The sequence below is a fragment of the Microtus oregoni genome, unplaced genomic scaffold (assembly GCF_018167655.1).
Source record: "Microtus oregoni isolate MIOR12 unplaced genomic scaffold, Mior012 000059F_ref0000304, whole genome shotgun sequence".
NCBI classification, from domain to species: Eukaryota; Metazoa; Chordata; class Mammalia; order Rodentia; family Cricetidae; genus Microtus; species Microtus oregoni.
The window spans coordinates 4694173-4766261 of NW_024543835.1; the positions used below are offsets into that span (position 1 = coordinate 4694173).

The 72089-nt window shown below is 39.6% G+C and overlaps 1 protein-coding gene across 1 annotated transcript; it reads left to right on the forward strand.

The window, feature by feature from the left end:
• Nucleotides 1–37895: 37895 nt before the first annotated feature.
• LOC121438961 (nuclear receptor subfamily 0 group B member 1-like) lies at nt 37896–41853 on the forward strand. The gene is made up of 2 exons (XM_041639466.1): nt 37896–39060; nt 41609–41853. Exons 1-2 carry the CDS (start codon nt 37896–37898, stop codon nt 41851–41853), a joined length of 1410 nt encoding a protein of 469 aa, XP_041495400.1.
• Nucleotides 41854–72089: the final 30236 nt, after the last annotated feature.

Genomic DNA, 72089 nt, shown 5'->3' on the forward strand with positions numbered 1-72089 from the left:
CAAGGAAGAAGTCAAGACCGCGAGGGGGGCACCCACCCACTGAGACAGTGGGGCTGATCTATTGGGAGCTCACCAAGGCCAGCTGGACTGTGACTGAAAAAGCAAGGGATAAAACCGGACTCTCTGAATATGGTGGACAATGAGGGCTGCTGAGAATCCAAGAACAATGGCACTGGGTTTTGATCCTTCTGCAAGTACTGGCTTTGTGGGAGCCTAGCCTGTTTGGATGCTCACCTTCCTAGACATGGATGGAGGAGGGGAGGTCCTTGGACTTCCCACAGGGCAGGCAACCCTGACTGCCCTTTGGTCTGGAGAGAGAGGGGGAGGGGAGCATAGGAAGGGGAGGGAAATGGGAGGCGGAGGTGGGGAGGAGGCAAAAATTTTTATTAAAAAAGAAAAATGAAAAAAAAATTTAATGTAGAGAAACCTAAAAGCAACTCCACTAAGTTCAGGGACAAGTCAAGGCTCTCTATTGCATAATTTGTCCATATCTATTCAGTACAGTACTTGGTGTTCTAGCTAGCACAATAAGACAACTAAAAGCAATCAAGGGCATGCAAATTGGAAAGTAAGAAGTCAAAGTATCTCTAATTGCAGAAGGCATGATATTATGCATAACTGAAACCAAAATTCTACCAGGAAATTTCTACTGAAAATTGAGAATCAACCTACCTCAAGACCTTGCTATAGCACTCCTAGACATACATCGAAAGGATGCTCTGCCATGTCACAAGAACACTTGCTCAGCTATGTTCATAGCACCTTTATTTGTAATAAGCTAGAATCTGGAAACAATTTAAATGTGCTTCAACATAAAAACGGATAAAGCAAATGAGGTACATTTACACAATGTAGTATTACTCAGCTGTTAAAAGCAACGGCATTATGAAATTTACTGGCAAATGGATGGACCTAGAAAAAAATCTTTATGAGATAACCCAAACCAAAAAAAACCAAGCATGGTGTGTGCTCACTCATAAGTGGATATTAGTCATAAAGTGCACAGACTCAGAGAAGCTATGTAACAAGAAGGGCTCAAGGTGGGGGGGCACATATGAATCTCACTGTGAATGGGAAAAATAATAGATACCACAGGTAGATGGGGAGGGGGACCTGTATGGAGGGGCGGCAGTCATGAGAATGGGAAGGATCAGGCGTGTTAGAATGGAGTGAGGGAGTACTGGCAAAAACAACTGGAATCAGGGGCATCTGGGAAGAGCTAGAAATTTGGTGCAATAGAAATTCCCAGGAATCTATAAGAATGACCCTGGCTAAGACTCCTAGCAGTGGAGGACATGGAGCCTAAACAGATCATCTCCTGTAACCAGGAAAGACTTCCAGTGGAGGGATTGGGACTCCAAACCAGTCATGAAACCTTCATCCTACACTTTTTCCTGCTTATAAGATGTGCTGAGGTAAAGGAGGCACAGAGATGGTGGGAGTAGCCAACAGATGACTGGGTCAGCTTGAGAGCCGTACCCACCCCTGACAGTGCCTAGAAGGCCAGGACATAGAGGCTGAGCAGTCTAGAGACATAGGATAGAACCAAACAGGGCTGGTAATAAAAAGTCATTAAAATGATTCTTCTTGATATTCTGCTATACTCATAGATTGCTGTCTTGTGCAATTGTCATCAGAGCGGTTTCACCTAGAAACTGATGAAAATAGATGCAGACCCTCCACCAAACATTACGATGAACTGAGGAATTTTACAGAAGGAGAGGAAGGATTGTGGGGATTGGAGGAGTCAAAGCCAACACAAGAAAACCCACAGAATCATCTTTCCTGGGCTAATGGGAGTTCATAGAGACTGAACCGACAATCAAGGATTCTGCATGGGACTGATCTAGGCACTCTGTACACGTGTTGCTGTTGTGTGGTTTGTTCTACTTGTGTAACTGCTGGCAGAGGGTAGAGGGGCTACCTCTGACTCTGGTAGCTGCTTTTGTGACCCTTCCCTCTAACTGGGTTGCCTTGTTGAGGCTTATTAGGAGCGGAGGTGCCTAGTGTTACTGTAACACTAGGCATGGCAAACTGATATCCTTGAGAGGTCTGTCCTTTTCTGAAGAGAAAGGAGGAGTGGATGGGAGGAAGACAGGAGGTTGCGGGGAGGGGTTGGGAGGAGAGGATGGGTGAGGAGGGAGAAGAAGCATAATTGGGCTTGGGAAAATAAATCAACTAACTAGTAAAAATATTTTTTTTATTGAGAAAAGGAGAAAAAACCCCAAATTTCCTCCTCCTCCCAGCCTCCCATTTCCCTCCCCCTCCTCCCACCCTTCTCCCCCTCCTCCCACCTTTCTCCCCCTCCCCCCACTCCTCACCCCCTTCCTCTCCAGCCCAAAGAGCAGTCAGGGTTCCCTGCCCTGTGGTAAGTCCTAGGTCCTCCCCCCTCCGTCCATTTCTAGGAAGGTGAACATCCAAACTGGCTAGGCTCCCACAAAGCCAGCACATTACGTAGGTTCAAAACCCCATGCCATTGTCCTTGGGTTCTCATCAGCCCTCATTGTTCGCCATGCTCAGAGAGTCCAGTTTTATCCCATGCTTTTTCAGTCACAGTCCAGCTGGCCTTGGTGAGCTCCCAATAGATCAGCTCCACTGTCTCAGTGGGTGGGTGCTCCCCTCATGGAAAAACAAAAAACCCAGGATAGCCAAAACAATCCTATACAATAAAGAATTGTCTGGAGGCATTACCATCCCTGACTTCAAACTCTATTACAGAGCTACAGTGATGAAAACAGTGTGGTACTGGCATAAAAACAGAGAAGTCGACCAATGGAATCGTATAGAAGACCCGAATTTTAACCCACAAACCTATGAACACCTCATTTTTGATAAAGGAGCCCAAAGTATACAATGGAAGAAAGAAAGCATCTTTAACAAATGGTGCTGGCATAACTGGATGTCAACCTGTAGAAGAATGAAAATAGACCCATATCTATCACCATGCACAAAATATTTTTTTTTTATGAAACAAGAAACCTGAGCATCTTAAACCTTCAGGCAAAGGCTCCAGGAGGATCTGAACAGTTAGAGAAACTATTAAAAAGTTCCTAAGATGCTTAAGATGGACTCAAAACTATGGCTGGGAGGATTGCAATAAGAAATATAAATTGACTTTTCTGCTCTCAGTAGAGAAGAGCATGGATACAGAGTTTGCTGATCTGTCTTATGTGCCTAGCATGAGAAACTAAGAAACTTGAATCTAATCTTTCTGTTGCCTTTGTGTTATAGTTGGAAAGAAAGGGATTGAAAAAATTTAGAAAACTTTAAAAAGTGCTTAAAATAGTTAAGGCATGAATTAATCTGAGATGGCCATGGTAGTGCACTTGTGTTAAATGCTTGTCAGGTTGGTAGCCATATATCTTAATGAAATAGACCAAAAAATAAAGAATAAATGATTATTTGAATCCTTCTACAACTTCTACGTCAGCATCTTCATTTTAGTCACTGTTTTCTTTCCCAATGGCTGGGCGTTGATATGTCACTGTTCGTACAACCCTCAATTTCCTGAGGAGTCATGATACTGCCTCTTGTCTATCAAGCATTTTCATTCTTCACATCTTCTGTGAAGTGCCTGATTAAGTTCTTTGCCCACTTCTTAATATTTTCTGTTTTTATGTTCAAATAAAAATATACATTTAAATTTTTTAACTTTAATATTTTTTAAAAAAAGAGGAAAAAGTAGAAATCATGTAAATACATTACTCCTGTATGAAGCGACTGGACCTGCCTCAACTTGTTATGCCAGACTTTGCTGATGCCCCCAAGGGAGGCTTTGCCCCCTCTAAGGAGTGGATGGGGAGGTGGGATGAGGGGAGGTGGAGTGAAAGAAGGGGAGGGGATAACTGGGGTTGGTATGTGAACTGAAAAAAATACATAAAAAGAAAAAAATTTAAAAATTTTAAAAGAGAAAACTTTTTACTCTTTTTATGGACATCAAGTTTTCTGATGAGAAATTCATTGGTATTTGAATCATTGTTCTTCTGTAGGTAAAGCATCATTTTCCTATGACCTATTTTATACTTTTATTGTCTTTAAATTTAACAAATTGAATTTAAGTATGTATGAATTTGAACTTTTATGGATGTTTAGGATTCATCTTATCTCTTAGTTTGTAGGATTTTAGTGTGTCTTGGGACGTTATCGAGCTATATTTCTTTAAATGTTTTTCTAGTACCACATCTTTTCTATTTCCCTTCTTGAACTTCAAAGCAATAAATGTTTTGTGTTTTGTGAATAGTCTTATGAGGAATTTTTCGCTAAGGTCCTTTCTTTTTCAGTCTTTTCTCCTTGTCCATTTTTCAGTGTTACTTGATGGTATTCTATTTCAGCTCTTTGTAGTCTCCATTTAGATTTTCAGTATATGTTAGAAAGTTGGGTCTTTTCTCACTTGCATTTCATTCTATCATTGCCATTTTTAATTCTAAAATACCTAGTTGTTCTTTCTTGATAGAGTTTATTTGACCTCACACTTTGAGACTGTTCTTTCTAGAATGTTTTTCTTACAGATGCTAGGAATTCTATTTTAGAGAATTCTACTACCTTTGTCATCTTGTGGCATTTTCCCCATCTTATTTGAAATTTGACGAAGGTAATAAAAGCTGAGTTACTTCTGATTGTAATTTGGACATTTTGGATATCACAGTATGAGGCTCTAGGTCTTGTCATAATTCTCCAAAGGGTACTAGTGTTTTGGGTTTTTTTTTGACATTTCATTGTAATGAGCACTAGAGTGTGAGGGGCTATGTCTCGACGAGCATATAGGGCAGATGCTTTTGCATATAAGCTTATTTCTGGGCAATATTAGTGTAAATGACATATATATGACATATTTAGTTTTTACTGTACATATGTTGGACTTATGATATTTGAATTAATATATACATATTATTTTTCATAAATTATACATTTAATTTCAGTTTAAAAACCCACACTGATTTAATTACTCTGATTGAGATTTTTTCATAGTGTTACTAATCACAATAGTAGCTAAATCAGTGCTTACGACGAGAAACATAAGATACCTTTATGTGTTCAGACAATGTAGAAATGATGTCACTAAATGACATAGACATGCTGGGGAGATAGTTCAGCCTGCGAAGTGTTTGCCTTATAAGTATGAAATCTTGGATTTGACTTCCAGCGACCATATAAAAATGCCAGGCACCAGGAGGCAAAGAGAGGAGAATCGCTGCGGTTCACCAGCCACTCAGTCAGTCTAACCTGAACAGGCCAAATGAGAGGCTCTGTATCAAAGAAAACTGATGCTGTTTCAGGGATGATACTGTAGGTTTCCTTCTGGGCTCCACACGCAAGCACTCACAGGTGTCCATGTATCACCCATGTTGATGGTCCTGAATATAAATGAACACGCACCTTCACATGCACACACACGTAAAAATAAAGTAAAAGGAGATTCCAAGAAGGATGCCCCCATGTTTTGCTAAACATGTTGATGTTTTAGAAGCCAGGAAAAGTGCTTTGAATGCCCTTTTGCAGGCAATGGGTTCCAAGAACATGTCACAGTATGTGACACCTGAGCAGCTGGCAACCCTGTGCAGAGCAAGCATTCATAGTAGTAGTGTCAGGATTAGAGTGATCGTGGTCAGTGTTTGGGTTTTTGAATTGATGCTTCTTCAGTGTGCTAACCAAAGAAATTGACATACTTGAAACCTCAAGACCATTGGGTGATTTCTGTTGGAGCTCGTCATCAAAGACCTTTTCCTTGTGGTAGTTGGATCCCCTGTTTGATGTTTTTTTCAAATAGTGAAGAAGCTCAAGAAGCATCAATTCAAATTAAATAGTAATCTGTTTAGAAAGAATTCCAGTCATGATATGGGAGTGTCATATCAATCAGAGTGGTGCCCTACGTGATGGACTAAATCCAAGCCAGTTTGGATGTTCACCTTCCTAGAAATGGACGGAGGGGGGAGGACCTAGGACTTACCACAGGGCAGGGAACCCTGACTGCTCTTTGGGCTGGAGAGGGAAGGGGAGAGGAGTGGGGGGAGGGGGAGAAGGGTGGGAGGAGGGGGAGAAGGGTGGGAGGAGGGGGAGGGAAATGGGAGGCTGGGAGGAGGAGGAAATTTGTTTTTTTTCTCCTTTTCTCAATAAAAAAAGTTAAAAAAAAATAAAAACCTGAGAAGGCTTAAAAATAAGGGAGAGAGAGTTTAACACAGATTTTTGCTGTTTGTTAGTGGCGTGCTGTAGAGAAATTTCCTGATTCGGCATCAGCAGCAGAAAAAACGTTGTGTCATTTTAAAGCAAGGCTTCCTGGGGCTGTGCTGCCAGTGTGAACTCTGGCTTTAAAGCATTTCAATGGATTTTATGGGACTGGATGTTTGCATTTCTGCTTGGGATTGGAAGGAGAGTGCTCTGAGACCCTGCGGGTGGCTCAGCGCTCCCTGCCTGCACCTGGGCAGACTGCAGAATCAGGCTTAGGCAGGCAGAAGAGCATGGCGGATTCTTGCTGCCATACACAGATGTGTTTTCAGACTGTGCAGTGCTCTGCCTGTCAGATTTGGCTGTAACTTAGATGAAAAGAATTTCTGTGCTGCACACTCAGTCTCAGAATTAAAGTGCTGAGTGCCGCTCCCACCTCGCAACCTCAGAGCTAGCACAAAATGGTACATCCTCCATTTTGAAATTTTCCTGACTCAGAAGCAGGAAAAAAACTGGCTATTTTAAAATTCAGGCTTTCTGGGCTGTGCCGCCATTGTGATCTCTGTCTGGCTCCTGCGGGAGACAGAGCTTTTGAATGGAGCATTTGGAGTAAAGCTCTACGGCTTGCTTGATGGCAATGTGGACTTGCTATGTGCCTGGAATAGTGCCTGCCACAGCTCAGAGGCGCAAGTAGCTCTGCCAGGTTGGACTGGGCGGGGCAAGCAGGCAGTACCTGTTTTTGACCTAGGAATGTCACAGCTTAGATTCTTAAGTGCTTTGTGATTTAAAGGCTCAAAACAAAGTGCTCCTGGATAGTAAAAAAAAATTACACATTCACAATAAAACAGATTCAGACACTGTTGGATGAATGTACGTAGGCTTGGGAGAGAGAAGAAAAAGAATATAAAGAATAAAGTTAATGTCTTAAGAAAAAGGGTAAAGTCTTTAAAGAGACAGAGTACAGATAGTTAAGAGATTAAAAGAAATAAAGAAAATTAAGCAACGTAAAAATGGAAAATTCACAGAGAGTCTGGATTATGTACATTGTGTTTTCTTTAAAATTTTTGACTGTGAAGGAGCTAAGTACAGAGACACATTTCATTACCTGGGCTGCCAAGCTAAGCCATATTGGATATAAGGGTATTACGATTTCAAAATGTGGATCTAAGGATATGATGCTTTGGAGAGGGTCTTCTTTTGTTTTCACAGAGGACCAGACCCTGTTCATTTCTTCTATTCTGATATGGTATGATAGACCACGCCCTCCTGAAGGGTTGCTGTGAACATCTTCAGAAAATTGCTTCGCTCAACTGCCAACTGAGATAAACCTGGCACACAGGTTATACCCTAAATGATCTGATCAACAGCGCCCCCATTCAGCAGGAAGCAGTTTGGAGAGAAAAAACTGCGCCCATGTTCCCAAAATATTGTTTATAAATGTTCTTTTACATTTAAAGGGGGAAATGATATAGGTATGAATAATTTGCATTGGTATGGATTTTAAGGTCAATTTTATTATATGTATATGTATTTCTGATCTTGATTAAGGTATTGTGATTGTGTAGTTCATTTTTAAAATGTAATGTATAATTAGGAAATATAGGTTAATGGATAATCATCAGTAATAGTCAAGCTTGTAGTCATGTTAGTTAGATTTTCTAGATATATAGAGATACATTTCAGTTAGATAGACTTTCTTCATATCTTTCAAAGACTGCAGAATATGGCATTTAATGTTTTAAGAACTTAGGACTTTTCATGACAATGAGACACTCTGCTCCTGGCAGCACCAATCTACTTCAAGAAGAAGATGGGCATCGAAGAGGATTCTTATGGAGTTTGATAGCCATTTGGGCAAGAAACTGCTCTTGCCTGGACTATTGCATAAACTGGAAACAGAGAACCCACAAAGAGAGGACTACTGAACTTGCCTAAAGGTGAGATGGTCTTTCGGGGTTCCTGATTCATGAGAGAGTCTGCAAGACTTTCTTCAGGACAAGCAGATAGTGACTGCCTTTGAAATTTCCTGCTTTGTGGAAATGTCTGTTGGAAACTATGGGCCTGTAGGCCGAAGATGGATGCCCCAACAGTACAGAGAAACTTTGCAAGACTGTCCAGGCAGCGAGATGTCTCTGTCATTTCTAGAGTTTTGGATTTCTTGTTTGCGTGAGTAATATTATATCCTTCTGGAGTCTCTGGTGGAGTTAAAGAATATATAGATAGTTATAGTTTTCCTTAGTTATGGAAAAAGATAAAATAGATATAAATATTGTAACTGTAATTCTTGCTTGATAACTGTTGTGTTATATGTAATTTTGCTATGTTAAAGTTAAAGCCATCCTTTTTTTGTTTAAACAGAAAAAGGGGAGGTGATGTGGGAGTGTCATATATCAATCTGTTGATTTCATTGGTTAAGCAATAAAGAAACTGCTTGGCCCTCATAGGTTAAAACATAGGTGGGTGGAGTAAACAGAACAGAATGCTAGGAGGAAGAGGAAGTGAGCTAGACTTGACAGCTCTGCTCTCTGGAGCAGAGACGCCATGCTCCCCTTTCCTGGGCGGACGCGGGGACAGCTGTGCTCTCTGAGGCACACGCGATGAAGCTCCGACCCAGGATGGATGTAGGCTAGAATCTCTCTGGTAAGCCACCTCGTGGGCTACACAGATAATTACAAATGGGCTAGTCCAGGTGCGAGAATTAGCCTACAAGAGGCTAGATAGAAATGGGCCAGGCAGTGCTTAAAAGAATACAGTGTCCGTGTAATTATTTCGGGGTATAAGCTAGCCAGGAGGCCGGGGTGCTGGGGACGCAGCCCCACTGCTCCTATTACAACACAGTCAGTCTTGAAAAATGAAGTGAAGATACAGAATGAAGGGAGGGGCAAATACAATCCAGATCGTCTGTGTGTTCTCAAAAATGTGAAGATCAATTTGAAGTTTATGGCTTACCAAGGAGCTTCTGAGAAAAGAATGATTTTTTAAAACCATCAGGCAGACCAGAGCTGGGACCAGATCAGTGGCTGCATTTCTTGCTGGCATGCACCACCCTGGGTTCATCCCTAGCTCTGTGAGAGAAAGAGGGGGCGGGTGGGAGGACTGTTTCTCCTGATGGATTTAATGCAAGAATACTAAAGGGTTTCCTTTGAGTGCATATGCTTCCCAATGCATTTTTTGTTTTGAGAAAGAGTCTCACTAAGAAGCCTTAAATGCTCTGGAACTGAAAGAGTTCTACCTGCCTCTACCTCCTGATTGCTGGGATTTAAGGTATGGTGCACCATACCTGGTCTCCCAAAGCCATCTTTTTTTAAAACGTCTAAATTATGGATAATAATTTAAAGTTCAGCACTTGAAAACTTGTCAGAAACATGGAGAACTCTCTGGTGTTCTGTTCCATCTCCAGCATATTTTAGGCACTAAAAATGAAGCTTGGAAAAACAGAGACTCTCAGGTAGGCTGGTTGTTTTCTTCTTGGTGCTAGAGTAGCACTTGATACCTTGCTCCTGCTAGGCAAGTACTCTCACTAAACTACACCCCTAATCCTCAGGTGATTCTGAACTACATTGCAGTCAAGAAAGAGACTTCAAACAACACTGTTTTTAAATTTTTCAAGAAAGGAAATTATATAATTAGTGTTCTTTAAATACAGTATCATTTTTATTTCAGCTAAACATTTAACTGAAAATGAAAGCCTTATAAACATTTTTGATATACAATATAGCAGTTATGAACCTTTTGTGATGTTAATGAATTGATTTGTCGCTCTCAAGAGAGAGTGAACTAATGAGGTGATTGTATCCTGTACAGGAACTCTGAGAAATTAATCACTCCCTTTTTTATTTGATAAAGAACTAAAATTAGTAAAAAGTATTTTTGAATAGACAACTTTCAATTGAAAAATAAAATAAACAAGTAAAATTACTTTATAATTATATATTTAATATAATTATATAATTATGGTATTACAAAAATATAATATAACATTAATTTATAAAATTAGGAAGTTTAATGTTATGCTCTGTTTAAAAATAATGAATCAAAGTACTCCAACACCAACAAGTAACCAATTAAATATTAAGAAACAACTTCATAATATTTTTTTCATGTTAAGTATTATTCAAAATTCAATATATGTGTTATACTTACAGTGCATTCCAGTTTAGAATAAGCACATGTAAGGTGTGGTATAGTGCATATATTGGTGGCGGTGAATATATTAGGCAACAAAAGGATAAAGGGGTAACAGTACATTTCTTTGTAAATCTTTTCAAATAAATTTCAAAGATTTGTGTTCTGTAATATCCTTTCAACCCCCTGTTCATTAGGCCATGTGCTCATGTGTGTGTGTATTGTGTGTGTATGTGTGTTTGTGTAGAGAGAGAAAGATATATATGGCACAATGATTAATGGTGCATACCGTATTCAGAAGTGAAGTTCTCACAACATATTCTCTTTCTTTCATATATATGTATATATCAAGATATATATATATATATATATATATATATATATATATATATATATATTGAAATAAGGCACAAATTCCATCTCCAGTGATGGTAGATATACAACACACAGTGACATTCAGAGAACACAAGGAATAAAATGAAGCAGTATTTCTTGGGTGCTTGAAGCCAGTTTTTTTTTTTTTTTGAAAGCTGGCATTTACAATACTTTCTGGGGTTGTGCCAGAACTAAGTATACTATGTGCTAGGTGGGGTCAGAGATTAAAAGAAGACACAAACAGGCAGAGATATCCAGACACTGAGGTAGAGCAGAGAGGAAGAGAGAGTGAGTGGGGAGGGAAAAGGGTTTGGATTATGGATCCAGGCAAACATTCTCTCTTGATTGTGTCTGAGAGCACTGCTGTTCTTGGGTCTGGCAAGATAACATAGATAGCTTATGATGAAATTATGCCACTTACAAACAATGCTCCTTATCTTTGTTTTCATTCTCTGCCTCGTTACTTCTTTATCTACCTGTTGATTCTTAAGATTGTATGCCTCAGTAAAGTGTCAATAGCAAGTTTGCCTATGCATGCATTTTGTGCAGAACACAGACTGAATTAGGTTAGTCCTCCAAGACTACTAGTAAGAGTTTCCTGACTGCATTGATAGGTTTTTTTCCCACTCTCTGAGATGCATTTATTTGGATCCATTGAATAAAATGGATCTCATAGTTCTTTTTTTTTATTGAAAAAAGGAAAAGTTTCCGCCTCCTCCCAGCCTCCCATTTCCCTCCCCCTCCTCCCACCCCTCTCCCCCTCCCCCCACTCCCTTCCCCCTCCCTCTCCAGTCCAAAGAGCAGTCAGGGTTCCCTGCCCTATGGAAAGTCCAAGGTCCTCCCCCCTCCATCCATATCTAGGAAGGTGAACATCCAAACTGGCTAGGCTCCCACAAAGCCAGAACATGAAGTAGGATCAAAACCCCGTGCCATTGTCCTTGGCTTCTCAGCAGCCCTCATGGTTCACCATGTTCAGAGAGTCCGGTTTTATCCCATGCTTTTTCAGTCACAGTCCAGCAGGCCTTGGTGAGCTCCCAATAGATCAGCTCCACTGTCTCAGTGGGTGGGTGCACCCCTCGTGGTCCCGACTTCTTTGCTCATGTTCTCCCTCCTTCTGCTCCTCATTGGGACTTTGGGAGCTCAGTCCAGTGCTCCAGTGTGGGTCTCTGTCTCATAGTTCTTTTTTAAAAATCAAATTAACTCTCATATTGTTACTGCTTAGTTCTGCTATCATTGCTTATACTTTTCAGTTAACATTTACTGAAATCTTTCTAAAAGCTATTGTGTGCTGAGAATTGATTACATCATTTCAGGATACTAGAGAAGCTAAATAAGAAGGTGAACCCAAAGAAAAACATATAGTTATCCTCCTGGATATTGGAAGTAGACAAGATTCCTGGGCAAAAATTGGGAACTGGGGGGTGGAGTGGGATGGGGGAAAGGGGAGATGGGGAGAGACAAGTGAGAAGGGGAGGATGAAGAGAGCTTGGGGGAATGGGATGGTTGGGATAATGGAAAGATGGATATGGGAGCAGGGAAGTATATATCTTAATTAAGGGAGCCATTTTAGGGTTGGCAAGAGCCTTGACTCTAGAGGGGTTCCCAGGGGTCCAGAGAGATGTCCCCAACTAGGTCCTGGGACAGATGAGGAGAGAGAGCCTGAAATGGCCTGATCCTATAGTCATACTAATGAATATCTTACATATCACCATAGAACCGTCATCTGGAGACGGATGGAGATAGAGACAGAGACCCACATTGGAGCAATGGACTGAGCTCCCAAGGTCCAAATGAGGAACAGAAGGAGGGAGAACATGAGCAAGGAAGAAGTCAAGACTGCGAGGGGGGCACCCACCCACTGAGACGGTGGGGCTGATCTATTGGGAGCTCACCAAGGCCAGCTGGACTGTGACTGAAAAAGCAGGGGATAAAACCGGACTCTCTGAATATGGTGGACAATGATGGGTGCTGAGAAGCCAAGGGCAATGGCACTGGGTTTTGATCCTACTGTGTGTACTGGCTTTGTTGGAGCCTAGCCTGTTTGGATGCTCACCTTCCTAGATCTGGATGGAGGGAGGCGGACCTTGGACTGCCCACAGGCAGGGAACCCAGACTGCTCTTTGGACTGGAGAGGGAGGGGGAAGGTAGTGGGGTTGGGGAGTGGGGGGAGAGGGAGGAAAAAGGGAGGCGGGGAGGAGGCAGAAATTTTTAAGAAAATCAATCAATCAATAAATCAATAAATAAAGAATTTGAAAAACTCATGCAGCATGCAGGCTCTTTTCTCTCTTGTTAGACTGATGATTCTTTTGGTGGTTTTTGTTTGTTTGTTTGTTTCCATCTCAAAGTTATTATCATCATATCTTAATCTAATCTGAAATTATTCTAAGACTTTGTTTTAACTATGGTGCACAAAGAAACCTGTGAATGTATGTTTCAATATCAATGTTAAAAGAATAAGAGCCAAACTGTCTCCTGGAACTCAGTTATTTTCCTTAACAACTAAAGCTAACTGTGTACTATGCAGCTCCTATTAAAACTTATAGACCCCCCCCAAAAAAAAACAACCTTATGGGGTGTACACAATAATATATTTGCATTGCAGATGATAATATTAATGTTTAACTAAGTTGAGAAATTTGTCCACTTTTGAATATAGTCTGCAACATTAATTATCGTGCTATACTACATGTGAGAAATGAAAGTTAGATCACTTTCTTTAGCCCTTGAATCACAGCAGTTACGTCCATCTTTATCACTCAGTATCATTTCATTCAATATCATTTGTTTTTGCTCTACCTTGTCTTCAAATGACTTAGACTCTGAAGTAGTCACAAGTAGAACATGATCTTCTAGCAAATTCCTTTTCAACAATTGGGAATGCTGAGTTATCCTTTCTGACATTCTTTATAATCTATCCCATTCATGTATCAAATATCATTTTCCCTCACTTCGATCATTCTTAGTTTGAATATTTCTTTTAGTGCATTCGTTTTCAAAGCATTCCTTTCACAATGATCAGGTAGCCTGATTTTGGAGGTTTGTGTAAGCAGAGACTGTTTATTCCTTTCCCAACCATTCAGACCTGAATAATCACACAGAAAGTATATCAATTATAACACTGTTTGACTGATGTGTCTCAAGTGTATTTCTAGCTAGTTCTTGCATCTTAAATTAACCCATTTCTATTAATCTGTGTATCGCCATGAGGCTGTGCCCTACCAGTAAGTTCTGGTGCCTTTCTCCTTCGGCAGCTACATGATGTCTCTACTATCTGCTATCTATATCTCTTCCAGCCTGGCTATATTTTGCCCTGCCATAGGCCAAACCAGCTTTATTCATTAACCAATAAGAGCAACACATATACAGAATGGCATCCCATATCAGGCTTGGAAAGGGCAAATTATATTTTGTTGCTGTCCCAGTTTTCTTTATATTTAAGACAGTGTCATCACACTTGGCTGAAAAAATGCCCTTAATTAAGTCTGAGGAGAGAGTCTACACCTCTTTCCTATGTATAATGCCATTATTATTATAGTATAGCTTCTTTTAAAAATTTATTTAAGTTTTGGTTACGTGTGTGTGTGTATGAGTTTATGTGCATCACGCACATGCATCACGTACATGCAGGTACCCAGAGAAAGGAAACTGTTGAATGCCCTGAAAGTGGAGTTACAGGTGGTTACAGGTGATTGTGAACCACTTGATATGGACCCTAATCTTCTTTATCCAATACAAATACTCAGCATAGCTTTCTTCTCAGTATATGATTTATGTCTATCACACCAATCTGAAAATTTCCTCAGTAGACAGTATCCACAAACTGCACCAGGGCAGAATATATATAAATAATCATGCTTATAAAACAAGTGAAGGATGAAATGTGTATTTGAAGGAGAAATATGATATAGGAAAATCTGAAATCCTTGAAGTAGAAATATTCAAAAGGAGATGTAAATTGTTTTTATTTAAAAATTTTCATACAATACATTTTAGTCATACCCTTTCCCCTCCCCAAACTCTTCTTCCCAGAACCTCACCCTATTGTAAGCTTCATGTTCTTACTCTCTCTTATACAATACAAAAATAAATATTTAAAGACACACAGAGAACGACAACAAAATGATGTCTTGTACTGGGCCACTATTCCTGTGTATGAATTCTTCTCTGGAATGTAGTTGATCTGCTCACTCTAACTCCATGAAAGAAAACTGACTTTTTTCCCTCTCAGTTGCTATCAATTACACATAGTTTCTAGTTAGTAATGGAATTTTGTGTATAAATTAAAATATATATGTTGCCAAAACTAAAAATACAAAGATTTTCAGCCTTTATAGAAGCAGGCTTATAGGTAAAAGAATGCCAAACAGGAAATAAAACAAATGCAGACTCTAATCTAATCTCCTGTGAATCAAAGACATGTGTTTTGAAAGATGGGGGATGAAAACAAATATTATCATTATTGCCAATAGAATAAGTTTTTGGCTCTGTATAGGAATCTTTGCATTTTATAATAAATACGAAGTCATTGCCTACATATAATTATAACTATAATTATTAAAATTACAGCAACACTAAGTGATACACATGATAGTATAATTCCATGATTTCGTGGACACTTATATTTAATATATTTTCAGTTGAAAAAAATAAAAAGATAACTAAGACATACTCATAAGGCATTCATAAGGATAGGATATTATTTCACCAAATCTATGTGGGCATTTAAGTCTCTTTTGAAGTAAAGAGTATGCTTTTTTCTCTTGAGATTGATTATCCCTTAGCTGTTGGGAAAACATTAAAATGACATACATGCTTTAAGGTACAGTTAAGATCAACATTTCTCCTTCTTGTCTTATGATATACTCAGTCTTTTATATAGCACTCTCAAAATTCTTTTTCAAATAGGATTCATTCTATCTAATATTTATTGAAAGTCATATGTACAAAACCATATGCTAAGCTATGAGGGTGCAATGTGGATGAAATAAGAGTTTGGTTTTTTGTTTTTTTTAAACGTAAGGAGTTTGTAGATAGGCTGGTACAATTTATTTATGACAACTCTTTACATGAAACTATCTCTTTGGTAGAGAGAAAAAATAGCGTAACTATTGAAGGCAAAATTTTAGTAATTTTAATGTTTTATGCACCTTAAGAATCAATTATCAAGCTTTAACAAAAAATCCTAGACAATTACATATCCTAAGCAATTTTTATAATGAGTTTCAATTTAACCAAAAGAGTTTAAATTACTGGTCATGTTGTCGTAAGTGCCTTTAATTTCCTTTAAAAATAAGTTTTTAATAATGAATGACATTCAACAGATGACTGGAACAATACACCGAAGTAGTAAAACCACATCTTAGATTAAAAAAAAAATAGGTATCTTGGACACAGTCAGAAAAGGCAGCTGTGTCATTAATCATGTTGGGAGGACAAACATTCAATACTAATTGCCCAAATGAACAGGAAACACTGGGTCTCCCAAAGATATATAGCATTTTAATTGCCGTAACAATCATCCTTCCAGCCTCCTGCCCCAATTTGATTGCTTACTGATTTCTTTCTAATGATACATCTACAAATACTTTGTTACACTAACCAATTATTGGAAGTAACTGAATGCATCAAAGTGTCCTTGATGTACTTTATCCCTAATAATCCTTTCTTGTTCGTATTAGCCTCAGAAATATCAACCAGTCTGGAATAGATCTCCACTTCTGTGAAACCCAGAGACTCTCCATAAATTCCTTTGCAGGTACAAATGATGCTTCTGTCCTTTAGGATGAAAACAGCAATCCACTGGCCCTCTGGATTGTGTCCCTATTAGTTCTTTTTTTTAAAATTTATTTTTCCATTCAAAAATTTACACATCCTCCCCTCCTCCCATTCCCCTCCTGCTCCCCCACTACCCCTCCTCCCCTCCCTCCTTAAGAGAGAGCAGGCAACCCTCTCCCTCTCCCCCATCCAGGCCTAGGAAGCTTTGCATCCAAATAGACTAGGGTCCCAAAAAGCCAGTTCCTGCAGTAGAAACAAGTCACAGTGCCTTTATCAATGGCTTCTCAGTCAGCCCCCATTTTCAGCCACATTCAGAGTCCTGTTTGATTGCATGCTCATTCAGTCCCGGTCCAGCTGGATTTGGGGAGCTCCCATTAGAACAGGCACACTATTTCAGTGGGTGGACCAACCCCTCGGGGTCCAGACTTCCTTGCTCATCTTCTCCTCCTTCGGCTCTTCAACTGGACCTTGGGTGTTCAGTCCGTTGCTCTGGTGAGGGTCTTTGTCTCTATCTCCATCAGCCGCCAGACAAAGATTCTATGGTGATATTCGAGATAATCATGAGTGTGATAGTGGGGCAAGACCAGTTCAGACACCCTCTATTCTGCTGCCTAAGGACCTAGCTGGGGGCATCCCCGTGGACACCTGGGATCCCCTGTAGAGCCACGTCTCTTGCCAACTCTAAGATAATATAGATATCTTCTTCCCTGCTCCTATATCCGCCCTTCCTCCATCTCCACCCCCCCCCAATCCCCGAAGCTCTCTCCAGTCTTTCCTGTCTCCCTTCTCTCTCCCCCTCTCCCCTTCCCCCCAACCCCAACTCAACCCCTACCCTCATGCTCTCAACTTTTGCCTGGCAATCTTGTTTGCTTCCAATTTCCAGGAGGATCTATATATGTTTTTCTTTGGGTTCACCTTGTTATTTGGCTTCTCTAGGCTTGCGAACTATATAGGCTTAATGTCATTTGTTTATGGCTAGAGCCCACTAATGAGTGAGTACATACCATATTCATCTTTTTTGGGTCTGGGTTATCTCACTCAGGATAGTGTTTTCTATTTCCATCCATTTGCATGCAAAATTCAAAATGTCATTATTTTTTATGGCTGAGTAGTACTCTAATGTGTATATATTCTACATTTTCTTTATCCATTCTTCCATTGGGGGGCATCTTGGTTGTTTCCAGGATCTGGCAATTACAAATAATGCTGCTATGAACATAATTGAAAAAAATGCTTTTGTAGTATGATTGGGCATCTCTTGGGTATATTCCCAAGAGTGGTATTGCTGGATCCTGAGGTACATTGATTCCCAATTTCCTGAGAAACCGCCACACTTATTTCCAAAGTGGTGCACAAGTTTTCATTCCCACCAGCAATGGATGAGTGTTCCCGTTACTCCACATCCTCTCCAGCATAAGCTATCATTCGTGTTTTTGATTTTAGCCATTCTAACAGGTGTAAGATGGTATCTCAAAGTTGTTTTGATTTGCATTTCCCTGATAGCTAAGGAGGTTGAATATAAGTGTCTTTTGGCCATTTGAACTTTGTCTGATGAGAATTCTCTTTTCAAAAAATCCAGGATAGCCAAAACAATCCTATACAATAAAAGAACTTCTGGAGGCATTACCATCCCTGACTTCAAACTCTATTACAGATACAGTAATGAAAACAGCTTGGTATTGGCATAAAAACAGAAAAGTTGACCAATGGAATAGAATCAAAACCCAGATATTAACCCTCAAACCTATGAACAACTGATTTTTGACTTATGAGCTAAAAGTATACAATGGAAGAAAGAAAGCATCTTCAACAAATGGTGCTGGCATAACTGGATGTCAACCTGTAGAAGAATGAAAATAGATCCATATCTATCACCATGCACAAAACTCAAGTCTAAATGGATTAAAGACCTCAATATAAATCCAACCACACTGAACCTGATAGAAGAGAAAGTGGGAAGTAGTCTGCAACACATGGGCACGGGAAACTACTTCCTAGGTATAACCCCAGTAGCACAGACAACAAGAGAAATAGTGAATAAATGGTACCTCCTGAAACTGAGAAGCTTCTGTAAAGCAAAGGATACTGTCATTAGGACAAAAATGCATCCTACTGAATGGGAGAAGATCTTCCCTATTAGTTCTTTAAGAAAATAGAAATCTCACCGGGCGGTGGTGGTGCATGCCTTTAATCCCAGCACTTGGGAGGCAGAGGCAGGCAGATCTCTGGGAGTTCGAGGCCAGCCTGGTCTACAAGAGCTAGTTCCGGGATAGGCACCAACGCTACAGAGAAACCCTGTCTCGAAAAAACCAAAAAAAAAAAAAAAAAAGAAAAGAAAAGAAAAAGGAAATAAAAATAATACTGTCAGACTGAGGCTTCTTTCCAGTAATAACATAAACTTTTGCAGCTCAGGTGTCCATGTAGGATAAAAAGTACTTAAAGAAAAAGACTAGCAGCATATCCACAATGTACTTTACATAATTGATTGGAAAGGTGGCACACTTTGGTTTGGAGACAATGCCTCACTATGTAGTTCATGCTTTCCTTGAACTCTGTATATAAGCCAAGTTGTACTCAAGAGTGCAGTGCTCCTGCCTCAATGTCACAAACACTGGAATTACAGTCAAGTGAAGTCATGCCTGACTTAAAGCCTTCATGCCATTTAACTCTTAGAATAACTGTATTCAGAAGCTGAACACTGTATATTATTTTTATTTTATTTATTCCTTTAAATTTTGTACATTTATACATTGTATTTTAATTAAATCCATTTGCCATTATCTTCCTCCAGTGCTCCCCAGTACTCCCCTGTAGTCCTCCACCCAACTCCCTCAAAACGGCACACCCTCCTTTTTGCCGGTGTTATTAGTAATCACCTGCGTCCAATTACTGTTTCGTTGATCTGCTTTGGTGTGGAGCCATTCCCTGACACATGGTCATCCTACCAGCAGTCAAGACCTGAAATGTGAGGGACTTTCTTCTCAGTAACCAATTCAGCTGCCAATAGCTTCTCTGCCAAGAGTTAGGGAATTTCCCCATGCCTATACTCTCAAAACAATAAATAAATGAAAAAGAAAAAAAAAAACCTTTTCAAGTCAGAAGCTTCTTTTTGCCGTAGATGGATGGAGGTTAATACAGGTACCACAGATGATGAAAGGACAGAGGATCCGTAACTATGGAGCTCACATTCTCAAACAAGACGTCTATTTCATACCACTTCCCTTAAAGGCTCAAGATCAATCTAGTAAATATTTCATCATGGATGGGAGTAAGATCAAAGAACCCTTCTCTTTGTAGAGAAGTTGCAGGCAGTACAAAGCTACTAGGTGAAAAAAAAAATCAGTTTCCTTCAGGGGCGGGAACCCTACTAGTTTTCCCATGCTACTGTGAACAATCATACACCCACATGAGTTTGGACACACTGACTGGACGCAGTAGATTATATATAAATAAACAAGAGGATATGAACATGAGAAGATGTGCTGGAAGAGGGTCATAGGAGAATTCGAAGGAGGGAGGATTGAAGAGTGGATTTGCTAAAAATAAAATGCTTTCAGGGAATAATGGGGAAAAGATGTTTCTTCATCCCTCCGTCCCTTTTTCTGTATTTTTTCCTCTTTTCCTTTTTCTCTTCATTTTAAAGTTTTTATAGCAAATATATTGGCAGTAGATCTAAAACTCATAAATAAATAAATATTATTTTGAATAATGATTAGTGTGTAACTCACATTCCGTCTTTGTAGGTAGTTGCTATAACTCTGAATTTCTGTTAAAAAGAGAAAACATGGCTGGAGATGTCATAATGGCCCTAATGCACTCTAAGCGAGCACTTGATTCTTGAGCAACAGCTCCAGTGAAAGAAAAGTCTTGATGCACAGTTTGACATAACCATACAATATTAGGGTGATTTTCTTCCATGATAAAATAGAATTTGTGTTTTTGCCTCTGTGTGCAGATAATTTGCAAACCCCAGCTTCTTTCTGCAGTAGATGGAGGTTGATACAAATATCCTCAGATGACTGAAGTGCAAAGAATCAGTAACTATGGAAAATTACTTCTTCCTATTTACTTATCCACAAACATTTCTCGTAACAGAATATTAGAGAATATGTAGAAAGTTCCAATTGCTAAATGTTCAGTTATTTATAGCCCACACAATCTTTTTTGAAGAAAAATCAACAGAAGTTCATATGACTACTAAGAGCTTAAAGCATTCTGCTTTTTTGTTTACCCATGACTGAGAGAAGAGGTACATGCACTCATGTGCCTAAGGTGGGAGGGTCCAAAGTTTAAAATTAATGCCAGTTTCAGCTCTATACTGAAATTTAGACCACCCCAATATACACATCAAAACCCTTTCTTAAAACAAAATAAAACAAAGCAAAATACATCAAAAAATGCATGAAAACCCTACATCTCTATAAGCCCATTTTACTGCACTGTGAAATACTATAAGCTCCCTTCAAATCACCCTTCTCTGAATTTTCAAGTCACTTAGAGTCAACAAAGTCAAAAGTTGATATTTTAAAAGATTAACATAATTTTTTTATGCTTAAGTAGACTGACCAAGAATACTAGGTAGAAATTTCACATTACTAACTGTAAATATGAGGACATTACTACCAACATTTGAGAAAAAATAATTCCAAGCAAATTCTACAAAGAAGTATACACTAACAAATCACACACCTTAGACAAAATGAAAAAATTCCTAGAAACTCACAAGCAATGATACCTGACTCAATAAGAAACAGAACATCTAAATGAGCATGCTAAGAGTTTAAATTGTTTATCAAAGAAATTCCAAAAAAGAATTTGTGATTAGGCAACTTCATTAACGAAATCTACTCAATGGCTAACTCCCAGTTAATGCCAATATTTCTTATATTATGCCAAAGAATAGAAGAGCAAGAAATGATTCCAATCTGATCCTTTATTCCTATCCAAATATTGTGGGTATATATGGCAAATACAATTATATATAATTAAAGTATATGGTGTAATTTGATATACGTTTACACTGTGACATGATTTATACAAAAGTTAAATTACCTCCTTACATAGTAACTCTTGTTGTAGTGAGAATATGTAGATTCTATTTTTTCTCCTAATTCCAAATATACAATAAAATATTAACTATACCAATCATATTATATACTTGTTTACAAAGCTTGATCTTCTACCTGAAAGTCTGAATCCTTTTGCCCAAATCTTCACTTTCCCCAAGTTCAAGCCCCTGGAAAACATCACTGTCCACTCTTCTTTCTTCGTTCATCTTTCTTTAAACAGGGTGTCATTATGTAGCTCAGATTAGCCTAGAACTCATTATGAGCACAGGCTTGCCTCAAACTTTCGATTTTCCTGGCTCAGCTTCACTAGTGTTGGGATTACAAATTTGTAATACTATACCCTGGTTACTCTTCATTTCTGTTAAAGTTTTCTATATTCTAAACATGTCATATAGTATTTCTCTTTCTGTTTCTGATTTGTTTTAATTAATATAAAATCCTTTTTGTTCATTCATTTCACAAATATCAAGAATTTTCTTGTTTTCATAACACACACAGGGTTTCTTTTACAGTTGATACACAAAACACAAATTCAAAGGAAATCTGGAGTATTTGGAGCTACAGAATAGGTGGCAGGGGAGAGAAATACAGTCAAGACTTTGAAACTAGCACATAACACTTCATGAATAAAGTAACGCTTATTTTAAATTTTTTAGAACTTATTCTACTTCAGAAATAAATGTCTACTCCAAAATTCATTTTATTTTCTTTTCCTCTCATAATACAGCAGGCAAACTTCTCGGAACACATGGTTGGGAGGAAAAGAATTACTTTTCCCACCTACTACTATTATTGTGCTAAAGGAACATAGCAATAAAATAACTTTTAATGACATATTGCTATAGCTCTCATCAGAAAAGCTTTTTTTTTTTGCAGTAGGTGGGTATAAACACAGAGACCCACAACTGAGCAATGTTCAGAGTGTGAGAGACACTTTGGAGCACTAAATCCTAAATGGAATGTCTTTATCAACCCCCCCCCCATCTGGGATCTATGCAGAAGAGGAGGAAGAAAGACTATAACAGATGTGGTAGATGACACCAAGGAAACAGCATCAGCTAGGCACAGCAGGACTGAGGCACACAGGAATTTACAGAGAGTATGACAGCATGCACAAGACCTGCACAGGTTTAAAGCCAGAACTGAAAGGGAGAACTGGAGACAATTCTTACCCCTAACCAAAAAGCTCTTTCAATTGATGTGTGTTGGAAAAGAGTAAGTCAGTTTTCCCCAGTGAAGTGTCACTGGGTATATAAGCCGCATCCAGGGTAAGTTCCATGTCCAGGAGTAGTTGACCAACACACACACACACACAAAACTTCATGGAGTTTATGCTTTATTATTTGTCTTATTGGTCTTTCATTTTGATTTTGATTTTTTTTTTGTTTTGTTTTAGCTGAGAAGGAGAGAGAGAGATTGGGTGAATAGGGAGGATGGGAGATTTGGAGTTGGGAAAACAATTCAATCAAAATATAAAAAAATGAATAAAATAAATTATTGTTCCCAGTTTTCCTTAAGCCAGCTATATGTTTTTTTGGGGTTTTTTTTTTTTTGGTTTTTCGAGACAGGGTTTCTCTGTGGTTTTGGAGCCTGTCCTGGAACTAGCTCTTGTAGACCAGGCTGGTCTCGAACTCACAGAGATCCGCCTGCCTCTGCCTCCCGAGTGCTGGGATTAAAGGCGTGCGCCACCACCACCCGGCTGCCAGCTATATGTTTATGACTAGGTTCAGTGTAGCATGAATAATAAAAACCCAGAGAGAGAAATTGGGGTTCAAGTTGAAGATCAGAAAAGCAAAGCAACCAAGTCACTAGAGAGCTCTTACTTCTACCAAGGCTCAGACAAAGGATTGATCCAGCAGTGCTCTCCACCAATCTCAGATTCCACACTCCACTGAGTTCCTGTCTCTTCCCGTCTATATTCCTCTCTTCCGCCAGCCATATCATTCCAGTCTCCACCTCCCTAGTGCTGGGATTAAAGGCATGTGATTCCAAGTGCCAGAATCACTTTTGTGTGAGCTCTGTTTCTCTTTTAGATAGATTCAAACTTGTGTCGTCCAGGGTAGTCTTGAATTCACAGAGATTCATCTGCCTCTGTCTCCTGAGTCCTGGGATTAAAGGTATGCGGCACCACTCCCTGGCCTGTATGGTTCACTGGTGTGGTTGCTTTGCCTCTGACCTTCAGGTAAGCTTTATTTATTAGAATACAAATAATATACCACAATAGTTCAGGTCAGTAAGGTGCAGAGAAAATGGTGGCATATTAAATTACTAGTAAATGTGTTAAGAGACATTTAACCACCTAATTAGTTTGTCATTCATCATCCTGCTTCTTGGAAAGGAGATTCGGCTTCTTGGAAAGGAGATTCGTTGGGTGGAGAGAAAGTTGTCATTTTGACTGGAAGGCTTGTAACAGTATCGGAGAGAAACTATAGAATGGTGCCCATGCTAAATCCTAAAAAAATATTGAAATTACTTAAGAGCCAGGAATTTTCATACAGGTCAATTGTAGGTAAAACAGACCAGAAATTCTATTCTGTTAAAGGAACTGTTGTTTTGAATTGAATGACTGGTTGTCAAAAACTTATTTATCCATACCCAACTAAGTTTTTAAAAGAAGGTAGGAATACATATGTTATGCAATAACAATTAGTGGAAAAGTAGCTATTAATTTGACAGAGAATAGGAAGAGGAATGTGGGAGAGTTTGGGGCAAAAAAAAATGAAGGAAAAATGTCAGAGTTATATTAAAATCTCACAAAAAAACCCCAAAAGGGATGTGAGAGGGTGATTAAAATGAACATTTGGATACAATGAAAGAAGAAATATTATACAAGGTCTTGAGAGATATTCAATAATTATCATAATAAGGAATAAAAGAGTATATAATCCTGCATTTTAATCTATCCAACTCTTTTGTTACATACACATTTTATGTAAATTAATCAGAATTAAAAACTGTATCAAAAATATTGTAATGATACACTACTATAAAAGATAATAGAAATCTACTTTACTAAGATATGATTTTTTTTGCTCTTCATAATGTCTGTGGCACGATTATGGATATATAGAAACTCTAAAGCTACTATGATATCAGCATTTGAAGAATTTTGCTCCTCCAACCAAAGGAAAGTATATGCTCTTAGTATGGTAGAAACCTAAAAATCATGGCTGACTCCATAATTTCTCTTCTGCCATACTATTTGTTGCAGAATAGTCAATTCAAATGTTTTTATGTCTATAAATGAAAGAAAAAAGAGAGTCAGGTTTTTTTTTAAATACTGTTGTAAAACATCCAGGCATTGCACGGCTATGCTCCATTTGAGCTCTCAGCAACTGGGATGACTCACAGAAGATCAGTGGAAGGGAGAGAGTTCATGAAGGAACACAAAAGGGGTTTACAAGAATCCTCCCCTTAAGATATATAGGCATTTGGATTGGTGCATAAATCATAGGGGATAGGTAGTGTTCACAACACAGACATATAAACATATACAAGGCATTCCTTGGCGGTTTATCCACCTAAATGTCACCAATGCTCCTGCAAGGTGCCCTAATTAAATTAATTATTCCACCAAGCATCTCTTGGATAGAACAGTTTCTTTGAAGCCCATCATAGAATTAATAGGCACAGAATAACATAGAAAACCATCCATGGAACATGTAAAGTAAAAGAAATGGTAGGTTTTATGGGACTTAAATAACATATTCGTCACACCTTAAGAAATTAATATACCATGGGATGAATGTGTCCAAAGTACAACCATGTTCCATTTGGAATGAAAGAAATATATCAGTAGTAGTTTATTTTCCTTGATTTGTTTTTGTTAGCATTTATGAAGCAGAGTTGACTCTTCTTCCATCAAGTGCTTATTTAGATAATGTTAGTACAGAAAAGAAAAAAGTTAAGGCCTGTTAACTCACTTGACTGGAAAATGGAAAACAAAACCAGGACCTCAAAACTCTTTTTGTATTGAGCAGGGGGATGCTAGAGATCCTGATTTTAAAATGTGAAAATTTGACCCATCTCATCTGACTAGTTGATTCTGATCTCAGTATTATATTTTTATTCCTTCCTTGGAGTAATGAGCAAAACAATTGATCATACTCTGTGCAAGTGGTTTAGTGTCATCAGAGAGCTGAACATGAGGATTGTAGTTTTAATATGAGAAGACTGGTGAATATAGTTGAACCATGAATTGCTTGTATACAGTAGGGGAACTTTATATACGGCTTTTCCTTTCTCTGCTATTCCATGTAATTAAAAACTAGTCCTGACAATGTATTTCCCTGTGCGAGCTAAAATAGTGCTACCACGAGACTTAGGTCTACAACTTTGAAGTTAAAGTTTAGGAGTGAATTTTTTAATATAAGAAAGTGTCATTATTTCAAAATTTACTCTGAGAGTAGACGATTATTAATATTTTAACACATTGATACATTTTTAATGAAGAGTGTAAGTTTCTATGATACAAATTCATTTCATGAGGAACAGAAACTTTCTGCAGTGTGGGTAGTACTGTGTTAGATAACATGAGAATGCCTTTCTTTTACTAGGAGGCTTACATAACCTGTTTCGTTGACATCAGACTTGTCCAGGGAACCTGAGGCATCCTTCCTTGTAATAGCTGCCACATTGGTGGAATGATGAGGATCCAAGCTAAGGCAGTCATAGGACTTGGCCTTCTCTTAGGTGATATGTAAGTATACGGATGCTCTCAACAAGTTAGAAGAACACAAGGGATTCACTCGTAGTTTCCTGGAATCTATATTTTCCAAGGGAAAGTTTAGTACTGACTTTTTTCTATACTACTTTGTATAGTGTACTCTTGCTATGAAGACCCTATGTTCTTTTACTTCTCAGGGTCTAGTATAACCTGTCCATCACCCCAAGTTTCAAGTGTTACTCACTAGTACCACAATTTCTGTCCCATCTTATCATTTTGCTAATATGATAAGCTGAACGATATAGATGTAGGCATAGGATATACTATTCCCATTGATTACAAGTATTATTTTAAGGTTTATTTTTGTTTTATGAAGACTTCCCTATTGGAAATATGATTTCGTTACATTATTATAATACAAAAAAGACAATATTGGGTTTTATTTTTACACCCATTATTCTCAAATATAGCTGTTTATTGGGGTTACTTGTCTGGTCTGCTTCTTATCAAATTGTGTCCAGGGCATATCCTGTTTTCATGTAACCAGAGCCTCAGTAATTTTATAAGGTCTCCAGACAATACCAAATGTCAGCCGTATTTGAACAGTCAAGGTTTACAGAGAGATCCTCACACTTTAATGTAACATAGTGTATTATGAATATCTATATTATAGAGGCATTTTGGAACATTTAAGTAGCCCAATAATTAAATGTATTGAATATATTTCTGTGCATGCATATATGTACTGATCAAACCAGACAATTAACATTTCCATCTGCAATTTACCACTCTCCATTGTAGTAACCTTGCAAATACTGTCTTTTAGCTCTTTGTAAAATCCATAATAAATTGTTTGGGGTTATAATTCTCACTTTATGATGTAAAATATCAGAACTTAATCTTTTGCAATGGTGTTTTGGTACCTATTATCTAATTTCTGTCTATTTTTCTCTTCCTCTATCATGCATAAACTTAAGTAACCAGTCTTCTACTCTATTTCTATAAAATCAAAATTCATGTTTTCACACGTGAGTGAGAACGTACAGAATTTGTTTGTCTATATCTCAATTATTTCACTTATTGTAGTATCCTCTGGTTCTATCCATGCTGCCACTAATAGCATTTCACTATTTATTATGATGAATAATATCCCAGTGTGTGAGTACTACACTGCTTTCATCTATTTATGTGTTGATGACCATCTTCACTAATTCCATGTATTGGCTACAAGGAATAATGCTTCAATAACTATAGTATTATAAATATCTCTTTGATAGGCTGATTTCATTTTCCATAGATACATATCCAGTACTGGTATTTGGGGGACCATATAGTAGTAATGTATGATGTTTTTGAGGAACATGGATACTGCTTTCCATAACTGCACTAAGCTGCAATCTCCACTAACAGTCTGTAAGAGTCTCCCTGTCTCCCTTTTTCTGCATAAAGTATTTTACTTTCGTGGTATATATATATATATATATATATATATATATATATATATATATATATATATATTGTATCAGCGAGGAGAGGGAAGTGGCCGCTTTTTTAAAGGGAGAGACACCACGCCCCAGTGGGCTGGTACCTCAGCGGTGATAGGCTGGAGGAGTGGGAGGACCTCCCGCAACAGTGGTTTAATATTTTAATTAATTCTATGAGAATTTCATATAATGAAGTTTTAAAAGTGTATAAAATATATTGTGTTTTAAATGAAATACTATAATTTGTGATATCACAGAATATTGTACGTCTTCCTCAGACTCTAAGGGCTATATTTAGAAATTTACTTAAGTATACTTGTTTGGGCCTCCCTTTCTTATTATATGTAAGTGACTGAGTGCTAATGAAAAGCACTATATGCTCCACTTTAATAAAATACAGCTGAGGTTTGCACAGAGAGAAGCAATGCATTATACAATTTACCCTTTTAATAGGACTTAATGGCCATGAAATGTGAAAGGATATGCTCTACTGACCTTTAATCAAAGAACTTTCAAAGGATACCTAGCAAATCAATATATAGTCATAATAAAAACCTTAAGTGAACTTTTAACAGATGCTAAACAAGTTCAGCCCATTTAACAAGTTGAGTCTATTTGGTATGACCTTTGCTGTCTAAAAAAAAGACATTTATTATTAAATTAAAGCTTATTTACAGACTTAAAAGATTCCAGTAATACACAAGCTACTTTCTTCTTGCACAAAAATCTAGATACAGACCTGGATGGAGGTGGGTGGTCCTTGGACTTCCCACATGTCAGGGAACCCTGATTGCTCTTCGAGCTGATGAAGGAGGGGGACTTGATTGGGGGAGGGGGAGGAAAATGGGAGGCGGTGGCGGGGAGGAGGCAGAAATCTTTAATAAATAAATAAATAAATAAAAATTAAAAAAAATCTAGATACAAGAGAAACACCAGAATATAATGTAGTGTTTCGAGGATTGGGAATCTTAGCAGAATTATTATAAAATATTTCAGTTCTCATTCACCTGCATTCTCTCCTACTTGTAGAATGTTAACATTAAATGCTAATATTGCTGAATAACTACTGAATCAGTTTTGAGAAAGGTAATTTCTACCTTACAGAGCACTGAACAAGGCTCATAGAGAAGAGAGGGCAGACACAGAGGAAGAGCAGGTGTGGGTGCTTGATAATTGTTTAGGTGAGTAACTATGGAATTGCCCATAGAATAACAAGGATTTGCTCAGCCAACAAGAGAATGGAAAGAAATTCCATTAATTCGGCCATGCACAGAAAACAGGGAGAATAATCAGGCCATATTATCCATCGTGTTCCATACTCTAAGACCTGCTCTTCGTTCTAGAAATGGAACAGAGTGCTTCAGTCCCTGTTTTCATAGGATGAATATTCTTGCAGTAAAGTCCACTAATCAAAAAAGAATTCAATGAAGAAGTATGCTCAGTAATAGCAGCCAAGAAAACTGCGGATGGAATCAGGCAGTATGGATAAAGAGTTCAGAAGTGGCATTTCTGACTAGGGGCTCAGGAAGAGCATATGTAAGACCTGATGGCAGTAAGAAGAAGTCAAGTGATGTGGAAGGCTATAATTTGAGGACTGTCAAGGAGATCAGATAACAAGGGCATAAAAAGCAAGTGATAGAGTTGGAAAGAAGAAGTCAGGTTCTTTAGTATGGTAAGGGCTATACTTTTATGGGAGCATAAGTCAAGGATAACTCACATTAAAATGAGGTATTAGGGTTCGTGCATCACTTTTTTTGTTTGATTTTTGGTGTTTTTTGTGGTTGATTTTGGCTTTTTTTTTATGTTTTTTGGTTTTTTGAGACATGGTTTCTCTCTGTAGCTTTGAAGCCTGTCCTGGAACTAGCTCTTGTAGACCATGCTGGCCTCAAACTCACAGAGATCTGCCCGCTTCTGCCTTCCGAGTGCTGAGATTAAAGGCATGAGCCCCTACTGCCCGGCTCCCCAGATCACATTTTAGCACAGAATCTGTGTAACCAAGTCTAGAGGAGGTTTGTGCAAAGTTTCATCTCAGAAATGTGTACATAGACCCAAGGTACTGAGAAATTCCTCAACTCTGAATATTTCAAAGTTGGAGCTGGTTCGGGAAATGACTATTATGTTGTTTGTAAATTGTCTTTTTCATCATCTGGAGGAGGAGGGTTGAGAAAGGAAAAGAGTTAGTTAGGGGAAATGATTATCCAGTTACGGGTAAATGTTCTTGCCTGCTTTCTCCCCTCAAGCCCCACTTCCTTAAAAACCTGAATATCTTAGAGTATAATGGCAACGTGGTTTTCAAAACTGAACAAGCTCAGCAGAGGCGTGCCGATGTGCTTATTGTATTACTTGAATCAACTGTGCCCTATCTACTTGGAGTCATCTCCTGGCAACCAGTTCTGGATGATAGGCCACAAATTTCCCCTGGCATGCCTCTCATCCCTTCCCTAGTTTCTTCTGTTTTAGACCTCTGATTATAGTGCAGGTGGTTAACTAGCCCCCCTCATGCCACTGTGACTTACTTCATACTGACTTATTTTGTACCACTATAAATTCATAGTTGAAGAGGACGTTTAACCTAATGGAATAGAAACTTATTGCTAATTCAGTGTTCTTTGTGGTGGATAATTCTGGAAAGCATTCTGTTATACATCTCTTGGAATACCAATAGAAACTCCTTTGGTTCCTTTAATAGTGGCCATGGTAACACACTATCATTCTGGTGTTTCCGTGGTTCCAATTTCATATTTCCTATACCTTCATTATTGTTCCGGAAATCATCTCTCAGGGAAGTCCTCATCTCATAACTTGTTTCTGAGACCTTGAGCTGAGTCAGTTTGTTTGGGGGTATTTAGAATTAGTTTTGGCTCTTCCTTTCTTTTTAAAACCCAACTATTCATCATGGCAAAAATATCAGCTTGGAAGTGAAATTTCTAGTTCTCTTCATTACCCATAATTTGCTTTGCTGCAAAAAAAAAAAATGAATTGTATCTGGTGAATTTTTTTTTCATTTCTGTTTGCTGTTGTTTACTCAAAGAAAATAATGAGATTGTTGACACGAGGCCTGAATGACTTACATGGACTGCAGGGATCTCTTACTGTTCAGCACATTTGTAATGTAAACGTATAGAGCCTTTTCAATGCACAAATTTGGTATAATTGGGAAACATAATTTCAGAAAACCTAATGCTACTGACTTACCTCACCATCTAGCTCTAACAATTCACATTTCTGAGGTACTGCTAATGTTTCTTAAAGATATATAACATTATTTTGTATCTTCTCAGCAAGCAAATAAAATGTGTTTGCCCTCACAGTACTGAGAGTTAAACTAAAAGCTGATTTTGTTAAGACAGGCAATCAGTATTCAACACACTGAAGGACTGACCTAATTGTTAAAAACCACACAATCAGGTGAAAGGCATAAAGGCTGAGCAACTTAATGAAAGTAAAGGAGAAGTAACTATGGAAGAAATTCCTCGCTCGTTGTTGCATTCTCGAGTTATATGTGCTTTCAATATGCCTTTTCACCGGCAGCGTAGATGTGATGATTGTGAAGAATAAGTTGCTAAGAAAAGCCAGAGGGGAAAACAAAATTTCCTAGGAATTACAGCCTCATATAGGACAGAAGTCTGTCACTAAAATTGCTATCAGAAACCCTGGATGTCAATGGAGTAACCATTTTCTAACTTTGTCCTATCAGTTGAATTGGTCTCCTTGCAAACAGCCAAGTCAATGAGACAATCATTTTCAAAACTGTAAGTTGGTCAAGTTCACCAAATAGATACTTTTACCAACATCTGGCATGAATATGGATTTAAAAAATCAGTAGATTTAGTAAAAAGTAAATCAGTTTGACGAATGTTACATTTGGTGGTTGATTAAGAAATTTGCTTTTATTTATTTATTTATTTGTTCATTCATTTGAAAAAGAAAACAAACTATCTCTTTTCATTATACATACCAATCCAAGTTCCCACTCCCGCCATCCACTCCTCAGAAAGGGTAAGGCACATTGCTCTAGGGGGAAGGTCCAAGGCCTTCCCTACAATATCTAGGCTAAACAAGGTATCCCTCCAAAAAGAGTAGGTTCCCCCAAACACCAGTACAAGCACTAGGGATAAATCCTGGTGCCACTGTCAGTAGCTCCTCAGTCTGCCCCAGCCATGCAACTGTCAACCACATTTCAGAGGGGCTAGTTTGCTTGTTCCTTCCTTCTCAGTCCCACTGGAGTTGGTGAGCTCCCATTAGCTCAGGTAGACTGTGTCAGTGGGTGAACCCATCATGGTCTTGACCTCATTGCTCATATTCTCACTCCTCCCACTCTTTAACTGGACTTTGGGAAATCAGTCCAGTGCTCGGATGCAGGTCTCTGCTTCTGTTTCCATCAGTTTCTGGATGAAGGTTCTATGGTGACATTTAAGATACTCATCAGTCTGACTACAGGGCAAGGCCAGCTCAGGCCCCCTCTCCTCTATTGCTTAGGGTCTTACCTGGGGTCATCCTTGTGAATTCCTGGGAATTTCTCTAGAGCCAGGTTTCTTACTAGCCTCATAATGGCTCCCTCAATCACTGAGAGCAACAATAAACAGAAAGTTGCTTTTAGAATATTTCAGGATCACAGTGATTAGGAAAGTTCTAATTTCAACTCAGCAACTGGAATCAACCCTTAAGATGGTTGATTACTTTTTTGATAGCTCATCTAGAAGGTAATATAGGTTTTATCTGAATTGCAGTTAGGGACAGACTCAGCATATGACAGGTTAATTTGATAAGTGTCCTTTTGTCTTACTATCATAGTGGCCTGAGACTATGGAACAAATCAAATGAGAAATTCTGTGTCTCCCTTAGAAGGTTATGTCTTTGCTAATCCTGTAGTGCCCAGCAGGCTAGCAAAACACACTGGTGTATTTGGATGATTTTGCTTCCCAAGGGCCATTTGTTCGAAAAAAAAATGGAAAGTGGAAATATGAAGTCAGTTTTCTCCTGACATTTCCAAGGATGAATACTTCTGAAGGACAAACAGGCAATCTCTCTTTAGAAACAGTCAATCCAAAGAGCTCAGAAAGTCCTTCAGAGTTGTAAATAGAAGATCAGATCACCACTTCAAGGGAAAATGTGAAAAAACTAGAAGACTCAGCTACTGAGAAAGAACAGGAACAATGAGCACATTACAAATTAACCTTTCTCTCAAGTTCCAGTCACATACACTAACGTAAAATCCAGACTCAAATGCACCAAATACGTAAGAGTTATCTATAATTAAAGTAAGACAAAATGGGTTTAAGTTTCTAGGCTATTTTAAAACATAGTAAATAAAATAAAATATTCTTAATGAAATCCTTGAAAGGCATTCAGTTAAGGTGCACATATTACAATTACTTCACAGCCAGGACTGTAACTTAATTGTTAGACAACTTGCCTAGCATTCCTGAGGCCCCTGAGATCAGTCCCCTGCCCTGCTCAAACCTATTGTAGTCATGCATGCCTATAATACAAATATTCAAAAGGCAGAGGCAGGAGAATCAGAAGTTCAAGGTCATTCCTGAGTACACAGCAGATTGAGGCCAGCCTGAGATATATCAGATTCTGTTTCAGAACAAAATAAACAGGAAAAAAATAGCTTGTAATGTTTTATTTTACGTACTACTCTGCTAAATGGCAGAACATCAGATGCAAACGAATATACATTTAGATTACTATATTCCCATTTGTACTTAACAAAGGGGCAGCAAACGTTTCTATAAATCACCAGAGTGAGAAGAAGATATAAAAGTCTTTTAAAGGCTTAACAAAGTAGGCAGAGACAGAGGAGAATCCCACATCAAATATTGATTTATAGAAATTTGTCCACATTTCATGACAGAAAAAGCTAACCTAAGGGTGATTCATTGAATTGAATTATGTATTTGGCAATGGCTCAATATCTAAACTATATAAAGAATTAAAAATTTTACATACCCAAGCTCCAAATAATCCAATTAATTAATGAAAAATGCTCCAACCAGACAGTTTTCAAAAGAAACACAATAAATATATGTGAAAAAAGTTCCATGTCCTTAGACATCAGGACAATGCAAGTTAAATCTACCCTGGAGCTCTCTTTCATTTAGTAATAATGTTTCTTATGATGAAAGAAAACAGCAAATGCCAGCAAAATTACAGGAGAAACCTAACCTATAAGGGTTGGTGGTAGTGACAAGTAATTCAACCCCTATGGGAATCAGTATGGAGGTTCTGCAAAAAAAAAACCTAAAAATAGAATTTCCAAATAATTAAGCTCTGTCACTACTAGGCGTATATCCCAAAGGAATCAAATTCAGTGGGAAACAGAGATACATATACCCATGCTTACCATGACACTCGTAAAAATAACGCTTATGGTACCAGTGTCAGTGTCCATCACTGGATGAATGAATAAAGACAGTGTAGCACACATGAACAGCGCAGTTGATTCAGAAATAAAGAAAAATGAAATCATACTGTTTGCAGAAAAAAAGAATGGAAGGAAAATGAACATGTCAGACAGAATAAGCCATGATGATTGCCACATTTTCTTTCTTGTATGAAACTGAGAAAAAGGACAGCAAATGAGTGTAATATAGGGAGTGGGCATGATAAAATATATTAAGTGCATTAATAAAATTGTCTCAGGAAGGCCATGACTCCGTATAATTCACATCTCTTAATAATAATAATCAAAGAACACTTTGAGAGCCCATTATATCTTGAGAACAGAGGAGTCCTAATTTTTAACTGCTAACTCAGTTCTCTTTTTGCTTTGCTGTACGGATTGTAACAACATTTGTACTAGGAGCTATGAATCTAACAAAGTCTGCTTCTTCCCTAAAGAGTCAGCAACACAGCGACTGTGTAGGAACAGGCTGCCTTTATGTTGTCAGATTACGATGTTCTTTCTTTCCAAAGTTAAAGTTGCCCAACAAGCACATTTTTGAGGATCTACTGTATGTAGAACATTAAACTAATTGGTAGGTACGGAGTGACAGATTCCTTGTATGCAAGCATCTTTGATATGGATTGGGAGAGACAATTGCTAAGCATTGTTTAACTAAGGAAACAGATCATCAGAGGCTAAGAAGAAAATAAAATTATAACTAGTGCCAGGTGGTGGTGGTGCACACTTTTAATCCCAGCACTTGGGAGGCAGAGGCAAGTGGATCTCTCTGAGTTTGAGACCAGCCTGGTCTACAGAGTGAGATCCAAGACAACTGAGGAAGTTAGACAGAGAATCTTTGTCTGGAAAAAAATTATAACTAGCATTTTGACATTAAGGTGAAAGACTTGGGTAGCCTGTGTTTTAGCTAGGCTGCTTGGGGGTTAAGAAAAAAGATTGTTAAGCAGCAATATCAAGTATAATTAATGCAGGAGCTTGAATATTCAAAATGACAATAATGGAATGGGCAATGAGTTAACATTGTCAATATGAATTCTTCTTGTAGATCTCACAACCCAGGTGTAGTGATATTTCATTTGTATTTTAATAAATAAAGTCTGCCTGAAGATCAGGGAGTAAAACAGCCCCACTGGCCAGTCTTTCACACCAGACAGTGTAACACACACCTTTAATCCCAGGAACCACACTAGTTTGCCATAGAAACTGGGCAGTGCATGCCTTTAATCCAAGTGGTGCATGCCTTTAATCCCAGCCCTAGAAAGGAATATAAAACAGGAGGAGACAGTTCTCAGTCTCAGCCTCATTCTGAGACTCCTGGAGGATCTCAGGATCGCCATTTCAGACTGAGGTAGAGGTAAGAGCCAGTGGCTGACTGTTTTGCTTTTTTGACCCTCAGGTTGAAGCCCAGTTTCTGTCCCTGGGTTTTTATTACTTGTGCTATACCCCTGAGTAGTTTGAATCTGGAAATGGGGATATAGAGGATAAGTGGGGACAAATGCTTGAATGGAGAATGAGGAGCTTCAGCAAGAGAGACAGCGTTATGATAGTGCTTTTCAGTATTACTTCTTGTTCCATAATGTATCCCCTGCTGTCCTAAAACTGAGACTTACCATGTTTAATAGTCTTCTAACTATTTTAAACAAACGAACTCATATATAAGAACTATATCCTATATACTACTGTCTACTTTTTACATGTAAGGTGCTGAGGAACTTTCCTATGGTAGGTTGAACAATGGGCCCCCCATAGGTGTGCAGGCCCTAGTCATAAGAAGCTGTGAATTTATTTATGGAGTGAAAGAGGTTTTGTAGATGTAATTAAGTTTAGGATTTTAAGATGGCAATATCCTTCTGGATTTTGTAGGTGGATTTAACACAATCGCAAACATTCATAAAAAAATCAGAGGTTAATATGGAGACAGAAGAGGGACTGATGTGTCCAAGAGCCAAGGAATGCAGGCAGAAGCCTGAGGAGGCAAAGCAATAGATTCTTCCTTTGAACCACCAGAAATGGATGGTGCTGCCATTTTAGTCTAGTAAAACTGACTTTGGATTTCTGGTTCCTCAAACTGTCATATGATAGATTTATGTTATTTGTGTTGCTGTTCACCACTACATTGGTGGTAACTTTTTTATAGCAACAATAAGAAGTATGTTCCCTAAGGCCATGGAACTACAAAATAACAAAACCAGGATTTAAATGGAGTTCATTAGATGACGGGGCAAGAAATTAAACCTCTGTAACATAGGACCTATCAAAGGTAGAAAACAAATTAACTGTTGAGTACTCTGCCCTAAATGTGACATCCATATCAAGCCTCCAAGACATAGGGTGTATTACATAAGCTATGGCAAAAAGACTATAAGAGAAGAATGTTACGAAACTCTTTCTTTTGTACAAAACAAAATCATTGCCATCTTGAACACATAGCAGTTATGGCTACCTATACAAGATCCACATTAAACAAGATAAAAATAAATAAATAAATAGATAAATAATAAAAAACAAGGAAGTAGGGGGACATGAATTGGGATGAAGAGGAGAAGAAAATCAGCAGGAGAAGGTGATTAAGTGATGGTAATAGGGGCGAATATGATCACAGTAAAGTTTGCACATGTATGAAATTGTCAAGACGACAACAGGGAAAACTGAGGGTGCCCTCAATTTTCTTATGTTTTCATGGCCCCACAGAACTGAACGGGGAGGGAACAGAAGAGGAAGAGGGAGAATGGAAACCAGAGAGAGAGGTCCCATACCAATTGCTGTGTTCTAATCCCCTTTCCTGTTCAGTAACGCCAAAGGCTGGTGCTCTTAAAGTTGGGGGGCTTGTGGGTATAAGAATTGGCAAGTTACACAAAGCCAGACGGCTGAATAAAGAGAATCCCCTATTCTCATGTGAAACTAAAGAAAGGAGGCTCCCAGAAAAATGCCCAGCATTCGGGCTTTCTGAATCTTGTTTTTGTCATTAGTATCTTAGGAAGGTTTGAAATGGACAGTAATCAGCTTTCTGCTTCTACAAAAGAATGAGAAGTTCCCACAGTAACAACCCTGCGATTGTTATGTTCTCACGATTCAGCTACAAGTGCATACTGTTCGCAACCCCTGCCCCCAGCTCCTTGACCCAAGCATCCAGGACAGAATCGGTGATTAATTGAATTAAATTGAACATTTGTTATTGACTGCTTCCACCAATAATTTTCACATTTAAAGTGCATATGTGCATTCTGGGGATGGATTTCATTAAAACTCACGTGCAGGTAGTTTGGCTGGGGCTGAAGAGAAAGCATTTCAGCCTCTGTGTATGATGCTGACGCTACTAGTCTAGGGTCTACGCTTTTCAAGGTCTTAGTAAACGAGAGCTCACCTTCCAAACGTTTTACAAAATGCAAGTTATACAAATTGTGATCGCTCCATAAAAGTTTATAAAGATGCCATAGAAATGGACCGTTTTCCTGTTTAAGCACTTCTTCCCCCAAAAAAGGAAATAGATTAGATGTCCAAAGGCAAGAGTTGGAACAGAGCCCTAACTCGCTGCCCCAGGTTCACTACTCTTCTCTAGGTAGGGGAAAAAAAGGATAGAGTGAAGAAGGAAGGGAGGGTCCACGAGCTCCAGCGCTGAGATGTTCCCCTTGGATTTCCAGCTTCTAAGGAGTGTTTGCCCCTTTGAACTTCTGAGGTCAGGAGCGCACACGTGCAAGCGCAAAGGCGCACCCCCCCCACTCTGCGCCCTTGTCCAGGCGGAGGAGGCGGACGCGCTTGCGTGCGCGCTCAGTATAAATAAGTCCCAGGCGGCAGCCACTGGGCAGAACGGGCAGCAGGAGCCTCTGGCCATGGCGGGTGAGGACCACCCGTGGCAGGGCAGCATCCTCTACAATCTACTGATGAGTGCAAAGCAGAAGCAGGCAGCTCCGGAAGAGCCCAAGGTGCGCTTGGGGGCTCAGTGCTGGGGTTGCGCCTGCGGCTCTCAGTCCGTCGTGGGTGGGGAGGGACTGCCCGGCGGGCAAGCCATGCCCCTCCTGTACCGCTGCTGCTTTTGCGGGGAGAACCACCCGCGCCAGGGCAGCATCCTCTACTCTATGCTCACCAGCGCCAAGCAGTCAAATGCAGTGACCGAGGCGCCCAGAGCGCGATTCGGAGCTCCGTGCTGGGGTTGCGCCTGCGGCAGCGCCGAGCCCCTGGTGGGCAGAGAGGGGCCGCCGGCTGGCCGGGCCCCCTCACTCCTGTATCGCTGTTGCTTCTGCGGAGAGGAGCACCCAAGACAGGGCAGCATCTTGTACAGCTTGCTCACTAGCGCCAAGCAGACGCACGTGGCTCCGGAAGCTCCCGAGTCACGTTGTGGAGGCGAGTGGTGGCAGCTGTCCTACTGTACGCAGAGTGTGCATGGCCCTGAGGGGCTGCAGAGAGCACAGGCCTTGGCGGTCCTGTACCGCAGCTACGTGTGCGGTGAAGAGCAGCCCCAGCAGAGCGGCATTGCCTCTGGCACACCCGAGAACGCGGATCAAATGCCCGCCGATCTGGAAGAGCAGCCTAGGGCCCCCTTGTGGGATGCCTCGTCTGGCGTGCAGCGTCCGTTGGCACTCAAAAATCCACAGGTGGTGTGCGAGGCAGCATCAGCTGGCCTGTTGAAGACGCTGCGCTTCGTCAAGTACCTGCCCTGCTTCCAGATCTTGCCCCTGGATCAGCAGCTGGTGCTGGTACGGAGCTGTTGGGCGCCCCTACTCATGCTTGAGTTGGCCCAAGATCACCTGCACTTCGAGATGATGGAGATCTCTGAGCCCAGCGTGCTGCAGAAGATGCTCACTACCAGGCAGCAGGAGGCCGAGGGCGCAGAGCCTGCAGATACCCTGACCACAGAGCAGCCATCCGCGGAGGCTGTGCACCTGCCCTCAGCTGCTGCAATCCAAGCCATAAAGAGCTTCTTTATCAAGTGCTGGAGTCTGAACATCGATACCAAGGAGTACGCCTATCTGAAGGGGACCGTACTCTTTAACCCAGGTAAGCCTTGTGCACTGTCTCTCCAGGTCAGAAAAGCACCATCCCTACACACAGACACTTAGGAATTTTCAGCGGCTATAGGCGTGTTGGAGCCCACGTGACGCCTCCTGATGCGAAGCTGACGGACACATCCTGAATACCCTGCCAAGTGGGTGAGCAGAAACTCCGTACTAAGTGGATTGGGTGAGGAGTAAGCTTTTTACTTGCCCCCCCCCCTCTAGTTTTATTATCTGCTGCTACACAAGTTTCTGCCTTCGTGGGACATGGCTCTCTCTTCCCTCTTTAGCTGCCCGTGAAGTTCAGTAACATAACTTTTAAAAACAACAAATCATTTTTGCTCATTTCACACATGCTCTGCTTACATTCCTGTTTTCCAAATGTGCCTTTAAGAAGAGTTTGTGTTGTGTGCAGGGGGGGGGATGGAGGGGGGGTGATAAGTCTTTCTAAGTTCCTCCCCTTCAGGAGTTAGTTAGTAGTTCAGCCCGCCCAGATTCTGCAAGTCTGCAAAACACAAGTAGCTCAGGTGGTTTTTTTTTTTTTTTTTTTTTTTTTTCGAGACAGGGTTTCTCTGTGGTTTTGGAGCCTGTCCTGGAACTAGCTCTTGTAGACCAGGCTGGTCTCGAACTCACAGAGATCCGCCTGCCTCTGCCTCCCAAGTGCTGGGATTAAAGGCGTGTACCACCACCGCCAGGCGCTCAGGTGATTTTTTTGAGACCACATGAGAAACAGTTTTCTCCCTCTTTACAGCAATTGTTAATCCTGCTCTATTGAGATTCAAAGTGGAGACCAAGGTCTTAGCTTTCAGAAGTTGGTATTTCCAGGAGTTTCCCACTTTCCTTGACCCTGTTTCATAGCCTTTGCCTCCCCTTAACGCACACTCCTCCCTCCTCCCACCTTCCTCCCTTCTCCTCCCTCCTTCCTTCCCTCTCTCCTCACTCACATTCTTCCTCTATTTTTGAGTCCTCTCCCAATAGGAGTGTATCCCGCCAAACTGTATGTTTTTAAATAATAATAATGCACCCACATTTGTGCAAGGTGTGACGTCTATAGAACATGGGGCCTCTTTCCTTATTACCTTTCTGTATCCCCTTGTTTTTATGTTTAAAACTTTACATATAACAAAGATACACAAGGTTTTAAATTATATATGAACATGTAACTAGGTTTTAACATAAGGAGCTAAGTAAAGGCTAAGGTGCTATGTAAACTGTGGAGTCCAGCAGTTTTATCTATCTCCACTGAAGGGAAGTTTTGTGTGGGTAGAAGGGTACAGGTACCAGGGTGGGGCAGGAAGATGTGAAGAGGAGTTGGAAAGAAGGGCCAAACAAAACAGTACAAATGAGAATGCCATAAGGAACCCTCTTTGTTTGTACCCTGAAAAGATTTTTTTTTTAATGCAAAGAAAAAGAACTTGTCACTTTAAGGAGAAGGCCAGTGACTGTGCTGTGAAATGTGACTGGGTGCCTTCACAAAACGAAGCTTTGGCAAACTGGAAGTAGACCTAGAGAAGCTTTGTCAGTGGGATATAAACACAATCAGATAGAGATTAAAGCTTGAGTTTCAGGACAGAACCGAAAGGAGGATGTTAATACGTGGATTGTTTTAGTTAGAATTGTAATCTAGATAAGTGTTTATTGTGTTCCTTTTTATGATTTGATATGTGTCTATAATAGGAATGTTTCTTTTCTGTCATGGTTTTGATTTTTAAAGCATCATGTTTTAATTTGAATTTTTTAAATTTTGTAGAAAAAGGAAGGAAAATTATATCATCATTTAACTAAATCTGTTTCAAAGTTACTTTCAAATCATCTTACACTCTGTGATGCTTTTATGTCTATCTTTGAACCTTTTAATACCACTAAGAAGATACTTCTAAAAAGACTTTTCTGTCAGTACTTTTCTCCAAAAGAACCCTTTGGAACATGAATTAGAATCATATTTTTAAAACTTTTTTCCAATTTGGAAAGCATGGTTAGTGAGTAAAATATTAATCCTTAGCATTTAATTCATTATGAACCTCTGAAGTAAACATCACCTTGGAGTCCAATAATACAAAACACAGAAGTTCGTGGTTTTGAGGGTTACAATCTCATGACTGGAAGTAGGTATAATTGTGGAAAGGAATGGTAAAATAGTTGCAACCTGGCAAAACTTCATATCATTATCAATTGGTATATTTTTCATAGGTATATTTCTCTTGAAATAACATCAGTTTCTTTCTCTTTTCACAGAACATGATCCGGAGCTGTGATGCATTCAGTTATATTCTAAGTGTACTTTTGTTGGCTCGCCACCAGTGTTGTCTAAATGTGCTCAAACCTACTGCACATTCAATAGAAATCAGTGCATGTTCTTTCATTCTTAGAAGTGTTGTTTCTGAAAACTTAGGTCTGTTTTTATCATGTTATTCTTGCCCCCAGAAAGCACTTTTAATCAAGAAGCTGGAGCCCTTTTTAACTGGAAAGGGACAAAAAAAATCTAATGTTGAATAAAAACGTAAGATCTCTGTATTGAGCTATTTGAAATCATGTGATTTTTCTACTTCCAGATCTGCCTGGCCTGCAGTGCGTGAAATACATCCAGGGCCTTCAGTGGAGAACCCAGCAGATCCTCACCGAGCACATCAGGATGATGCAGAGAGAATACCAGATCAGATCGGCTGAACTGAATAGCGCCCTTTTCCTGCTGAGATTCATCAGTACTGACGCCATCACTGAACTCTTTTTCAGACCCATCATTGGCGCAGTCAGCATGGATGACATGATGCTGGAAATGCTCTGCGCACAGTTGTGAAGGCATGTGGGCCACTCAAGTGCACTCTCCCATAGAAGAAGAAAATGGTAGCTGTAGGCAGGAGAGTGCTAAGTATAGTGAAAGCAAACTTTCTTGTATTTTTCACATGCATAGTATATTTGTATTTGATTGAAGAAATACTTTAGTTATAGACAATGTAAAACCCCCTCTGCTCCACACTGGTTCCTTATAAAGGAAAACATTTGCTAACAATAACATAACTCCATATATCTTTAAGATCGCAGTACTATGCTAACAAGCTAATTTCACAAATGCAACTTCTCTTTCCATTGACCCAGTCAAATCAAATTTATAACAGTAAGTTTTAATAAAATTTAAAGCATTAAGCATTAATTAGAGAGTGTGTTCTTGGTGTATGCGTCTTCATTTTTTTTTTTTTGGTCTTTCAAGACAGGGTTTCTCTGTACCTTTAGAGCCTGTCCTGGAACTAGTTCGTGTAGACCAGGTTGGCCTCGAACTCACAGAGATCTGCCTACTTCTGCCTCCCAAGTGCTAGGATTAAAGGCGTGCGCCACCACCGCACAGCTGCATCTTCAATTTTTTAATGTAGCTAACATAACTGAAGGTATGTTTATAAGTAACTTCAAGAGATTTAACAGTTTGTCAGTGCCAAAGAAAAGTTATTTTGTCTAGACTCATTTCTACCTCCATTAACTACATAAAAGATTGTCGTTTTTCCTACTTGAGACTCACAAGGTAATTTATGTTTTGAAAATGAAAAAAAATATTTTCATAGCTTGAGTTTTGAATTTTTCTATATACAATTATGGGTCTGGACTAAAGTTCCATAATAGGCCCACATTCTGTCAGGGGGGCATCATCATTTCAAAAAGTTCAACTTGACCATAAAACCCTAATTATATCCCACCATTTAGGTACACTGTTTGGTAACTATGAAATTACACCATCCTGACTTGTAATTATGAAGTTGCCTCTAGCAACTCCTTTAAATATAATCTATAAAACTATTTCTTCCTTGTCGCAGATAAAATTCAAGACTTTATAAATCTATTCACTTTGAAGAAACACATTGCCTATTAGTAATCAGCTAACCTGGTCCAATATAAAAATTCATTTAAAGGGGTCTTTTTAAAAAATTGAGACAGGGTCTTCCTCTCTTGCTAAGGTTGGCCTGAACTCAGAATGTATCCTAGGTTGGTCTCCAACTCCCGGAATTACTCCTGCTTACCTTCCCAAGCGTTGGGATTATAGGTGTATGTCACTGTGTCCTCCTCAAGAGGAGTCTTAAATATCTTTATATGAAGATCTCTTAGGCAGTCTGGTGAATCTTATTGGCAACTTGTCAGGGTCAGGCACTCAGAGCAATGTAACAACTGAAATAGTTAGGATTTCAAAGGAAATTAATCATCTCCATGAACAATATTAATATTTAAATGTATAATTATTTTACATGAGGTATAATACATGTGCTTGTTATCAAGATGTTAGATAAGAAATTGGCAGCAGGTGTACTATCTGACGTAATTTAAAAGCATTGGTCAGTGTAATTGTAATTTCAACATATCTACACTTCAAATGTAATAAGAAAATATGTACCCCAGCACATAGTTCTATTCAGGGCTAAGAATTATGCAAATGATAATAGGATGTATAGATTGGTAATAAGGGGAAAAGGATATAGGCAGAATGTGTAAGAATTCACAAGAAGGCCTCCTTTTGCTCTCTACCTCCCAGGAAGTGCCACGGTATAGTCTCCCCATAGCAATGAAAATTCATAAGCGTATCTGCAGCATTTCAACATTTCTTCCCCAAGATAATCTATAAGATTCAGAAAGGAAGTTATTGGATGAGTGTACCCCTTCCTCCACAACTTCTCCAGCAAAGGTTATCATTGGTGGTTTTGATTTTAGCCATTCTGACAGGTGTAAGATGGTATCTTAAAGCTGTTTTGATTTGTATTTCCCTGATCGCTAAGGAGGTTGAGCATGACCTTAAGTGTCTTTTGGCCATTTGAACATTTTTCTGTTGAGAATTCTCTGTTCAGCTCAGTGCCCCATTTTATAATTGGGTTGATTAGCATTTTACAGTCTAGTTTCTTGAGTTCTTTACATATTTTGGAGATCAGACCTTTGTCTGTTGCAGGGTTGGTGAAGATCTTCTCCCAGTCAGTGGGTTGCCTTTTTGTCTTAGTGACAGTGTCCTTTGCTTTACAGAAGCTTCTCAGTTTCAGGAGGTCCCATTTATTCAATGTTGTCCTTAATGTCTGTGCTGCTGGGGATATATAGGAAGTGATCTCCTTTGCCCATATGTTGTAGAGTACTTCCCACTTTCTCTTCTATCAGGTTCAGTGTGTTCAGACTAATATTGAGGTCTTTAATCCATTTGGACTTGAGTTTTGCTGGTGGGAATGCAAACTTGTGCAACCACTTTGGAAAGCAGTGTGGCAATTTCTCAGGAAATTCGGGATCAACCTACCCCAAGATCCAGTAATACCACTCTTGGGAATATACCCAAGAGATGCCCATATGACAAAAGCATTTGTTCAACTATGTTCATAGCAGCATAATTTGTAATAGCCAGAACCTGGAAACAACCTAGATGCCCTTCAATGGAAGAATGGATGAAGAAAGTGTGGAATATATACATTTTAGAGTACTATTCAGCAGTAAAAAACAATGACATAGTCAATTTTGCATGCAAATGGATGGAAATAGAAAACACTATCCTGAGTGAGGTAACCCAGACCCAAAAAGATGAACATGGGATGTACTCACTAATAATCGTTTTCTAGCCATAAACAAAGGACATTGAACCTATAATTTGTGATCCTAGAGAAGCTAAATAAAAAGGTGAATCCAAAGAAAAACATATAGTCATCAGCCTGGATATGGGAAGTAGACAAGATTACCAGAAAAAAACTGGGAACGTGGGGGTGGGGTGGGATGGGGGTAAGGGGAAATGGGATGAGAAAAGTGAGAAGGGGAGAATGGGGGGAGCTTGGGGGAATGGGATGTTTGGGATAAAGGAAGGGTGGATATGGGAGCAGGAAAGTATATATCCTAATCAAGGGAGCCATCTTAGGGTTGGCAAGAGACTTGACTCTAGAGGGGCTCACAGGTGTCCAGGGAGATGTCCCCAGCTCGTACCTTGGGCAACTTAGGAGAGGAAACCTGAAATGACCCTATTTTATAGCCATACTGATGAATATCTTGCATATCACCTTAGAAACTTCATCTGGCGATAGATGGAGATGGAGACAGAGACACACATTGGAGCACGGGACTGAGCTCCCAAGGTCCAAATGAGGAGCAGAAGGAGGGAGAACCTGAGCAAGGAAGTCAGGACCGCGAGGGGTGCACCCACCCACTGTGACAGTGTGGCTAATCTATTGGGAGCTCACCAAGGCCAGATAGACTGGGACTGAATAAGCATGGAATGAAACCGGACTCTCTGAACATGGTGGACAATGAAGGCTGATGATAAGCCAAGGACAATGGCACTAGGTTTAGATCCTAATACATGAACTGGCTTTGTGGGAGTCTAGCCTGTTTGGATGCTCACCTTCCTGGACCTGGATGGACAGAGGAGGACCTTGGACTTCCCAAAGGCCAGGGAATCTTCAGACTCGAGAGGGAGGGGGAATGGAGTAAGGGGAGGGCAAGAGGAGTGGGGAGAGGGAGAGGAGTGGAAGGAGGGGGAGGGAAATGGGAGGTGGGGAGGAGGCAGACATTTTTTTTCAACAAAAAATAAATTAATTAATTAAAAAAGAAAGGAAGTTATTTTTAGTTTACTTTTTTCATTGTGATTAGTTATATAGGCACCCTCTACCTAGCATGCAACAAAATTCCAAACATATAGAAGAAAAAGTGGTCAGTATGAATCACTCTGCAAAAATTGATTTAGGAACCATGTCACTCTTAGGAGTTCGAAAAGAGTGAGGATGCTTCCTAAATCAATGTTCTCAGCTGTCAGCTAAGAGCTTACTGTTTCAGCAGGCCCTTCCACGCACAACAATCAGGTAACTGTGTTCACTCTTTTCCTGTATGTATTCTACCTCTATGAGCCATTGTCAGGATGTCTTTAAGCAGTGGAACTATACAGTAGTATGAGAACAACCTGTAACATTGATACCAGCATGTGTTAGGAATCCCAGGCTTAGCAGTAGAAGTAAATCCCATCAACTTAAAGTTCTGTCTAAGATAACCAGTAACTTCTATCCTTATTTCCTTATGAATCTTTTCTTTTTCCACCTGATCCCTCTCATCTGTGGCCAGTACGTTGAAGTTGACCTAAGCATCTTCCAAGGCTGAGGGAATGATGTGATGATTAGGAACTACCCGCAAAATGCACAATCCCCAAGAGTTCATAAGGATCACAAAGGCAGCATGGTAAATAAATTTCCCACTCCTCAATGCCTGCCTCTAAGACATCTTTTTTCTTTGATTCTTTTTATTTTTTTTTTACTTTTTTTTATTGAGAAAAGGAGTAAAAAAAATAAACAAGTTTCCACCTCCTCCCAGCCTCCCATTTCCCTCCCCCTCCTCCCACCCTTCTCCCCCTCCTCCCACCGTTCTCCCCCTCCCCCCACTCCTTTCCCCCTCCCTCTCCAGTCCAAAGAGCAGTCCGGGTTCCCTGCCCTGTGGTAAGTCCTCCTATTCAACACTCCTAACTTTGGGGTATTTCTTAACTGCTTTAAACTTTTTTCACCCTGCCTTTTCTATTCTGGGAATGGTGACTGTACTTGCAATCCTAAAACATCAGAAGCTATGGGAGACGGCTAACTTGAAGCCAAACTGGGCACTATAGTGACCTTCAGGTCAGCTTGAGCTACAGAACAAGGTCCACCTCCCAAAATTATTGAGATCAAGGTGAGGAAGTATTATCAATTTGCAGTACATAAATAAGCTTTGAAAATGCTAAGTGAAGTGAATCAGCCCATGAATAAAATAAAATTAAGTGGAATTTTTAAAGGCAAAACATATATGAGCATATATGAGATGGTGGCTATTAGGAGTTATCTATTTTTGCCTTTATCCTTTTCAAGGATTGCTAAAAATTGATGAAGCTACTGAATACTTAGATTTTTCTCCATAAAGCATATGAACTTTCTCAGTTGAAAGACATGCACATGAAGTGGATTTGGTGACAACATGATTTCATCAAGTGTAAGGTATTACCGTAGGCTGTGCTCTGTGCTTCTCCAAGATGTAACTAGTCTCCAGTTAATACTTAGATGTTGAATGCCAGATATTAAAAGATACCATCATCATGACGAAATTATAAACATGTTCTGGGCAGTGGTGGCACACACCTTTAATCCCAGCCCTTGGGAGGCAGAGGCAGGCAGACCTATGTGAGTTCTAGGCCAGCCTGGTCTACAGAGCAAGTTCCAGGACAGGCTCCAAAGCTACACAGAAAAACCCTGTCTCAAAAACAAAAAACAAAACACACACACACACACACACACATGACTAAAAAGTATGTTTTGCTTTTATTGTTAGTCGGACCTTTCGGATTTTTTCTTTGTGGCTTCCTCTAACTAAAATGGCCCATGTAACTTGTAGGAAATTAAAAGAATATGCCATTTTATATCAAACATTCAGATGCAATAGTCAGAAATACAAAGGTGTGAATGAAAATCACCTTTCTTCAAGAAAGCTGACTCAAGTCACTAGTGATCCATTTACCATTTACAGGCTCAGACACAGTGATGACGCCAAGCTGCAATGGTAAGGAGGGGTGGGGACGCTAGTAGCACATCCACTGAAAAGGTGCCTACATTTTCTATGGCCTTTCTTTCCTTGTGCACAGAGAAAGAGAAGTGCAAATAGAATAAACTCATCATCCAGATTGTACTCATTTTCTCGTCTCCTCACTTTAGGGGGAGTTAACTATGTACTAAATCATTTGAAGGATACAGAGTGCGAACTTTCCGGGGCATGTGTTTATTTTTTTTTCTAATTTCATAAGTAAACTGTACCTCTGGCCACAGGCACTATATCTGCTGCTGTTCCTCACTACTACTCACATCCCAGGTTTTCAGCAATCTCTTTCCCTTTGGCAGTCCACAATGACACTGGAGCTATATTGAAAGAAATGGTCATTCTACAAACCACTGCTGCTATCATCACTGTGTGGTTATCCCCACAATCACCTTCACATTAGCATGTGTTAAGGAGACTTTTGGAGCTTCACAGTTGTTCCTACTCGGGCCTGAGATTCATTACAGAGTTGTGAGAATATGCTGCCGGCTCATATCAGGGAAAGAGAGGCAGAATGCACAAGAGTTCGCCTGTAGGCATCCTGCTTTACTCTCCTGCCCATTGCAGGGTCACACAGAGCGAACTCTTCCCCTGGAAACAAAAAAAATGCATCAACCTGTAAGTGAGGAGTTTGTCCAGTGAAATCACTAGAGATTCAGAGGTTAGAGTGGTTTATTGAGGCTGACCACATTGGTACTCCCTATCTGTCTTGTATCGAAATTCCAAATAGGCAGAAAACAAGCAGGTGCTCCAGGCAAACTACCTGTGTATAGTCCAGACACAGGGACACTTTGATGAGTTAGGAAAGGAGAAGAGAACATCCAAAGGAGAAGTTCCCAGATGCAAGGCAAGATCATGCATACTTAGACCTGATATGGTATTCTTTGCCAAGACTGTTGTACTATATTACCTACATTTATAATTGAAGGATAAGAAAACATAGTTAAACTGAAGGATAGTTAAAATATTATTTTTCCGAACTTCATTTCACTCAATCCCTGACTTCTATTTACCATCTTATTGGTGAGGCAGTACACTGATTATTGACTTAGAACCTACGAAATTCAATAGCTACTTTTTCTCATATGATTGTTCATAAATATAATTAACTACAATGAGACACCAAAGGATTCTAACCATATCCATTTCACCACACTTTGAACTTCTAATCTTGATTTTTAGTGATTAACTTTTACTTATATGTATGTGTCTTGTGCAAGTAGCCAAAAAAGCCAGAAGACTGTCAGATCCCCCAAAGCTGGAGTTAGAAGAGGCTGTAAAGCATGGATGTGGGTTGTGAGAATCAAACTCCAGTCCTCCAGAGTACCAGCAAACACCCTCAACCATGGAGTCCCCTGCTCGTCTATTCTTACTGTCATATCTTGCTGCCTACCTTTGCTGATAGTCATGGGCTATTTGCCCATGGAACTCATGATACGCTACAGAAGTGGGGACAGAAAGATTGTAAGAGCCAGAGAGATTCCGGGAGTTTTCTGTGAAAGTATATCTCCTAGAAATGTCTGAAAAGCTACACTCACAAACCCTCACCAACAGGACTGATTAAACAAAACCTGAAAAGGACTCCTACGGATATGCTAATGTGGAAGACAGAAAGCTCTAGAAGCCTCAACCCTACACTAAGAACTACAACCAATTAAGGAATGTTGAGAGTGGGAGAAATAAATCTCCACAGGGAAGAGCACAACAATTGGTTATAGAATACCAAATGGTCAGCACTAAAAACATATACATACAAGTAACATTATATAGACCAGGTAGGTTGTAATTTATATACACATTATCTATCTCTATCTTGTATGTAGGTATACATACACACACACACACACACACACACACACACGGGTAAGAAAAAGGTGCCATGAATTTGAAAGAGAGCAAGGGTGATTTACATGGGGGGAGGGTATGGAGGAAGGTATGGAGGAAAGAAAGGAAAGGGAGAAAATGGTGAAATTATATTATAATTTCTAGCTAAAAAACAATTTAAAATATTTCCATTTGTTGTTTTAAAATATTAATATCTGAGAGTTGGACAAATGTTTGTTCAATAAGTTTATAAATATTTTAATAATTTACAATGCCAAAGTAGACTTTTTTATTATGTTCATGGGATGAATTCATGGTGGCAACATTATGTCGGAAAACCTTCATATCAAAACATATACTCAATTTCAGAGCAAAAAAATGAAAAGTTCCGGAAGATATTTTAAATTATTAAAATATGAAAGATTCAAAGTAGTCTACAGAAAGCAAAATCTAAAAGTAAACAAAAGTAAGAAAGTAACACATAGCAGAGCAAACAGGGCAAAATATATAGGAAAAAGAAAACCATCCTGAGTAACATAACCCAGATTCAGAAAGACAAACACCATATATTCTCACTCATAAGTGGATATTAGATGTAAAGCAAAGGATAATCAGACTACAATCCACAATACCAGAGAAGCTAGGTAATAAGGACTCCAAGAGGGATGGCTAGATCTCCCTGGAAAGAGAAAATAAATGAGATTTCCTGGGTAAACTGGGAATGGGGGCAAGTAGAGGGAAGGGGATGTGGGAAAGGGAACATGATGGACCAGGATGGTCCATTTGGGGGAGGGACAGAGTGGGAGAGCAATGAAAGAGATATCTTGATAGAGAGAGCCACTTTGGGATTAGGGAGAAAATTGAAGCTAAAGAAATTCCCAATAATCCACAAGGATGACAGCAGCTAAGACTCCTAGCAATAGTGGAGAAGGAGCCTGAACTGGTCTTCCCCTGTAATCAGATTGGTGAATGCCCCAACTCTCATCACAGAGCCTTCATCCAGTAACTGAGAGAACCAGATGCAGAGATCCACAGCCAAGCACCAGGCCGAGTTTCAGGAATCAAATCAAAAAAGAGGGAGGAAGGAATATCTGAGCAAGGGAGGTCAAGATCATGAGGGAGATATCTACAGAGACAGCTGAACCAAGCTCATGGAAACTCATAACCTCCATTCAGACAGCTATGGAGCCTCCATGGGACCAAACCAGGCCCCCCATATGTGGGAGACAGTGCTGAAACTTGGACTATCTATGAGGCACCTGGCAGTAGGAGCAGGATCTACATCTGATGCATGAGCTAACAAAACAAAACAAAACAAAAACCCGTGTAACAGCCAAATAAGAACAAAAAAAGAGAGAAGTATTGTATTCAACATTAATATCTCAAAATAAACCTAGATAAGAAGGAGAAAGGTCTTTTTCAATAAAAACTATAAGGCATTAAGAATCATTGAAGACAATAGAAGAGGGAAAGAACTCCATGTGAAAAGACTGAATTAATATAAGGAAAATGGTTATATTACTGAAAGCAATCTACAAAGATCCAAAGCTATCCTAAACATTCCCACAAAAATTCCATAAGAAAACCTGCTACTTTGTAAGCAAGTTAAAATTATAAATTTTAAAAGTAAGCATATAATTACATCATATTCCCCTTTCCATTTCTCCCCTCCAACTCATTCCATGCTCCTCCCTCTCAAATTAAAAATGTATTAAAAAGAAAAATATCTACCCAGAGCCAATGGGAAGGGTAGGCCAATGTCTTTTATGGACCCATCATACTAGTTAAGTCAACTAGAAAATGAATATGCCACACCTGTAATGGCCAGCTCCTCCATTACCACCATGTTAATATCAGTAAGTTGTAGATTACTACCAAAACAGATAATTTGGCTCAAGGGAAGTTGGTTGAATACTTAGAATTTAATAAAACCAATAAAGCTCCAAATCAAGAAAAAATACAAAATAGATAAAAAATAGGCAGAAAAAATATTTTGAAAATTGCATTTTAAAAAAGTCCCATGACATACTCCATCTGCTTGTTCTTGAAATTACCTCTAAAATTCATATTGAAGTACAGAAAACCCCAAATATTCAAATACATCTTGAGTAAAAAGAACAATGCTGGAGGCATCATACTGGATTTTAAGTTGTAATATAGAACCATAATAGCAAATCCAGCATGATACTGGGCCCTTAACAGACATATCAACCAATTGAATGCAAGAGAGCACTGAGGATTAAGCCAATGAAGATATGGTCTCTGATTCGGTTCAAAAATGGCAAAAATATAGGGGAAGAAAGACAGACTTTTAAAACAAGTGCTGTTGGGAAAATAGATCCCTATCTCTAACTATCTCTCACCGAGATTAAGACAAAATAGATAAAATATTTAATGTAGGTCCTGAGACTTAGAAATTGCTCAAATTAAATACTTCAAGACACAGGCATGGACAAAGACATTTGAATAGGATGCTGGCAACACAGAATATAATGTGAAAAAGTAATAAATAGGATTGTTTGAAATTTGAAAGGCTTCTGCACATGTAAAAAAACAATTATCTGAGTGACAGACAGCATACTGAATGAAAATGAGATCTTAACCATGTATCTCACAGGTGATATACAGAATATATAAGGAATAAACAAAAATAATCATCAACAACAATAACAATAAAAAGCTGGTGCAGGGGGTCCTTCTTTCTATGTGTTTCTTGTATTGGATAATTAGTAAAGAAACTGCCTTGGCCTGATAAGGCAGAACTTAGGTAGGTGGGGAAGACGAAACTGAATTCTGGGAGGAAGAAAGCAGAGTCAGAGAGATGCCATGGAACTACCAGAGATAGACGTGCTGGAACTTGGCTGGTAGGCCACGACCTCGTGGTGATACACAGATCAAGGGAGATGGGTTAAATTTATATGTAAGTGTTAGCCAATAAGAAATTAGAGCTAATGGGCCAAGTAATGTTTTAATTAATACAGTTTCTGTATGGTTATTTTGGGGCCAAGCTAGTCAGGAGGCCAGATGAACAAGTAGCCCTCTCCTGTTACAAAGAGCTCCACTAGTGAAGCAAATAATTCAAAAGTAACTAGACAGTGGTAATGAGCAGACATGTCTCAAGTGAAAAATATAAGTGACTATTATGCATATGGTAAAATGTTCACTATCTTTAGCTCTCAGAGAAATGCAAATCAAAACTACATTCAAACCACATTGTGTTTGGTAAAAGCTTGTAATCCCAGTACTTGAGAGGTTAAAGCAAGAGAGTTGTGAGTCTGAAACTAGCCTAGGCTATATAATGTGACTTTGTCTCAAAAAAACTGAGCAAAATAAAACCACAAAGAAGAAAGGAAGGAAGGAGGGAGGGAGGGACGAAGGGAATGAAGGAAGGAAGGAGGGAAGGAAGGAAGTCAAGCTATGCTGAAATTCTATATACTAAACTAAAAAGAAACAACAAATGCTGGTAATGATCTAAGGGAAAGGTAATCATTACACAATCTTTGGCAGTATGCAAATTGGTCTAGACACCATGAAAAATAGCATAGAGACAATAAAAGAACTAAAAATAAATCTACCTACCATATGATTTAGTTACATCAATCCTCTGATATACACCCTTAAAAATAAAAGCAAACATATAATATAGATATGCGAATGTGAATATGGACTGATTGATAGCTAACTGGATAAAGAGCTTGCTATGCATGCCAGTAGACCAGAGTTTGAATCCTCAGGCCTATGAAAAAAATAGCCTGGCATGGCAGCATACACCTATCATCTCAGAGCTGGAAGATAGAGACAGAAGGATCTGGAGGCTTGTTGGCCAACCAGTCTAGGCAAAATGGCAGCCTCCGGGTACAGTGAGAAACCTGTATCAAGAACTATAGTCAAGATTGATGGAAAGGCATTCAACTTCAATCCCTGGCTTCCACCTGAATACATACATGTAAACATCACACACACACACACACACACACACACAATACTTGCATATCTATGCTTATAAGTACAGCATTAACAATAGCCAAATTATGCAATCACCCTAAGCACCGATCAACAAATGAATAGATGAAGAAAATAATCGATACAGTAGATTATTGTGTATTTGCTACAGAGCAGAGTATTATTCATTCAGAAGTAATAAATCGATGTACTTTTCAAAAAATTGTTGGAGTTGAACATCATCTCATTAAGTGAAAAAAGACAGACTTAAAAAAGACAAGTATCACACAAAACTTTCTTACGTGGAATCTAAACAGAAAGGTACATCACAAAAGTACAAGGGGATTTATTCGAAAAGCAGAAAGTTCAGTAGTTGGGAGCACAACAGTTACCTAAGGAAGTGCAGCTATTACTCATATATGTTCTATTCATGTTTGAAAATGTCAATACAAACTAATTATACTGTATAATTTATATGAAATAATAAAAATATTTTCTGTTATTTGTTTATTGAAACCAAATTAGTACAAACTAGTGAATATTTCTGGTAGTCATATGATATTAGTCACAATTTGGATCATCTTTTAAGAAAATCTAATGCTTTTTAAAAGAAACTAATGGTTTTTCATTCATATGTTTTTCATATATTTTCCTTGGGTTTTGTGATTTTCCTTAAATTTAATCAGGTAGTTAAAATTCTGTCTATTTTGAAGGTCATTTGAGATAATATTTTCTCCAAGAAACAGTTTTATATGTCAAGAGATAATTTCTTCTTGTCCTCCACCACTCTCCCTATGCTTTGTTTTTAAACTTTTATAACATCAAAGAATATTATTCTAAGCATAAATTAAATCACCTTTCTCTGTTTTGGTGTTTGTTATTTTACTAATGTAACAGGAAGATATCAAACTGCTTTATTGCCATTAATGAGAGGGAGAAAGGAGGTTAAAAGGGATTATACTTCCTCAAGATAAGTGTAATTTGTCTTTTAAATTACTTTGAGAATGAAGCCAAAACAAACTTTTCATTACAAAATCATGAAAGTGAAAAACCTCAGAGGTTTACAAACAAAATTATCTGCCTTCATGCTATGTTTAGGGCTACTGAATAAAGGATGGGATGCTTTCCTCCTTTGTGGAGTTTGTGGGGTATAAAATAAGGAGCCATGCCCATCTTGCTTGCTGGCTTCTCCTCTTCTGTATAGTGGCAGCTCTCCAAGACTCCCATGGACAGCTCTTCCCAGGTCTTCTCAGAGCAGATTGAGCAGGCAGCAGCTGCAACTCGTCAGGCAGGGGAGTCTTTGTTTCCCTTGACAGGACAGCAGCCTCTCTGGCTCCTGGGCTGTAATTTCTGGGATGTGTCAAGTTTCTTCTGGTGTCTTTCTTCAAAACTGAGAAGACATGTTGGCAATGTGCACACAGTGGCTTTCCTTCTAATACTAGAAACCTGGAGCCACTTTCCTCAGCTGCCAGAGACTATGAAAAGGAAGATTCACCTCTTATATCATTACTAAGATCAGGTTTCATAACGGAAATCTTCTCCACATTAAAATTTTTCTTCATCTCTGATATTTTTGGCAAGCACATTCCCTCAAAATTTGAATATTTGGTTGATATGCTTTGTATTTAGTGCATATAGAGATTCTTTGGGCAATTTCAATTGAACTAAATCTGCCTTAGTTTTATTTTCCTTTGGCGTATAATTCCATCTTCTGGTTTGCCTTATCAGCTGAAGATAGCAGCCATCCAGTTAGTTAATCAAATATGAATGGTCACTAGAACTGGCATTATGCAAATCTGCTAACAAGCTTTGAGTCCTGAAAGTGGTATTGTAGTATCTCCATTACTGACTTTTTCACAAAGGAATGTTTATAGTTATATAACATGTGTGAGATAATACATTCAGTAAAAGACTAAGCTCTTACACAAAACCAGACCCTAAGTCTTCTGTGCTCTATCCTTTACTATATAACCTACATACAAAAATGAGTGATGATTTTGTCATAGAATAAGTCCACTTAGAAAATTGTAGTAGATAGTGGAATTATATTAAGAGAGCATGAGCTCAATTCCTCTTGTAGCTTCTTTTCTGAGTGTCCCTGCAATAGTATTTTCAACTCGCTATGACTCAGTATCCTCATTTGCAAAATAGAGATGATAATGGAATCTACATCATAGAGATGCTATAAGCATTAAGTTTTCAAAAGCCTGGAAAGTTTAGGGCACAGAGGAAAAACTTCAGAGATTTTGCCAATCCAAAAATGTTAGCTGTTAGTATTCCAGGGTAGCTGCAGTTTTGATTAAGATAAATCTTCTGGGGCAGGAGACTTTTAGCTGCACTGTAGTGTTTTCTTGATATCTCATTGATCATCTTAGTGCTAATTACGTATCTGCTATAGATACTCAATATTAACACTGTCAGGTATAGGATAACACGCAATGAAAGGTGGTTTTATGGTACATAAAAATGTCTAGCTGGGGTTGAGTTTTTAATGAGAAAGTCCCAGTTAAATGGCAGAGGCTATCTGACTTACCATCAAAAGTCTTTCACTGTGGAACTGATTTGGTATTTTCCTCACTGCTCAAATTCTGTACCTCTTCATTACAGGCTCAGAAATGTAAACTCCTTGGTACATTTTCTAATGATGTACCCATGCCTAGAAAATCAATTCACAACTTAATTGCTTTTACCAGGAAATAATGTATATTATTTCTCACAGTTTCTCTGTCCCAGGAATCAAGAAATTCAGCTGGATGACTACAGGAGCAAGAATATTCCTCTCTTCATATAGTCTCAGGCCCTCATGAAGCCCTCTTTCGTTTAATATATCACAGTAATCTAACTTCTTTTGTGGTGCCCAGCACTCCAAGGGTGAAAGTCTCAAAAGAAAGAGGCTTTTGTCAAGGCTGTGACCACCAACCACATCATGAGGAAAAATAGTCATGGAATTTGTGCTAATACTCTAAACCACCAGTTATGCACAACGCTGCTTATAACTAAGGTGCCTCTTAACTCACAGAAGTATCAAATAAAAATAGAAATCTCATTTGTAATGAAAAATAAACTTGTCAGTTATGCTACAAACAAAAGCTAGTATGATGTATGTATTCTCTTCCAATAGATGCACTATACTAGATACTAAAATATCATAATGTCAGTGGTTATATATATGAGACAGTAAAAACAAAAATATTGGAAACATTTAATGTCACCAGTGTTGTGAAATAGAATATTTGTTTAACTATGTAAAGATGTGTTGCATTTGTTTGTGTTGTGTAACAATTGTTTAACTATGTGAAGATGTACTGCATTTGTTTAACTATATAAAGATGTGTTGCTGTTTCACCTTGCCTGCCTAAGGCAACTGATTCAACTAATAAAAAGCTGAATAGACAATAGCTAGGCAGAGGAGGAATAGGCAGGGCTGGTGGGCAGAGAGAAAAGGGGAACCAGCCAGCCAGGGGCCAGGCAGACAGACACAGAAGCAGAAAAGCAGGATGGGACAGTACATCGATGATGTGAACGAGCCTGGAGCAACACAAAGATGAAGAGAAATGAGTTAAGTACAAAAAAAATAACTCGCTAGAAAGAAATCCAAAATAAGGTGGAGCATTCATAATTAATAATAAGTCTCTGTGTTATGATTTGGGGGCTGGCAGTCCAGGAAAGTCCACTACACACAAGAAATTCATATCCTAATTTCTGTGGAGATTATGTAGTTGTTTGGGGGCATTTATTTTCACAGTAATGATGTTCACATTGATTTTATTTTCCTTCTTTTACCAGTAATATTTGTTGCTAATGATATTTCTTCCAAATTGAACATTTAAAAATACATAAGCATCATATCCTTCTTGCTCACCCAAGAAATGTCATACTTTTCTAAATGTTATCCTTAGGAGACAACCATATTTTCACAACACATATGAGTATCAGCCTAAAATTTAGTTGTTGAAGAAACAGTCCAGGTAAAGTAATTGCCTAGCACGCAGGGAACCCCAAGTTAAACTCCCAACTGCATATGAACTGGGTGTAGTGATGAGGACTACCTCCCAGTGTGAGGGAGGTAGAAGTAGAAGAAAAGGAAGTTCAAAAACAGTTCAAGGACAGCCTGATATATCAGGAAACACTGTCTCAAAAAGGGGGAAAGAAATATTCCATTGTTTACTTCTTCAAATCAAAACTGATTTCTAAATGCTGTATGTACAGGATAGTGAGATATTTAACATAAACCATCATTCAGTCATCTCCTCTGCCAACTTGGACCTGAGTGTCTATGTCTAATAGTGACTTATGAGCACCTTAGCGTCATGGAACTTCTCTTTGTTCCACCTCCACTATGCTTGAAATAGAAATCTCTATCAAGGCTGGGAACTGAATATCTCAAGTTCTGCTTTTTCAAACTGCTCTCCCAATCCCTGGGAATCTGCTGCCAAATGTGTTGCTCCTTGTTTGTTGCCTGACAGGGCTTTTGTAGTCTCAGCTTTGTGGAAACCTATCTTTTCTTCATTCTGCTGTGGGTCATCCAGCACTATCTCTCAATGCAGTGAACTATTTCTAAGCCGAGACAACATAATGTGTGCAAAAGGCCGCAAGTAGGCTCTTTAAAATCTTGGAAAATAAGCTGGGTATAGTGGCATATGCCTTTAATCCCAGCACTCCAGGGGCAGAGGCAGGCGGATCTCTGTGAGTTCAAGGCCAGCCTGGTCTACAAGAGCTAGTTCCAGGACAGGCTCCAAAGCTACAAAGAGACCCTGTCTCAAAAAACAAAAAACAAACAAACAAAATAACTTGGAAAATATAAATTAAAAAAATTCATGATTAAGTTCTCCTTATAAAATATACTCCTGGCCTGATTAAGTGAAGTCCTCTATTCCCTCTATTAGGTACCTGGACTGCCTCCCAGCATAAATTGAACATATATGTCCAGAAGGCACATCTGGAATGCCCTGCCTCTCTTAGTAAAGATTTACTTGAGTTATATATTTACCAAGAATCTCATGCACTAATAGCAAATCTATTTCAGTCTATTTTGTTATTGTAACTTTAAGTGACTTGGGGTCAAATCAAGACATGCCATACCCCAGAAGGATTTAACTATTTGTTATAAATCAGTGATTGGTTGGTGCTCTCCATTCTTCTCTGTTGCAAATAAACACTTTTGTAGCACGCATCTTGTCCCTGAGTTATTGATGAAAATTCTGCAGATAACTTACTCTATAGAGAAGAGTATAAATCACCTAGTGAGCATGGATCTTCAGTGACATAAGTGGATTTCAGTTGATTTGCCTAAGTATAAAGTGAATGTGTTTCCTAGGTGAGTAAAAGGACAAAACCAACATTTAATGACAAGAAGAACTAACCCTAGAAGAGTTGGTCTATCTGATCTCATATCAAAGTCTTTGAAATATAAGTTTAATGTATGGAACATAACTTCTTGGATTGAAGTTGGGGTAAACACAAAATGAAGATGTGAACGGAACTGATATTTGCTTTTTCATTCAGATACAAAAATGGTGTATGACATATACAATTATTTTTAAGATTTATTTTTATGTATTGTGTTTCTTGGTGTGTGCCATCTGTGTGCAAGTTTCCTCAGAGGCCAGAATAGAACATTGAATTCACTGTATCTTGTAGTAGGAGCTGCGGGCCCCTTCCCACAGCCCGGCTTCCGGTGCCTGGCTAGTTTATGCTCCGAAATAACAACACACAAACTGTATTCATTTAAACACTGCCTGGCCCATTTCTATTAATGTGTGTAGCACCGAGGTGTGCTTACCAGGAAGATTCTAGCCTATGTCCATCCTGGGTCGGAGCTTCATCGCGTCTGCCCCTGATGGTCTAATAAAGAGCCGAATGACCAATAGTGAGGCAGGAGCAAGGATAGGTGGGGCTAGAAGGCAGAGAGTGTAAATAGGAGAAATCTGGGATAAGAGAGTAAGAGGTGCAAGAGAACAAGGAGAGGAGGACACCATGGGCCAGCCACCCAGCTACACAGCAAGCTATGGAGAAAGAAGTAAAGTAAGGTATACAGAAATAGAGCTACAAAGCAAGCCACAGAGAAATAAGTAAAGAAAAGTATACAGAAATAGGGAAGGTTAAAAGCCCAGAGGCCAAAGGTAGTCAGGATAATTTAAGAAAAGCTGGGAAGAAACAAGCCATTCTAAGACCAGGCATTCATAAGTAAGAATAAGCCTCCACGTGATTTATTTGGAAGCTGGGTGGTGGGCCCCTCAAAAAGGGGAAAGAGTAAAATATCCTACAACACTTTGGTGTACCGACTTGGGGCTATCTAGAGGCCAAGAAAGCTTGAAAAAAAAGTGGATCCTTTAAAAGTTTGTGCCTACTGGCAAGTCCTTGAGCTGATAATACAGTAAGTAGTAACAAAAAATGAAGTAAAAATGCCTGCCACAGCACAAGCATCAGCATTCTAGGGCTCTAGGAAAGTTGAATGCAGTTCCTGATCAAGCACCTCCAACCTGGCTGCAAGCTTTGGGCTTGGCTTTCAGGACTCGGCCTGAGAGTGGACAGATCCAGCTGCTAGAGGACACAGAGGATCCAGGCATAGCTTAACAGTCTAAAGTTAAGGTCAAAAAAGGCTAAAAGATACACAGTAAATAGGTGCAGATGGAAAAATCCTCTGATCAGGTTCCACTGTGTTTTACAATGCGTGCGAGCTTAAGAAAGAAAGAAAATGGATATAGGCAGTCTTAGAAAGAAATAGATTAAAAATAACAAAATTTTTAAAGAGACAGTGATGTGGGATTCCCCTCTGTATGCTGTGAATACCATTGGTTAATAAAGAAACTGGCTTAGGCTTCTGCAGGGCAGAATAGAGAGAGGTAGGTGGGAAAAACTAAGATGATTGCTGAGAGAAAGAAGACAGAGTAGGTGAGATGCCATGGAGCTACCACAGGGGAAGGACGTGAGCTGCCATGTGGAACCTTGCCAGTAGGCCTCGAGCCTCGTGGTAAAATATAAAATAATGGATATCGGTTAATTGTAGATGTAAGAGCTAGCTAGCAATACACATAAGCTATTGGCCAAACAGTAGTTTCTGTGTGATTATTTTGGGAGTCTGGGTTGCCAGGAAATGAACAAGCATTCTCGAACTACAAGACAGTAAAAGTACAGTAAAAGAACAGGACCATGTAAAGATGGAAAACATAGGAAGTCTGGATCCTGTATGCTATTGTATTGATTTTGAGTTTTTTGATAGTTGAAAAGCAAAAGACAGCTACTAAGAAATCTGGAATTGGGAAAGGGAGTGTGAATGAACCAGCTGAGATATTTTTTGTTTGTTTGATAGTTTTTTGAGGGTTTTGCTGTTGCTTTAGAGACTGTCCTGGAATTAGCTCTTGCAGACTAGGCTGGCCTTGAATTCACAGAGATCCAACAGCCTCTGCCTCACAAGTGTTGTGATTAAATGCATGTCCCACAACCGCCTAGATATTTTAAGAATGCCTTAACTTTTAAAAAGTCAAAAATGTATTTGTCAAATGGAAATAAAAAATGATTATAGAAGAGGTTTTCCTTTGGTTCCACAGGAAATAAGAGGCTATGGATTCTTTTTTGGTTGATTTAGATCTGGTTTAATCAGGAGAGGCCTCCTGAAACTTGACAAGTAATATCTATCAACAAAGCTTATAACTGGTCTTCGCAGGACTTGGTCATTATCTCAAATTTTCTCTCTGGGACTCTAAAAATACTTTGCCCACATTCCGCAGGAAGCCGTCTATAGAACACAACATCTACATTCCCAAGAGAAAAGGGGGTGTGGATATATATATATATATATATATATATATATATATATATATCTCACATATACACACATATATGGTTCTGCATAGCAATCTATTTTCATATTTCCCTAAAAGTGTGATTTAATTCATCTGCTTTGGGACAAAAAAAACATGAGCTAAAGTTTGATACAATACATATAAATTTTGATGTATCAACCATTCACAGTAAAAGAAAACATTTTGCTGGGCAGTTGTGGTGCACACCTTTAATCCCAGCATTCGGGAGGCAGAGGCAGGCATATCTCTTTGAGTTTGACGTCCGCTTGGTCTACAAGAGTTAGTTCCAGGACAGGCCTCAAAACTACAGAGAAATCCTGTTTTGAAAAATCAAAAAAAAATTATTCATGATATTTGGATTAATGAGTAATACACTGAACTTGTAAATCTCAGCAAATAAAGTGTTGTGAAAGGGCAGCATCAGGGAAAATACTAAGATTACTGTGATGGCTTTGAGGGCATCTCACCAAAGCAGCAGCATATCACTTGCAGAAGACTTCTTGCATTGTGTGCCTAGTTCCTTAATGTCCAAGTACCAAAGCCATTTATAATACAACATTGAACTAAATTGGCCTTGTACTTCTCTTTGGCCAATATACTGGCATGTGAGTGAAAGTGTAGGAGTTCCAAGCCTAGGCCTCCAAGCACTATGCAGACTGCTCGCTGGAGCTGCTTCCACTTTCTTTTTATCTCCTCCCCTTCCTTTTTCATTTTCTCCTTGGATTCAGTTTGAGTTAGGCTGGGGTGGACTTTCAAGGTCTGGATTTGAAGCTCTTTCCAATGAAGGGTAAGTGAAAGCAAACTTGAAATGCACTTAGCTGAATTTATCCAAGCAAGGATACAATATAGAACATCTGAAAGTCATTGATAAGAGGAAAATGAAGTTATTTTACAATTTCAACCTACAAAATCCAATTTATTCAATAAAATGCCCATCTGTGTTTTTGCTATAAGCATCTATCTCTAATGGAGTGTTTCATATGTTTTCAGCATTCATTTTTCTTTGCCATTTATATACTTCTAAATTGTATCTAAGATATAAACATGATACACTAGATTGTGATATTTTGATATGTGTATCCATTATGTAATGTTTAAATAAGGATAAGAAGAACAGAAACAACTCCGCACCATGCCATGAGGCTGGAGGGGACAGAACTCAAACAGGAACTGCCCAGGGACTCTAGCCCCAGTCTGCTGCACAGCAACAGCAACAACTCTGAGTTATTCCATACATCTGGATGGGCCATGACTCAACCAAGTGCCACCCGACACCTATGATGCTAGACAGTCAGACCTCATCATAGTACAGGGTGGGGAGGTGGAAAGAAGTGGTGGAGAGGTTCATAAGATTGTGAGAGAGGCAGATCTGAAGAGGTGAGGGTAATGAGAAACAGGTTAAAGTGACTAGCCTGCTTACAACCTGAGTCCAAGGTGATGTCCTGACTTGGGCTATTGCCAAGGGCCAATCTTGGTCCAAGGCCCTAAAGCAGCTAAGGAGGCACCAATTGATGTCTATGGGTCCTGTCACAACGAAGAGCCATGCAGAGGCCACCTGTCACCTGGTGCCAGGCAGGTGTACAAGGACCGTGCTGCCACAGGGGACATGTCAATGTGAACGGCCCGCACTAACACCTGGGGCCCATGGTGATATCCAGGTCCAGGTTGGTTTTGAGGACCGTGTCTGGGTCTGTGGTCCTACCACAGCCAGGGTCTGTGTTGATGTCCAGTGGCCCATGGTTCCACCAAAGTCCAGATGGATGCCCAGAGTCTAGGCTACAACCTGTGACCATATTGGTGCGTGGGGGGCTATGCTATCACCAGGGCCACGCTGAGTTGAGTGGCCAGCACTGTAACTGGGGCCATGGAGTCATCTGGGCCAGGGTTTCTGCTGGGGGCCATGTGTAGATCTGTGACCCTATAGCAGCCAGGCTTGATGTCCGTAACTCCTGAGACACTGAAGGTTATGCCCATGTCAGGGGTCTAGGCAGCCACGTGAGGTCAGCTTGGTGTCCAAGGGTCATATTTCCATGGTGGCCATGCTGAACCAGGTAGAGTGAATTGCCATTTGGTGACATCTGAGCCCTGGCTGTGGCATAGGGCCATGTCTGGGTCCATGGTCCCACTACAGCCAGGGTCTGTATTGATATCTGTGACTCATGTTGTCACCAAAGGCCATAACCCTCGCAATGAGTATGCATCTCACCTAGGAAGCACACTAGAGCTGACCCAGTTGTCAGGGACACAGATGAACCCTGAGTGTATGAGAGCAGGAGAGCTGACCACACCCTATCCCCTTATACCCCCTACAGCAATCAAGAGAGACAGGACCTCTGCGTTGCCTGGGCAAGACAGTGAAGCTGGCCTTGGTGGTATGAGAGTGGGTGAGCCAGAGCCAATGGTCTGAGAGCAACAGAACTGGTCCCATTCACTGCTGCAAACTGCTTTAGGTAAGCTCACTGATGCAGTGCTGGAGAGCTCACCTGGGTGGTGACAGTGGGGGAAAACTGGCAGGCTGACTAGCCCAGCGGCCACCCATGCCCAGAACTAGGGCTATGAGCTGGCCCACCCCAATAATCACTATGAAGGGGACAAACCTATAGATCCAAGACTGCAGGATGCCCATGACACAGGACAACAACAGAATATCCAGAAGGAGCCCTAGTGAGAGCCAGAGGTCTTGAAGCAGACCAATGACTTCTGGCAATGAACAGTTACAAGTGAACATGAAAGGGCTAAAGGAGTAACAGTGCCACACTACAGCTTCCAAGAAGAGATTCTTCTTGTTTTTGTTTCTGATTCTTTGTTTGTTTTGCTTTTTGTTTTGTTTGTTTGGCTTTGGGGTTTTTTTTTATTTTGGGGGTTGCAAGGGTGGAGAGCATATGCGGGGGACAGAAGATGAGTGGGATCAGGATGCATGATGTGAAATCCACAAAGAATCAATAAAAGTTGTAGAAAAAAAAGAGATTAGATTACTCTAATTTTCATGATGTTTTTATTTCTGAGCAAATAATATATTGATCTATTTTCATAGAATAGTTTTTCCTCTTCCATGAACTACATACACTGGTTTGGTCTTCTTCATCCAAACAGAAAGCCTATTCCCCCCAAAACGACCTCTATCACTCACAAGACTTGACTTGGGATGACAGTGTTATTCTGGGCAGAAATGGTCTTTAATTAGGTAGCTGTAATGTTGTATTCTGGGTAGTTTTATGGTTTGTCAGAGTGTGATGACATTTGTTCTGTGACTTGGACCATAATATAATTCAGATTTGAATAGCACATTCTGTATTATAATAATAAATAATTACAATAGTGAAAAAAGGATAAGCACCCCTATGCCTTTAAACATTCCACTATGGTAAAAAATTAAAATCTTGTCTTTTGTCATATATAATACAAAATCATTATCACTGTGCTTTGCAGCAAAGCATGAAATGTCTTCTTCGTATTTAAATGTAATTCAGGACCCACTAACTAACTTCTCCCTGTCCTTCCCTCCCTTCTGCTTCTTCTTAAAATGAAATATAATGATGCACACTTATGAAAATATTCTAGTAGCACAGTTTTCCTACAAATGACAAGCTTTTATTTTTTTATGAGGCTTTGTGCCAAAGCCCCAGAAGAAAACATTATGCATTCTTCACCTTTTCTGACAGGTATCAGACTGAAACTGGAAGGCATTTTCTAAAACATTCTCCTCTCCAATTCTGCTCTTCAGTCTTTGATCTATGGGGGCATGAAGCACACTTGGTTCAGAAAGATACATTTCCAGATTTAAAGATCTCTTATCCACAAGACACAGCATCTGTCTAAATAATGGATCTCAGTACAACCTCAGGAGCAAACAGTACATTATAGTTGGCTCCACTTCATTAGCCAGTTATTTTGTACCTTCCCAGACGGTTAGGAAAATTGCCCTGCTGTTAGAATGTTTCTGGATTTCACTAATCACCCTGCACTCACACAGATTAGATGAAATTGCTTTTTGTATTCTTCTGAAATAGGCTTCGAATTGGTTTCCAAGGACTCCCTTGGAAAGATATTGCCATTGTTTCCCAGATCGTGTGTCTTTTCTACCAGAAACCAAACAAGAAACTAGGTTTTAATTCTTGCTCGTATGACCTGTCTTTTGGACACTACTTTTCCCTCCAGTGTATCAGGAGTGTGCTTTAAAATGAAATAAAAACCATAATTTTAAAAGTAATGGACCAAGTCTTTGTTGTTTTCTTGTTCCAAGTGACATGACTAGAGAAAACTCCATACATATAGACGGCTGCAATAGAATAAAATAAGCAGGAACAATGAGGAATACTGAGAATTCAAGAACAATTGCAGTGGGTTTTTGATCCTACTGCACGTACTGGCTTTGTGGGAGCCTAGGCGGTTTGAATGCTCACCTTACGAGACCTGAATAGAGGTGGGCAGTCCTTGGGCTTCCCACAGGCCAGGGAGCCCTGATTGCTCTTGGAGCAGATGAGGGGGGGGGACTTGATCGGGGGAGGGGGAGGGAAATGGGAAGCGGTTGTGGGGACGAGACAGAAATCCTTAATAAATAAATAAATTAAAAAAAATAGAAAAAAAAACAAAAAACAAAACAAAACAAAAAAAATAAGCAGGAAAGGTCAAGCCCTGCTCTTAACTGTAGGCCTACAAACCTCTGATGACTATTTTTCAAGAAGCAATACTGCCACCTGGCTGTGTAAGACAGAGAAATGACCACTGCCTTCATTTTCTATCCAAATCCTTCTGATGGTCCACCTGCTCCTTGATTTCCACCTATCTATGGAGCAGCCTAGAAATCTGGAAGATTCCTGTTGAATCCCAGGAATACAAAATACAGGGTCCACAAAATCCAAACAAGATAACTGAAAAAGACCTCAAGGGCTCTGTAGAGCACTGTTTGGAGTTCATGAAGATGAAATCCATAATGGAATTGCAATGGTAAGGCTATACTACCCTGCAGATCTGATATCGCAATATATTTCATTTGCAGTGCCCCGAGAATTCCAAACCTGCACTTGTGACTACAAGTCATAAGGTGCATAAACTTTGAGGAGAAGACAAATAGGAGAATATGAGGGCAATGATAATTGTTTGAAATATCAGAATTTGTCATATTCTGAATTGCTGTTAGCTTGTACTGCCTGGATACATTTAAATATCCAAAAATGCCATTTCCCATAAAAATATTCCTGACATTTCCCCACTGGGAATTTTCCTAAGTATCTCATCAAAGTCTAAATTTATATGCTGGGTTTGTGCAGGTCTTTTCTTTGAGATTTTTATGGTTCCCAACAGAAAATCATTTAGTGAATGCACTATATATTTAAAACCACAGTCACACACACTTACTTTATGGTATTTGACCAAAGCCTACTGTTGTGATGTTTTAATGCACAGCCAACGTGGCAAAGCTGAATTACATTATGCAGAATTCCCTTCCTTAAATCTTTTAGTCAACATTGGATACAAGAGGGACTTAATAATTCTCTATAATACCAACTGAAACTGTATGTGTTTTGTTCAATCCAATATCTGCAAGTATTTCTGAGTGCCATGTAAAAGAAACTTAGAAACTAGTAAATAAATAAATATGATAAAGTCAGCATACAAATCGCATACTATCAAAACTAAAGTTCTTCCACTGTAACACATTATATCACATATATACATAGTACTGGATTGTTAATATTCCTTTAAAATACCCTAATGTATATTTAGCCCACAGTAAAGACTTTTGAAGAGATACAAACACTTTTTTCCAAAAGGTAGTTAAATCCTTTATTATGCATCACAAAAGTACTTCATTTTCCTTTTCTTTGATATTTCAATTTAACAGTCCATCTGAGAGGGGATTTTTTTAAGATAACAGTGTGAATCTAAGTTATGTAAGCTTTTTAATGACATAAAAATCCATAAAATATATAACCACACAACCAAGTTTATATACGGAAAATAGTGATTTGTCAGAGTTTCAGAGTGCAGAGGCTATGTTATCTAAATAGTTTCTTGTTTTAATCATTGAAAGTATTGAAATATAGTAAACTAGCAAATAATAATGCCAATTTTAAGTCATTTTACTGTTATTATTCTAACAAACATGTATTTGTAAAATTAACTCTGTAACAGGGATTTTTAAATGCTAGTGACACTTTTTTTATTATGATCAGATGAGATATAAGTTAGGAACTGTGGGAAAAGAAATTGAGGATCTACTGATGTTGTTTTTCTAAATGGTCATGTCAGATTGCCTTCTACATTCTGAACACTTATATCTATAGATTAGTGCTGCTCTCAACCTTGATTAGAGACTGTTCTTACTGTAGTACACAGTAATTAATGCAGAGCTTCATAATCATTCAAAGTGCTGAGAATAAGTGACTGAGCAGAGAGGTGCTTCCGACCCCAAGGCTTAGGGAATGTCAAAGAAGATGAAGCAGAAAGAATGTGAGAGCCAAGAAGATGGGGAGTAGTACTGTGAACTACTTCTGACCACAGCATGCCTGCCATACACCTCAATTTACAGTGTTTGTCGTTACCTTCAGCACATCTACACAAGATCAAGCCAGTTAAACCTTCCAGCATGGATGTGAAAAGACCTACTGATGCCCCTGCCCCAAAGCTGAGGAGCTACTGGCAGTTGGTGGCTGCCAGTGAAAGTAGAGGGAGAGTCACTTTTCGTTAGGAGGGGTGGCCAATGGCAGGTTGCTCAAGTCCCATTGAATGACCCCACAATAAAGTGCAAATGGGTAGCACTAATTGGATAAAGTGGGTTTAAAAAGTAAATTTAAACAATTTAAAAAGGGACTGGAGAGATGGCTCAGCTGTTTAAGGCTAGGCTCACAACAAAATATATAAAAAATTAAAAAAGATGACATGAAATTGTGGGGAGGATGTATAGGGGTTTCTCCTCATCCTTTTTGTTGTTGTTTGTTTGTTTTGTTTTGTTTTTGTTTATTTCTTTTTTGTTTTTTCAAAACAGGGTTTCTCTGTAACTTTGAAGCCTGTTCTGGAACTTGCTCTTGTAGACCAGGCTGGCCTCGAACTCACAGAGATCCGCCTGCCTCTGCCTCCCCAGTGCTGGGATTAAAGGCGTGCGCCACCACTGCCTGGCCCTCCTCATCCTTTAAGACATATTAAGCGGGGGTGAGTTTCTGGCCCACGGCGCCAGCCTGGGACGGGGAGCTCGGGGGTTTCTTGGCCCCCTGTCCTGCTTGGGCTCTCTGCAGGGCCTCTACTCCCCGGGTGCTGCCTCTTTCTTCCTGGCCCACCCAGCTTCCGTCCAGAGCCCTCCCCACTTCGCCCCCACTACCCTCTTTTGGCGCGTGGCATCGCCCAGCGCAGCCTATCTGGGCGCTGGGTCCGAGTACCCGGGGCCCCCGGGCGGGCAGCAGTTCCTTTGTTTCTGTGGCCTGCCTGCACCAAGCGGGGTAGGCGCTTTGTCTGCGAGCTGCCCAACCAGCACGGAGGCCTGATCTTTCGGCGCCAGGAGACCCAGCATTGGGGTGAGTTTCTGGCCCACGGCGCCAGCCTGGGACGGGGAGCTCGGGGGTTTCTTGGCCCCCTGTCCTGCTTGGGCTCTCTGCAGGGCCTCTACTCCCCGGGTGCTGCCTCTTTCTTCCTGGCCCACCCAGCTTCCGTCCAGAGCCCTCCCCACTTCGCCCCCACTACCCTCTTTTGGCGCGTGGCATCGCCCAGCGCAGCCTATCTGGGTGCTGGGTCCGAGTACCCGGGGCTCCCGGGCGGGCAGCAGTTCCTTTGTTTCTGTGGCCTGCCTGCACCAAGCGGGGTAGGCGCTTTGTCTGCGAGCTGCCCAACCAGCACGGAGGCCTGATCTTTCGGCGCCAGGAGACCCAGCATTGGGGTGAGTTTCTGGCCCACGGCGCCAGCCTGGGACGGGGAGCTCGGGGGTTTCTTGGCCCCCTGTCCTGCTTGGGCTCTCTGCAGGGCCTCTACTCCCCGGGTGCTGCCTCATTCTTCCTGGCCCACCCAGCTTCCGTCCAGAGCCCTCCCCACTTCACCCCCACTACCCTCTTTTGGCGCGTGGCATCGCCCAGCGCAGCCTATCTGGGCGCTGGGTCCGAGTACCCGGGGCTCCCGGGCGGGCAGCAGTTCCTTTGTTTCTGTGGCCTGCCTGCACCAAGCGGGGTAGGCGCTTTGTCTGCGAGCTGCCCAACCAGCACGGAGGCCTGATCTTTCGGCGCCAGGAGACCCAGCATTGGGAGAGCCAACATTGGGGAGAGACAGCGTTTGGTAGGCAAGGAGACCTAATCCGGTAAAAGAAGATCCATAGGGAGCATTTGGAAGAAGAGATGGGCCGACGTCAAGGCAAGAATTCGCCCAACAAGCTGAAAAGCAACATGAAGCTACCAGAAACAAGCGACCCCACAACGGGAGGACAAGAACCCCTTAATCAAGAGGAAGGAGAAAAGATTGACTTCATGAAAGTGATTGACACCCTTAAACAGCATGTAAAAAACGCCCTTATAGAAATGGATGAGAAATATAACAGAAAGTTTGAAGAATTGAATAAATCAGTGAATGATACCCTAGAAAACCAAGGAAAAACAATCAAACAGATAATGGAAACAGTTCAAGACCTGAAAACTGAAATGGAGGCAAAGAAGAAAACACAAACAGAGGGCCGTCTGGACATGGAAAATCTAGGTAAACGAATAGAGACTACAGAAACAAGCATAACCAGCAGAATACAAGAGATAGAAGAAAGACTCTCGGATTCTGAAGATACCATAGAGAAAATAAACACACTGATCAAAGAAAACAGCAAGTCCAACAAACTCTCATCACAAAACATTCAGGAAATATGGGACACAATAAAGAGACCAAACCTAAGAATAATAGGAGTAGAAGAAGGAGAAGAAGGGCAGCTCAATGGTCCAGAAAATCTATTTAATAAAATTATAGAAGAAAACTTTCCCAACCTAAGGAAAGATTTTCCTATGAAGGTGCAAGAAGCATACAGAACACCGAATAGGCTGGATCAAAAAAAAACATCCCCTCGCCATATAATTATCAAAACACAAAGCATACAGAATAAGGAAAGAATATTAAGAGCTGCAAAGGAAAAAGGCCAAATTACTTATAAAGGTAAACCTATCAGACTTACACCTGACTTCTCCATGGAAACCATGAAAGCCAGAAGGTCCTGGATAGATGTACTGCAGAAACTGAGAGACCATGGGTGCAAGCCCAGATTACTATACCCAGCCAAGCTTTCATTCACTATAAATGGAGAAAATAAAATTTTCCAGGATAAAAACAAATTTAAACAATACGCAGCCACAAATCCAGCCTTACAGAAAGTAATTGAAGGAAAATCACTAACCAAGGAGTCCAACAATGACCACAATAACTCAGACATCTAGAGACCCTTCACCAACACAAAACAAAGAAGGGAAACACACAAACTCTACGACTAAGAAAAAATGACCGGAGTTAACAACCACTGGTCATTAATATCACTTAATGTCAATGGACTCAACTCACCTATAAAAAGGCACAGGCTAAGAGATTGGATAAGAAAACAGGATCCAACATTCTGCTGTTTACAAGAAACACACCTCAACCACAAAGACAGGCACCTACTCAGAGTAAAGGGCTGGGAAAAGGCCTATCAAGCAAATGGACCTAAGAAACAGGCAGGTGTGGCCATACTAATCTCTAACAAAGTTGACTTTAAACTTAAATCAATCAGAAGAGATGGAGAGGGGCATTTTATACTCATAACAGGAACAGTTCATCAGGATGAAGTCTCAATCCTGAACATCTATGCCCCTAATATAAAAGCACCCACGTACATAAAAGAAACATTGCTAAAATTCAAGGCAGCCATCAAACCGCACACACTAATAGTAGGAGACTTCAACACTCCTCTCTCACCAATGGACAGGTCAATCAGACAGGAACCTAACAGAGAAATAAGAGAATTAGTGGAGGTAATGAATCAAATGGACTTAACAGACATCTATAGAACATTCCATCCAAATAGGAAAGAATATACCTTCTTCTCTGCAGCTCATGGAACCTTCTCGAAAATCGACCACATAGTCGGTAACAAAGCAAACATCCACAGTTACAAAAAAATATTAGTAACCACCTGTGTCTTATCAGATCACCATGGATTAAAGTTAGAATTCAACAATAATGCTACCCCCAGAAAGCATACAAAGTCATGGAAACTGAACAGTCAACTATTGAACCATAGCTGGATTAAGGAAGAAATAAAGAAAGAAATTAAAGTCTTCCTGGAATTCAATGAAAATAAAGAAACAACATACTCAAACTTATGGGATACTATGAAAGCAGTCCTAAGAGGAAAGTTCATAGCACTAAGTGCCCACTTAAAGAAAACAGAGAAAGCTCACATTGGAGACTTAACAGCCCACCTGAAAGCTCTAGAAAAAAAAGAAGCAGACTCACCTAGGAGGAGTAGAAGACTGGAAATAATCAAAATGAGGGCTGAAATCAACAAAATAGAAACACAGAAAACAATACAAAAAATCAATGAAACAAAAAGCTGGTTCCTGGAGAAAATCAACAAGATTGACAAGCCACTATCCAAGCTAATCAAACGGCAGAGAGAGAATTTGCAAATTAATAAGATCAGAAATGAAAAGGGGGACATAACCACAGACACAGAGGAAATTCAGAGAATCATTAGATCTTACTACAAAAGCCTATATGCCACAAAATTGGAAAATGTAAAGGAAATGGATACTTTTTTAGATAAATATCATATACCAAAGTTAAATCAGGACCTGGTGAACAATCTAAATAGACCTGTTAGTCGCGAAGAATTAGAAGAGGTTATCAAAAACCTCCCTACCAAAAAAAGCCCAGGACCAGATGGTTTCAATGCGGAATTCTACCAGATCTTCCAAGAAGATCTAATACC

What these genes read in the sequence shown, in the direction of transcription:
- LOC121438961 (XM_041639466.1), top strand. Translation starts at nt 37,896, where the DNA reads ATGGCGGGTGAGGACCACCCGTGGCAGGGCAGCATCCTCTACAATCTA. An exon ending in GACCGTACTCTTTAACCCAG is followed by an intron (nt 39,061 to 41,608) that starts GTAAGCCTTGTG and finishes TTCTACTTCCAG; the next exon opens with ATCTGCCTGGCCTGCAGTGC.